Source organism: Arachis hypogaea, chromosome 1, assembly GCF_003086295.3.
Source record: "Arachis hypogaea cultivar Tifrunner chromosome 1, arahy.Tifrunner.gnm2.J5K5, whole genome shotgun sequence".
NCBI classification, from domain to species: Eukaryota; Viridiplantae; Streptophyta; class Magnoliopsida; order Fabales; family Fabaceae; genus Arachis; species Arachis hypogaea.
Genome location: NC_092036.1, coordinates 30,768,738 through 30,840,826, shown reverse-complemented (window position 1 = coordinate 30,840,826; position 72,089 = coordinate 30,768,738). Strand labels below are relative to the sequence as shown.

General features: G+C 31.0%; 2 protein-coding genes, 1 long non-coding RNA gene and 1 other non-coding gene across 5 annotated transcripts; 2 read left to right on the top strand and 2 right to left on the bottom strand.

Annotated features, from left to right (window-relative positions):
- The first annotated feature begins 5,907 nt into the window (after nucleotides 1-5,907).
- LOC112801274 (probable methyltransferase PMT14) lies at nucleotides 5,908-12,493 on the top strand. Of its 2 annotated transcripts, XM_025843929.3 has the most exons (8): nucleotides 5,969-6,134; nucleotides 6,721-6,810; nucleotides 6,962-7,634; nucleotides 8,252-8,462; nucleotides 8,966-9,248; nucleotides 10,004-10,390; nucleotides 10,771-10,848; nucleotides 11,886-12,493. In XM_025843929.3, the coding sequence occupies exons 3-8, from the start codon at nucleotides 6,990-6,992 to the stop codon at nucleotides 12,121-12,123; spliced, it is 1,842 nt and encodes a 613-aa protein (XP_025699714.1). In that variant the 5' UTR covers nucleotides 5,969-6,134; nucleotides 6,721-6,810; nucleotides 6,962-6,989; the 3' UTR covers nucleotides 12,124-12,493. The 2 variants fall into 2 exon arrangements, with proteins under 2 accessions (XP_025699708.1, XP_025699714.1); XM_025843923.3 differs by lacking the exon at nucleotides 6,721-6,810 and having other exon boundaries at nucleotides 5,908-6,134.
- A 2,594-nt stretch (nucleotides 12,494-15,087) lies between these two features.
- On the top strand, nucleotides 15,088-15,160 carry TRNAK-CUU (transfer RNA lysine (anticodon CUU)). The gene has a single exon. It is a non-coding gene; the product is annotated as a tRNA-Lys (tRNA).
- A 27,650-nt stretch (nucleotides 15,161-42,810) lies between these two features.
- Nucleotides 42,811-49,939, bottom strand: LOC112768283 (protein LPA3-like). Its single transcript, XM_072225319.1, has 4 exons — nucleotides 49,862-49,939; nucleotides 43,186-43,244; nucleotides 42,990-43,092; nucleotides 42,811-42,906 (listed from the first exon to the last, which is right to left on the bottom strand). The coding sequence occupies exons 1-4, from the start codon at nucleotides 49,892-49,894 to the stop codon at nucleotides 42,811-42,813; spliced, it is 291 nt and encodes a 96-aa protein (XP_072081420.1). The 5' UTR covers nucleotides 49,895-49,939.
- A 17-nt stretch (nucleotides 49,940-49,956) lies between these two features.
- Nucleotides 49,957-50,612, bottom strand: LOC140173062 (uncharacterized). Its single transcript, XR_011880514.1, has 3 exons — nucleotides 50,495-50,612; nucleotides 50,312-50,374; nucleotides 49,957-50,205 (listed from the first exon to the last, which is right to left on the bottom strand). It is a non-coding gene; the product is annotated as an uncharacterized lncRNA (long non-coding RNA).
- Nucleotides 50,613-72,089: the final 21,477 nt, after the last annotated feature.

The window sequence follows — 72,089 nt, the reverse complement described above, 5'->3', positions numbered from 1 at the left end:
GAGTAAGAGTCGATCCCACGGAGATTGTTGGTATGAAGCAAGCTATAGTCATCTTGTAAATCTCAGTTAGGCGGATAGTAAATGTTATGGAGTTTTCAAATAATAATAATAAATAAGCAGAAAAATAAAGATAGAGTTACTCATGTAATTCAATGGTGGGAATTTCAGATAAGTGCGTGGAGGTGCTTGTCCCTGTTGGATCTCTGCTTTCCTATTGTCTTCCTTCAATCCTTCTTATTCGTTTCCATGGCAAGCTGTATGTAGGGCATCACCATTGTCAATGGCTACATCCCATCCTCTCAATGAAAATGGTCCAAATGCTCTGTCACAGCACGGCTAATCATCTATTGGTTCTCGATCATGTTGGAATAGAATCCCTTGATTCTTTTGCGTTTGTCATCACGCCCAACAATCGCGAGTTTGAAGCTCGTCACAGTCATTCAATCTCGGAATCCTACTCGGAATACCACAGACAAGGTTTAGAATTTGCGGATTCTCATGAATGCTGCCATCAATTCTAGCTTATACCACGAAGATTCTGATTAAGGAATCCAAGAGATATGCGCCCGGTCTGAGGTAGAACGGAAGTGGTTATCAGTCACGCATTCATAGGTGAGAATGATGATGAGTGTCATGGATCATCACATTCATCATGTTGAAGTGCAATGAATATCTTAGAATAAGAACAAGCGAAATTGAATAGAAAATAGTAGTAATTGCATTGAAACTCAAGGTACAGTAGAGCTCCACACCCTTAATCTATGGTGTGTAGAAACTCCACCGTTGAAAATACATAAGTGATGAAGGTTCAGACATGGCCAATAGGCCAACCCCCAAACGTGATCAAAAGATAAAAAAATACAATCCAAGACTATATTCCCCAAAAAAAGACTACTAATACACTAGTAAAAAGTTTTATTTATACTAAACTAGCTACTAGGATTTACAGAAGTAAGTAATTGATGCAGAAATCTACTTCCGGGGCCCACTTGGTGTGTGCTTGGGCTAAGCTTGATCTTTACATGAGTTAAGGCTTCTTTTGGAGTTGAACGCCAAGTTGTAACGTGTTTTTGGCGTTCAACTCTGGTTCGTGACGTGTTTCTGGCGTTTGACTCCAGAATGCAGCATGGAACTGGCGTTGAGCGCCAGTTTACATCATCTAATCACGAATAAAGTATAAACTATTATATATTTCTGGAAAGCTCTAAATGTCTACTTTTCAACGCCGTTAAGAGCGCATCATTTGGAGTTCTGTAGCTCCAGAAAATTCATTTTTAGTGCAGGGAGGTCAGAATCCAATAGCATCAGCAGTCCTTTGTCAGCCTTTATCAGAGTTTTGCTCAGGTCCCTCAATTTCAGCTAGAAATTACCTGAAATCATAGAAAAACACACAAACTCATAGTAAAGTCCAAAAATGTGAATTTAGCATAAAAACTAATGAAAAAATCCCTAAAAGTAGCTAGATCCTACTAAAACTACCTAAAAATAATGCCAAAAAGCGTATAAATTATCCGCTCATCAAGCTTGCTAGAGGGTAGAAAGGTTCTTAAAAAAGGTTTACTATGACCGATAGGTAGAGAAAGCTCAGTAAAATTTTTGAAAACTCCTGGATCAGAGAGCACAAACCTATTTCAGTCTACCAACAGCACATTGCAAACCCGAACTTGATGGGAGTAAATTAGTTAATTACACAGAACAGAACATGGATACACAACTAATCAATCAAACTTCAATCCAGAGATAGCAAATAGCATCATGTAGACAGAAATTAAAGAAGGTGAAGACATGATTATCTGGGCAAAAGAAAAATCAAGGCATTACTTTGTAGTTTTTGGGTACCGAATAGCACTCTGTTTTTTTCATCCTCCAATTGATCAGATGCCTAAAATTTGCAACCAAAAAACTATTTGGAACCTGGTCTGGGACTTTTGTTGTCTTCCAAAGGTTTGACCTTCATTTGGAAGCTACTCTACAATGGGATCCCAATTCAGCAGTGCATCCATGGTAATTTCAGAATGTAGAAGACGTGTGCCCTAAGTGTGAAGAAGCGGGAGAGACGATTCTTCACTGGTTGCTTCTCAGTCTCGTGGCGAATCAGACTGGCAACTCTCTCATCTTGATGCAGCGACAATGGCGAGCAACCACCAGGAATCTTGGCAACGGTGGTCGGAATTTGAAGAGCATGCAAAACAACGACTGCAAAGGAAGTAGGGATGGAAAAAGGTCAGGCGGCCTGTCAGGGGCCTGCAGCCTAACCTGTGTTTGGCCTGACTTGGCATGGCCTATTATAAAAGAGGCACAGACTTAACCTCTTTTAAAAGCCTTAATATGTTAATAGGCCAGATCCAAGCTCACTAATTAGCTTTATTAGCTTGTCAGACCTGCCTGGGCCTGTTAAAACATAATTAAATATATAAATAAATTTTTATTATTAAAAAAATTATAAAATATTTTAAAATTATTATATTTTATTATAAATATTTTTGTATATTTTATATACTTTAAAAGATTAAAAATTCTTATAAATATTAAATATGACATTTTACATATAAAATTTTTATTAAAAAATAATTTTTTAAATAATATTTTTATTTTTGTTAAAAAAAATATGTCATGCCTTTTAATAGGCTTCAGGCCAGGCCAGGCTGAATAACAGGCTAGGCCTAGTACTTTATAAAGAGCCTATAGCAGGCTGCAGGTCAGGCTCAAGCCAATTAACTACATGACAAGCCAAGCCTGTTAAGAGCAAAACCTGGCCTGACCTGACTTGTTTCCACCCGTAAAAGGAAGAATGACATGACGCTAATAACGGTGATTCTCTGATCAATTTGGAGAGGAAGAAACACCAAAATCTTTGAAAGAAGAGACATTCTTTCTCAATAGATGTTCCCTCAAATAATAGAATTTAACTCTGAATTTTAGATACATAAATATCATTAGCTTTCTCACTTTTCTTTTTGTTCAGACAAACAATTTCAATAGTTTTATCTTTTTTCTAAAGTAGTTCACTTTAGTTTGCTGCAAGGACAATTTGAAATTCTTCTTCTTATGTTTTGTTATCTAAGTATAGACCAAATTAAACAAAACACCATGCGACATTTGTATAAACATTTCTTTTTTACTACATGCGACAAAAAACTATATACAATTCTTATAAGCATATAATAAAATACTAAAAGAGTAACAATGACCAAGATTCTAGGAGAGTACTATTTTATCACCACATAACAATTTTAAAAAAGGTAATTTTTCATTGTCAAAATCATTAGCATACGCTTATTTTAAAAAAAAATCAATTCTACATAGCTTAAGTCATCTGTATACATTTACCTCAAAAAGAAAGTTTTTTTCTAATTAAAGATGTTAACACATGATCGATTTTTACTTGTATTAAGTAGTGTACTCGATTTCTACTTGCAGCAGTGTACTCAATTTTTACTTGTACTAAGTGAGAGAAAGCAAAAGGAGAAAATGATAAAATAATAGCTATTATTGCTGTGATGTAATTTTCATTTCTCATTTGATAAAAGTAAGGCTATAAATCACTAGTTGATCACAATTCACAGTTTAAAATATTATATCATTATAACTAATAGCAAATTTGTCTAGAACAACCACTGTAGCATTATACACAACAGTTATCAATTTGTCATATTTCACATCATTAAAAAAAATTACTTTTTGCACCCAAAAATAGTTACAGCATGAATTAATCTTAATACAGACATCTCTCACACACGTTAAAAATAATAAACTAACTAAAAGGAAACGCAAAAGTTGCATTCTAAATAACAAAAATGGGCTTGCATTACCACTTCCTACGATAATCCGTCTAAATCAACTCAAATTAAAAAAGAATCCATAATTACAAAAAACAGAAAATGAATAGAAAACTTGTACAACTTCAGCTGAAGAAGCAAAGCATCGATTCAAAGGAATTATCTAATTTGGGAGAAATGACGAGAACGACGGAAAAATTCACCTTTGTCTTGAGGAAGAAGAGCTGTAGTTGCGATGGACCTATGACGACGATGATAATGCTGTGATGGCGTTGTGGACAATGAGAATAAGACATCGGTGGCGCTGATTACAGTAAAAATGGAAAGAAGACAAGAGATCAGTTTTCAGATTTTAAAGGAAGTGAAATGGAAAATTTTGATTTTTCTGTTAAGTAAAGGGCAAATATATAATTGTATCATTATTTGTTCATTTTTCATCTATTTTCATTTCATGGGGAAAGAGAAAAATTTTGGTTATATCTCACTCTATTTTTTCATTTTCTCTTAATTTTCTTTGGTGATCCAAACTGAAAAAAAATTTGATTTTCCACCAATTTTCTTTTCCTATATTTTCTTTTTTCTCATATTCCCTTGAACCAAATACTGTGTTAAAGAGAATAATAATAAAAGAGTAAACTACCATTTCTACACATAAAAATTAAAAACACTGACATATTTACCCATAAAAGATTAAAATTACCATTTGTACCCATAAAAGATTGACTTTTGCAAGCAAAATTACCCAAATCCTAAATAATTACATAAAATCCCCAAACTACCCCTTCTCTTCTCTTACACAGGCACCCTCACTCACTATCTGCAGCACCTAAATCACCACTACCGTAGCATCATCTCCCTTCCTACTCTCTCTCTCTCTATCACTCACTCACTCACTTTTTCTCTCTCATCTCTTGAACATCAATATAGCCCAGCCACTATCCTCTTCAAAATCACAAAAAAAGCAAACTCAGATCAAATTGAAGAATAGAACATGCACAGATTCAAAATAAAACCCTAATTTCTTAGAACATTCACCAAAAATTGATAATTTCTCAAATTTTAGATCACCATTTTCGTTGCAAATAACACAGAGCACTAATTTGATTTTGGTGACACTGGGAGGAGATGACGAAGACACATCGCTAGGAGGAGAAGAGAGTAGCGATGCCAAGAGAAGGAGAAGACGAAGATACGACATTTGGAAAAGGAAGGAACTCAACGCTAAGAAGTTGGTGTTGCAGAAAATAGAGGATTCAAAATTGCTACTTCCTAAAGTCAGAAACCTCCCGAAGAAGAAGAAGAAGAAGAAGAGGAGGGGAGGAGAATATGGAGCACGCCATGGCAAAAGGAGAAACTACCATTAATGCACAAAAGAGAGAGAAGAACGACAGAGAAGAGAGAAACATCAATAGGAAAAGAAGAGGAAGGAGAAACGTGCGAAGAGGGGGGAGAGAAAGACAGAAAGAACGATTGAAGAAGATGAAGGAGAAGGAAGAGAGAGAGAGAGAGAGAGAGAGAGAGAGAATGAAAAGGGGATGGTATTGCAGCAGTGTTGGTTCACAGCTTAGATGAAGAATTGAAGAGGATGACCACTAAGGGTTGTTTGGGGATTTTTTATAATTATTTAGGGTTTGAGTAATTTTGCTTGCGAAAGTCAATCTTTTATGGGTACAAATGGTAATTTTAATCTTTTATAGGTAAATATGCCAACGTTTTCAACTTTATAGGTAGAAATAGTAGTTTACTCATAATAAAAAAAAAAGTTGGAAAAAAAGGTTTAATTACTTTGTTAGTCTCTATAGTTTTACGAAATTTTTAATTAGGTCCCTATACTTTTTTTTCTTTTAATTGGGTTCCTGCACTAATTTTTTTTTCAATTAGATCTCTTTTGACAGTAATTGACTTAATTTTATAAAGACCCAACTAAAAAAAAATCAATGCATGAACCTAAATAAAAAAAATATAAAGATCCAATTAAAAAAAATTAATACAAAATCTCAATTAAAACAAAATACAAAAACCTTATTAAAAATTTTATAAAACTATAAAAATCAATAATTAACCAAAGAAAAAAAAAAAGTTACCTAGGACCCTGTCGGCGGATACAATAATGAAATTTTAACGAAAGAGGGATAGAAAGTAGATAGAATGTGTAGTCTTAAATGAAATGATCAAGTCCAACTGTCAAAGGTCCTCTTCTGTTCCCCCTTTTCACCTTGTCGCTTTCCAATCTTTCCTACGCTCTCAAATACACACCTTGCTGCTCCACACTCACCTCTCTCTCTCTCTCTCTCTCTCTCTCTCTCGTTTAGATCAGTGGAGAGATCTATCTATTAAGGTGAAGGGGAAAGAAAGGTTAGCAACTTGAACCTTTGTCTCTTCGTTTTGGGATCACACATGCATTTTCTTTGAACGCTCTCTTTATTTATTTGTTTGCATGAAAGCTTAATTGCTAACGTTGTTTCCCTCTGTTTCTAATTGGTATTCCAATTACGTTACTGCTGAAGGATCCCGATTTATTTGCCTACCTTCTTGTTTTCTTCGCAGTTCCATTTCACTTTTCCATTCTCAACTTCCATTATTTTTTATGTTTTTAAAATGTAAAGCTAAGTTTCTTTCGATACTTTTTAAGTGGGTTTAATTGCAGATCTTTAGTTGATCCAGGAAAAAAAAAGATTAGATAGATTAGGGTGTTTGTTGGAATGTAATACGAAAAATCAATAGTGTTAGAAAAATGAAAAGCAATTACACATTAGATCCACTTGTGTTCTGTATGAAGGTGAAACAACTTAAAGGGTTGATGTAACTGAAAGGTATTTAAGCTTATTTCCCTTTCGTTTGCATTATATTGGGGAATATGAGGTATTACCATGCCACACCCACACTGCTATTTTATATATTTTCTAAATCAAGTTTAAACTAGTCAAACTGTTCCAAATAGGTGGAGACAGAAAATACAGTTAGTAGAGTAGTTATTGGTTCAGGAGCTCCGTAATGCTGTCAGTTTCAATTTCAGCAGGAATGTACTTCGGTACTCTCTCTTCTTTTTCTTTTAATAAATAAAAATTAAGATTTAAATGCTTTATGCTTAGATATGTGTTGGTCTAATTTTGGAAGTTTGCTTGATTTCTGATGGTCTACTGTAACTTGCCACTTATTGATCTCCGTGTGAATTGGTATAGGTTTTGAGAGAATACTGGCTGCCAAATAATGGCGAATAAGAATAATGCACCAGGCCAAAGAGGGCGAAGGCCGTTGTCAATATTTGCTGTTCTCGCCCTTTGCTGTTTCTTTTACCTTTTGGGAGCATGGCAAAGGAGCGGGTCAGGAAAGGGGGATAACCTTGCCTTGAAAGTGAATAACCTGATGTCAGACTGCAACATTATGCCTGAGTTGAGTTTTGAATCTCATCACAATGATGTAGAAATTATTGAACCGGCTGAACCAAAAGCTAAAAAGATCAAGGCATGTGATGTTAAATATACTGATTATACACCTTGCCAAGAGCAAGACCGAGCAATGACATTCCCAAGAGAAAATATGATATATAGGGAAAGGCATTGTCCCCCTGAAGATGAAAAACTGCGTTGCCTCATTCCGGCCCCTAATGGTTACACGACTCCTTTTCCTTGGCCTAAGAGCCGGGATTTTGCCTACTATGCCAATGTTCCTTACAAGAGCTTGACAGTGGAGAAGGCTGTTCAAAATTGGGTGCAATTTCAGGGAAATGTGTTTAAATTTCCTGGCGGAGGGACCATGTTCCCTCAAGGAGCAGATGCATATATTGATGAACTTGCATCAGTTATTCCAATTAAAGATGGTTCTATCAGAACAGCACTGGACACTGGCTGTGGAGTAAGTTTTGATGTCTAAAAATCCCTGCTCATATGAAAATTTACTTTTAAATATATGGCTAAGCATGCTGATTTACTCAGTTTCGTTCTGCTTTAGCTGATAACTTTTGTAATAACATCTACTTATTTACATACTAACACATTTAGAAGATAAACATTATGTCTGTCCATGTCCATGTTTCTTTACTATTGAATTGAATATCATACAGCATAAAAGATATCCTGTTTAAGGATTTCAAATTGGACTCAGAATGCTGAGCTACAGGACCATCTTTTCTTTTCCTGTTAGGTCATAAGTGTTTACTAATGGTTCTCAGGTAGCTTTTTGCTCCGTCATACCTACTGGTCCTTTGAGAATCCTATCATATATCTTAAAATTGATTCAGTTGGCTACTGTTTGGTTTGCGAATTAATGTTGACCTCCTACGTTCAATGCTTTTTTGTCTATTACAATATTGCAGATTGGATTTCTCGTGTTTTGTGTGTGTTTTGAGGTTGCCTAGAATGAATTGTCATTTCTTTGTTACTTATGGAGCAGTTTACTTATTCTCAATTTAAGATACCTTCAAATTGAGTCATAATTTTCCATACCAATATAAAGTATGAACAATTATGCAGGTTGCTAGCTGGGGAGCCTACATGTTAAAGAGGAACGTGCTCACTATGTCCTTTGCCCCAAAGGACAACCATGAAGCACAAGTTCAGTTTGCACTAGAACGAGGAGTTCCAGCTGTTATTGGTGTTCTTGGTACCATCCATCTTCCATACCCTGCAAGAGCTTTTGACATGGCTCAGTGTTCTCGATGTCTAATACCATGGACTTCAAATGGTTAGTGCTGAATTTCATTGTCAATAAGAATGATAAGAGTTATAACTATTATCAGCCTTCTCTTATATATATTATATTATGATACACACACCTGAAATTCCAAAAAAAAAAAAGTGCAAGTACTACAAGATTTGAATTATTGAATACCGTTTTGGCTAATATGGGTCATTGCAATTTCTTGCCAAAAGGTTATGAAGCAGAATGCCTTATTGACAAATAAATCATTTACTTCTGTAAGTTCTTAGAATCTTACCCCAGCTGTTATCACCAAAAGTCTAGAATTTTAAATTATTAAGATCTTCATCTTATTTAAACATTGAAATCCCTAAAATATTATGTTAATAAGGTTGCATTTACATATAGATTTGAAACATTAGATTAAGAATTGTATGCCATCCAGCAATCAGAAGGGGAAGTTTAGGAAAGAAAAGTGGCTATAAATCTGAATGAAACATTCTTATAGGCATTAAGTTTTTGACTCTGCACCCGTTAAATGAATACAGCGGGCATGTATCTAATGGAAGTTGATCGAGTCCTGAGGCCTGGTGGATACTGGGTTTTATCTGGGCCTCCAATTAATTGGAAAACATACTATCAGACATGGAAGCGGTCTAAGGAGGACGTCAAGGCAGAGCAGAGAAATATTGAGGAGTTAGCTGAAAGTCTTTGCTGGGAAAAGAAGTATGAAAAGGGTGATATTGCTATCTGGAGGAAAAAGATAAATGCTAAATCCTGCCTAAGAAAGTCTCCCAACTTATGTGATTCAGATAATGCTGATGATGTTTGGTATGTCCTGTTTATCTTCATGTACTTCATTCGGATATGCAATATACTTATAATCTTCAAATATAGTTCAAGTAATTTTGATGATTGAACAGAATTTCACTTGTTTATCTAGTTCTATTTATTGTTATGATACATTATGATCTATGTTTTCAGAAATAATTTCACTGCAAACTCTATAATATCAAATGTCCCATGAGATGATCTAGGCTTAATTTAGATTGAGAACATACCTGCATTGTTGGGTATTAAATATTATGGTTTTGTTAATGAATCTCCTTAGGGCAATCTTTAAGAAGTCAAAAGTGGAAATTTTTTGAAGATTTTGATGCATTCAGTGGATTAGAAACTTCAAAGATTTTAAATTTCTATAAAAATTCTTCTGTTTATTGTTCTTTAAAGAGAACCCTTAGAAGTGAGGACACTCATTAACAAACACCTTCATTGGATAACTTAGTAAAATTGATTTCCACACAAGAGAGAAATACTTTGCAAGTTATTTTCAGAGAGCCTGAGTACATAAACCAAAGTATTAGCTTGATTGTTGAAATTATGTAGGATTTCATTTTTGAGGCATTGATTATGAGTGCATCCAATATTCAATATTAATTTGCAATTGTATTGTGTAGGATTTAGTTTCTCTATGCTTTTAAATTGTTGATATTATATAGATGTTTATTAATGTGTAGACATATTAGATCTGTTGTTTATATTCTGATTATTTTTCATTTGGATGGGGTTGGTGTGTTTATGTATAGGTACAAAAAGATGGAGGGCTGTCAGACCCCTTTCCCTGAGGTATCCAGCAAAAGTGAAGTTGCTGGAGGTGAATTGAAGAAGTTTCCCGCTAGGCTTTATGCTGTCCCTCCTCGAATAGCTAAGGGCATTGTTCCCGATGTTACAGCTGAATCTTATGAAGAGGACAACAAATTATGGAAAAAGCATGTTAATGCTTACAAAAGAATGAACAAGTTGATTGGCACTACCAGATATCGAAATGTGATGGACATGAATGCAGAGCTTGGAGGATTTGCAGCTGCACTTGAATCACCAAAATCCTGGGTTATGAATGTTGTGCCCACGAGTGCTAAGAACACCTTAGGTGTTATTTACGAGAGAGGTCTGATTGGCATTTACCATGACTGGTAAGTTTCTAAAAGTTCTCTTAATACTCCTGCAAGTATTCTTATTTCATGTGAATTTTTCCATGCAAGTTGTCTTCCCTATACTTCAAAAATTATTTATCTCGACATTTCATGGTGGGTTTTTGTATGATTATTCATTTGACCACTGCAAGGCAAAATGAGCTTCAAATTAGCATATTGTTCTTCTCCATATTCTGGAACCACTTGAAAATAGATATTGGTACTGTTTCTTCAAATAATGGTATGTCGCTGTATTGTATTTCATATGACGGCTACAGATAATTGAACATGCTATGAATTTTGCTAATCAGTTTATTAGTTGAAGCAAGTTATGCACTATGACTATGCATTATTTAATGTCAGTTTTCTTCTTTCTTCAGGTGTGAAGGCTTTTCTACATACCCCAGGACATATGATCTCATTCATGCAAATGGTTTATTTAGCATGTACCAGGACTCGTAAGTTTCTTCCTCCTCTTCCATGTGCATAGTCATAGTATGTGGATTCTAAGATTATATCTCATTGAAAGTAGAAACAAGCTCTTATTCAAGTTTCTTGGCATATAATGCAAACTCAAGTCCCTTTTCTAGATGTTACTTATAAATACTTTTTTTCTTCTTTTGGGGTCTTGCAACAGTAATTCAATGCAGTAGTTTCTCAAAAATTGGGGATTTCTAAATTGTTGGTAAAATGTTTAGATTGTGCACTTGTTAAATACGTTTCACCATACTTCCCGGGTATACCTATCACAAGGCACTGTCAAATGCCATCTGCGCTGTCCTCAAAGGCCTTGTTGGTAGTTACGAGGATGCGCTTTAGGGGGTTGTTTGTGAGTTAGTATAATGGAGGGAAGGGGAGTAAAAATTCAAAATTTAGCACTAGTCTTCCTTTCCTCCTTACCTTTCCCTCGAAAATTCCAACTCACAAACCCACCCTTAGGACCTGTTAAGTTTGTGTTTTCATTGTTTTCTATTTTAGGATTTTGTAAAAAAAAATGAAAATAGAAAACAAGATTTTATTGCTTTTAGTTATTTTTTTCTTCATAAAATGCTGAAAATAGAAAACGAATTCTCAAACCAAACAGGCCTTAGGATCTTAAATTGCATCACTCATTTTAGGTGAGCCCAAATTCCATTATTTGAAATGCATCACAATTCACAAGGCCTAGTCCATGTGAAAAAAGCTAAATAGGCTCCTCCTGTTAATTGCCAATTTGCCACGAGCTAAAACATTTATCACGGACCAACCTATTCCAAGCTTCAGGCTTTTGCAGGAGGCCCAATATATGGGTTTTAAATCTTTAAAAGCATAATTTGGACATATTTTACTTTTAGTTTGGGATATGTTAATCCTTTGAACATGTTAACCATGTTTCATAAATCATAATAATCCCATTAAGTTGATGACAAACCTTAATAGTCCTTTAGTGTTTAGGGTTTAGGGTTATCCTTATCTCTACTTTTTATTTTTAAATGTTGATGAGTTGTTTGAACAGGTGCAACCTGGAAGACATCCTTATTGAAATGGACCGAATCCTAAGACCCGAAGGAGTCGTCATCATCAGAGACGAAGTCGATGTCCTGAACAAGGTCAAGAAAATTGTTGGGGGGATGAGATGGGAAGCCAAAATGGTGGATCACGAGGATGGCCCTCTTGTGCCTGAGAAGATATTGGTTGCTGTTAAAGAATACTGGGTTTCCAGCAGCAATAACAGCACCTCCAGTGAGGAATAAAACCATTGCATTTTTTTGGGGTATGAAAGTGAAACTTGTCTCTCAGATCTCAGCATGCAGCAACCATCAAGGTTTCAGAGCCATTAAGGAATAGTGCAAAAAGAAAAGGGTAAAAGAAAAAGAGGGAAAAAAAATAGAAATTGTTATAGTGCAAAGTAAAAGCAAAAGATTGGTTATGTAAGCTTATTCTACGCCTGCCTTATACAAGTGTAGATAAAATAGGTCTTAACTAGTCTTATTAAGTTTATTTAGATATAGATTAGCACAAGTTCGGCTACCAAGATAATTTAATCTAAGGATATTCTGTTGAATAATCATGGTGAAGGAATATTGAAGCATTGAAATCCCACTATTCGTTTTTCGGTTTTAAGAGTGTGTTTGTGAGTTGAGATATTAGAGGGGAAAAACAAGAAAGGCAAAGGAGAGAGGCTTGAAGGTTAAAAATTTAAAATAAATTTCTTCCTATTTTTCGCTCGTTCTTTTTCTTTTACTTTTGAAGTTTAAAAAAAAAGATTAATCTCTACGTACAAGTGTTTTGCATTTACAAGTTTGAACGAAACCCACCTATTAAGGCTGGGTTTGGTAAAGCTTTTTCAGGAGGTGCTTGTGCTTTTAAAAAGCACAAGCACGTCATTTTGCGTTTGGTAAATTAAAAAGCTCAAGTGCTTGTGCTTGCGGCTTTTAAAAGTTAGGGGTGCTTTTGAAAGCACCTAGGAGGGAGCTTTTCAAAGCTGGCTTGTGCTTTTCAAAATTTAAAAGTCTAATATAACCTCATATGTTAACTAATTTTCAAATTTAATGTTTGCATTTATGTCTATTATAGTATTTTTAAATTTTAAAAGCTATTTTACCAAACACAATTGATGTTACTTATGTTTATTAAAAGTTGTTTTTGATTTGATTTACCAAACATAAATGCTACAACTTTTAAAAAGCCATCTTTTAAAAGTTAACTTTTATAAGCTACTTTTAAAAAGTAAAAGCTTTACCAAACTAAGCCTAAATGTGCTGTTTATGTTACGTGCCTTTTAACAGAATTTTATTTTAACAGAATTTTAAATTAATTCAAATCAATTAATGCACAAATATATAACTTTTATTTTTTAAAAGATTTCGTTTCTTTTTTCGAGTTTCTTACCAAATTTGTTGGATCTCCTTCGTGCGTTTTTCGATTTTCATGGTTTATGAAATCAAGTTTTGAAATTGTTTTGAAGATAATAGAATTTCAGAAATACACCCAAACGATTACAGAAAGGATTACAGAAATACACCCAAAGAATTTAAGAAATACACCCAAAACAGGGGGAGACAGAAATACACCCAAAGAATTTAAGAAATATACCCAAAACAGGGGGAGACAGTATATTTCTTTTTTTTAAAAAAACTTAGAAGAACAGTAAAACAGTACCTTGAATAATGTTTCTTCCTTTTTTCTCGTGATTTTTGATGGAGATTTGTATCTTTTCTTCTTGATTTCTTCTACTCTTCGCGAGGAGTTGGAACGTTTCTGCAGAATCGTAGTAGTTTGTTTCGAATGTCCCTTGAATCTTGATGATTTGCATTTTGATCGAGGAAGAGAAAGAGTAAACGTGTTGTAGAAGGGGCGCGTGTTTTTTTTTTAATAAGTTGCGTTTTGATTGAGAAAGAAGACGAAGAGTGAACGTGTTATTGAAGGGGCGCATGTTTTTTTCTTGAACTTGGAGCAACTTGTATAGCTTGTAAGCCAAAAAGGCTTGTATGTATAGCAGAACTCTAAAAAAATCTTTGTTCTAAAATATCATCAACTTGTGAACATGCATATCCGTTTGAAAATGCCATGGTTTTGAGCTGGACCAAATCAGATTAAACTGAAAATTGGTCACCAAATTGGTCTGATCATGGCAAAAAAAATGGTTGTGACTGAATCAACCAAAAATAAAAAATATTTGTCAAAAAAGTTAATAAACCAGTTAAATTGATATGATTTTTTTTTTTGCAGTTAATTGATTAGAAAGTTTTTTTATTGAAAAAATATATTTTATATATAAATATACTGTTTTAATGTATCAAATTTAATTTCGGTTAAATTTTAATTATAACTTTTAAATTTTTAAACTTCTAATTTCATCAATGATTTGATTTTTAGAACCTTTAATCATCAATTCAGCAATTAGTTTGATTTTCATAACCTTCGAAACATTATCTTATTCTATGTGCTCTAAATTTTACTACAAGCAGCAGATTAGGAATGTAGGTTTAAGCTAAGCATAGGGATTAGGTGCTGACAACACAAGGTCTAGTTGTGGCGCATTTGAAAGTTGACATAATTTCATGCCTAGTCAAGGTCACATTATATATTGTTATGGTTAGGGAAGTGACTTCATTGCGTTCATGGTTTAGCAACTTTATTACAATACCAAACATGTATTAGTGCTTTGATTTTAATTGTGTACCTATTTAATATAAAACAAATTATAGTTACTCCCCATATCCTCCTCCGTTCCTAATATGTTTATTTCGGTCAGCAACTGAAGAGTACCAATTACCTCAAGAATTCTACCCTCCTTTATATATATTTAACTTTATTTTTATAAATTTTTTATAAAAAATATAAAGTACAATATTCTTTATTTTTTTTCTCGTTCTATCATAGTTTTATTATATTTGAAATTAGTTCATCGTCTCAATCGAATTCAAGATTATTAGTATCTGTCAATTCAGCTGAATATATGATGATGTGGTACACATATAGTAATTTTAAAGTCAACAATTCAACATTCTTCTTTTAATGCGAATTATATGGTTCCCAGTTGCCACGTTTATAAATTTTCCCTTTGGAGTAATTAATAAGACTCTGTAAAGCATGATCCTTTTTTCTCCGAATATATCTGAAGTTACGTGGAATATGAATAAGACTATTCACCCAACAATCAGGAAAGTAATCCAAAAAGAAATTAATATCATTGGAAGTTGAGTTAATAACAAGCCCGTCTAGCTCAGTTGGTAGAGCGCAAGGCTCTTAATTTTGTGGTCGTGGGTTCGAGCCCCACGGTGGGCGTAAATAATTTTTAATTATTATGAAACAAAAGGTTATTGTCCATGCTAATGGGATGCCTCATCCACACCATTTTTGCTTTCTACAAAATTCGTTTCGTTTTCATGAATAATGCCTCTTTAAGTGCATCTAAGGGTTCTTGTCACAACCCCATAATAATGGAAGAATATATATGAATAATAGTTATCATGAATAATGGAACATATACTCTATAGTAATGGTTAGAGAATCATTAGAATTAATTTAAATCAATTAGTATCGTTTATATTTATATAGCATATCTGTATATTAATTATAGGATTCTATGTCTTTATTACTTTAATTCATTAAACACCTATAAATACCTCTTGTATATTGTACTTTTTATCACACTTTCTTCAACTTGGTCTCTTGTTTCTAACATGGTTCGCAAGGCATTTTGTGGACTTAAGCAAGCTTCTCGTGAATGGTTTGACAAATTCAGCACTACTATATGCGTCTTGGTTTTACTTCTAGCCCTCATAAGAATGCCCTTTTCATTCGTAAAAGCGAGCGTGGAGTTGTTTTTCTACTTTTGTATGTTGATGACATGATCATTACTGGAGATGATATTGATGGTATCTCTGATCTGAAGGCCTCACTTCACCGTATCTTTGAGATGAAAGATCTTGGTTCTCTCAGTTATTTTCTTGGTCATCTATCTCTCTTAGGCTAAGTATGTTTCAAATCTTCTTGCTCGTGCTGGGATTACATATAGTCGCACTGAGACTACTCCTCTTGAGCCTAATGTTCAATTTACCCCTCTGGATGGCACTATTTTGGATAATTCGACTCTCTATCGACAGTTAGTTGGAGGTCTCGTCTACTTGACTGTCACCCGACCAGACATCGCCTATCCAGTTCGTGTACTTAGCCAGTTCTTGTCAGCTCCTCGCACTACTCATTATGTGTCAGTTCTTCGCATTCTTCGCTACATCAAAGGCACTCTATTTCATGGCCTTTATTTTTTTACCCATTCCTCTTTATCTCTTGAGACATACTCCGATGCTGATTGGGCTGGTGATCCCACTGATCGTTGTTCTACTACTGGTTACTGTTTGTTTCTTGGTGACGCTCTCATTTCTTGGCGTGCCAAGAAGCAAACGCTCACTGCTCGCTCAAGCACAGAAGTTGAGTACCGTGCCCTCGCAGATACCACTGCTGAGCTTATCTCGGTTCGTTGGCTTCTCGAAGATCTGGGTGCTCCTCGGTCATTCCCTACTGATGTTTTTTTGTGATAACCGCAATGCTATTCAGATTGCCCATAATGATGTGTTTCATGAACGCACCAAATACATTAAGATTAATTGTCACTTTGTTCGGCAACGTATCCTTACTAATGCTGTTTGTCTCATTGCTGTTGGAACACTGGATCAGACTGCTGATTTCTTCACGAAAGCTCATCACCCGACTCATTTCCGGACTTTGTTATCCAAATTCAAGATGGTATCTTTAGCTCCCACTTGAGTTTGAGGGGGAATGTTAGAGAATCATTAGAATCAATTTAGATCAATTAGTATCGTTTATATTTATATAGCATATCTGTATATTAATATAGGATTCTATACATTTATTACTTTGATTCATCTAACACCTATAAATATCCCTTATATATTGTATTTTTTATTACACTGAATAATACACAAAAATACTTTATTCAACTTGGTCTCTTATTTCTAACAGTAATATCATATAATGTGAAGAAGCTAAATAGGATTTCTAACCTAAATTGCATATGTAAGAAAATTCCATTTTAATTCTTCCAGACTATTGAACATCATGCCTAATTACTTCGTTCCACAGTAAAAATAAGATTATATTCCCTCTAGTGCAAAAAATAATACATCATACAAATCTAATCATCTATAGTAGTATCAACAAAAATATTTGATTTATCTATCGACTAAATTAAAAGTCTTATTAATTGCATAAAAAACATTATAAAAGTCTTATTAATTACATAAAAATTTAATACATTAAAGTCTTATTAAAATATTTGTATGTGTAGGATCCAGGTTGTTGGCAATAGTAAAGGTTGGAAAAAGCATTAAAACCATTTTTGATTTCTTGATTTTTGTTACGGATTTGGTTCCTGAGTCCCACACCAGAACAGTCTCTAACCCGGTTACCCGAGATTTGACGATCTAAATCGGCCCTATAATCCCTAACCAACATTCAAATTCAAATACCTCCCTTATTTTAGCCAGATAAGATAAGATGAAATAACTACCACCAGCTATATAAAGGGGAGCCAGAGGCCTCTCAATACATCACTCATTCTACACACCTTATACCTCTCAGATCCATTCTGACTTAAATGTCAGAGTGTCTTTGCAGGTACCAACCCTATTGCTCCAGTCATATAATTCGATGACCGCCTCGACTCGCAAGTTCCTAATCTATCTCACAACCTGTACCAGAGACATCTAGTACATTTGTGCCGTCTGTAGGGACTACTAAGTCATAGCGGCATGACGGAAAACCTCGAGGAGCAATCCTCAAGCCACCATCACAACTCAAACCCGCAAAGCCCAACACTCGACCTTTGGGATAGCCTTCCCCCCACCCACGGGAGGATTACCAGCACCGTGCACCACCTACTGACCTCGAACCGGCAGCAACCAAAGAAAGGCAATCGGCCGCCCACTAAAGCCCGAGCGCCCGACGACCTAGGAGAAAAACAATCCAAATAATCCAAGAGCTTTGTCGTAGAGTGCAAAATCTTGAGGGTCGAGTTACTTTTAAGGAGCAATACCATCCCGAACGCGCAAGCCAAGCAACCTCTAGGACCCGATCGCATCGTGAAACCAGGAACAATAGGTCATCTGAATGACGACACAACAAGCGACACGAGCACAGCGTTTCCAGAGACTCGGAACGCCAGCGCAACAAGGACAACAGAAGGCATTGTCGGGAGGCCAAGCGAGCACGAAGCAATCATGTGATAATGGGAGCCACCCCATTCACGGAGAAAATTCTGAGATCCAAACTCTCGAAGGGCTTTGACAAGCCCACTAATATGAAATACGATGGGACCAAAGATCTCCATGAACACCTAACGGCCTTCGAGGCCAACCTGAAAGGGGCTGCCAATGAGGTTCGATGCAGGGCTTTCCCGGTAACCCTAGCCGGCCCTATAATCAAATGGTTTAACGCCATCCTCAACGGCTCTATAGCCAGTTTTGACAATGTCTCTAGGAATTTTATAGTCCAGTTCACCACCAGGATCACCAAAGCAAAATATCACATCAGCCTACTCAGAATCCCCAAATAGAAAACAAATCCATGAGGAAATACCTCGACAGGTTCAACGATGAGTGCCTGACGGTCGACGGATGATGAACGAATTCTTGCGTAGTCTAGAATTTCACAAATAAGCTGTCGTTGCAAGTATAACTTCTAAACCAACAAAGAATCCTTTCGTACAAAAACTTTGTTGTCACAAGTAACAAACCCCTAATAAAATTGATAACTGAAGTATTTAAACCTCGAGTCGTCTCTCAAGAAATTGCAGGGAAGTGTGCTTATAATTGGTTATGGAAAAATATGTTTCGGGGGTTTTGGATAAGAGAACAAGAAACAGTAAATGGCAATTAAATAAACTGACAACTAATAAAGGCTCTTAGCACGATATGAGAACTGGAAATCCTATCCTAGTTATCCTTATCAATTGCGATGAGAATTTCCCGTTGCTCCCACTTAGTTAACCTCTAACTATGGAGGAAAGTCAAGTGGACTAATCAATTTGATTCCTCAAGTCCTAGTCAACTCCTAAGGAAAGACTAGCTTTAGAGGGATCCAAATTAATCAGCAACTTTCGATTACTAATCAACAAAGGAGTTTGATAACTCAAGTGTTACCAATTACTCAACCAAAGCCAAGAACATAAAATCCTACTCTAACATCCTTCTAAGCATTTTTTCAAGTACTTGGAAGGCATAACATAAAAACATAGAAAAATAATAGGGAAAAATAAAATACAAACAATCAATTGCATTAATATGAAAATTGAATCTAGCATCAAAAGTTCACAGACTAAAGTAGTAACAATGAGTAATCAATAAGAGTAGAAGAGAAATCCTAAATCCTAAAACCTAGAGAGAGGAGAGAGGCTCTCTCTCTCTCTCTCTCTAAAAACTACATCTAAAACCTAAAATTTGTGTGAATGTAAAGTGTATGATGAATGAATTGATTTCTCCACTCTGTAGCCTCTAATCTGTGTTTTTTGGGCCAAAAAATGGGTCAAAAATAGCCCAAAAATTGCTGGGAGAAATTTTTGATACATACAGGTCGCGGCTCTGTCACGCGTACGCGTCACCCACACGTACGCGTCACTTGTCTGCGGCACAATCCACGTGTACGCGTGCTTCACGCGTGCGTATCACCCAACAGCCAGGCAACTATGAAAATTTATATATTGTTGTGAAGCCCCGGATCTTAGCTTTCTAACGCAACTGAAACCGCCTCATTTGTACCTCTGTAGCTCAAGTTATGGTTGATTGAGTGCAAAGAGGTCAGACTGGACAACTTAGCAATTCCTTCAGTTTCTTGTATTCCTTCTACTTTTGCATGCTTCCTTTCCATCCTCTAAGCCATTCCTACCCTGTAATCTTTGAAAGTACTTAACACACATATCAAGGCATCGAATGATAATAAGAGAGGATTAAAAATAGTGAATTAAAGGCCAAAGAAGCATGTTTTTAATCATAGGACAAAATCAGGAAGGAAAGTGTAAAAAATGCGGATTCTGTGAATAAATGTGAGATTAGTGGATAAAATCCACTCAATTAAGCACAAGACGTACCACAAATAGTGGTGCATCAACGGACTCACAAACTCGGTCGCTAGTCTTTGTCTGACCAACGGCTGATAAACCACAGTTTTTATAGTTTATCTTGTATTGACACGAGTGGGATTTATCAATTTTTCTTACATTTATTTACTAAAATAGCATGGTTTTGTGAATTATCCCTAAATTGTGCTTAAGAGTGAAAACATGCGTTTTAGGATCTTAATTTTCCAAATTTAATTTACTTTAATCTCATTTAATGTTTTGATGTGTTTGTTAAGTGATTGTAGCTTAGAAGGAAAATATTGGATTGAAGAAGTGAAGAAAAAGCATGCAAAGTGGAGAATTCCTAAAAAAATGAGATTTTGGAAGAATTCATGGCCATGCGTACACATGCCTCATGTGTACACATGACACGAAGCACGTGATTCACTTAAAAAAAAACGTGGCTGACGATTTCTAGACCCTCTGAAGCCCAAATTCAACTCATTTCTGAAGTATTTAAAGCAAAATTTAAGAGGGAACAAGGAGAGAACAATTAGGTCTAGTTTAGTAATATGTTTTAGGTTATTTTCTAGAGAGAGAAGCTCTTTCTTCTCTTTAGAATTAGGGTAAATTCAGTTAGTTCCTCTTAGATTTATGTTTTGATGCTTGTTTTGATTTAGTTTCCTTTATCTTTCTTTTTTTAATTGCCTTGATTCTCTTAGTTTTCTTGTTGATTTCTCATTTGTGCCACTTTTTGTTTCATGACTCTTGTTACTTTTGATTTCTATTAAATCCATTTGACGTTTTTATGTTTGTTGATGTTTAATTGAGTTGTTCTTATTGTTATCTAGCATTTGGTAGCTTTAGATTTTATTATTATTGTAATTTTACCATGCTTTTATTTTATGCCTTCCAAGAGTTTGTAAAAATGTCTCTCTTAGTTTTAGGGTAGATTTCTACACTCTTGGCTTGGAATTGAGTAACTTAGGTAACCTTGATTCCACTAATGTCTCAGTTGATTGACAATTTGGATATTTTAATTAATCTCATTTCCATTAATGAGAAAGACCTATGGATTGAGATTGATTAAGCCTGATTGACTTATCTCGTCATTAGAGGTTGACTAATTGAGTTTGCTCTTATAATTGTCATATCGTGGTTAGTGATACAAGAGTCTTTGATGTTCGATATTGATTGGAGATTTAGAGTTGTTAGTTGTTCTTGTTATAAGACTGACTATGCCTATTTGACTTTCTCCCGATGTTGGAGATGACTAAATGGAATTAACTCTGGATAATCACCAGTCCCAGGAAATCGGTTACTAATTCAAGAGGTTATCAAAACACCGTCCGTCTTAGTCATGACCTTGGTCGACCTCCCGGTCACGAGCCAATACTCTTGGACCTTCCCAATTCTCCAATACCTCATGAACAGAATATTACCCGAAGATTCCAAGGAAGCAAAACGCTTGAAGTGGGAAGCTGTGAACTACACCACAATAACAGGGTAATTATGCAAACGCGAACTCTCACATCCCCTCCTCAAGTGCATAGAACCCGGTGACACGGACTACATACTTCCAGAAATCCACGAGGGATGCTACAGCCACCATGTAAGTGGGAAGACCCTGGCCCAAAAGGTTATCCAAGCATGATACTTTTGGCCTTCCATTATTAAGGACTCCCTCTAACTAGTCAAAACCTGTGATAAGTGCCAAATCCACGCCGATTTCCACAAGGCCACCCCGCATCAGCTCAGTGTCATAGCGGCAGATTGACCTTTCGAAACCTGGGGAATCAACCTCGTTGGGCCTTTTTTCACGGCTCCCGGGCAGCTCCGGTACCTCATCGTTTCCATCGGCTACTACACTAAGTGAGTCGAAGCCGAGCCCTTGGCCTCCATCATGGCCACCAATGCCGGAAGTTTTTTCGGAGACACGTCATAACTCGATTTGGGATCCGCGATATCATAATCTCAGACAAAAGAACCCAATTCGCAAACAAGCGATTCAGAGAATTTCTAGAAGGACTCGGCATCTCCCAATAGTTCAGCTCGGTAGAATATCTGGAGATCAACGGGCAAGTAGAAGCGGCCAACAAGATAATATTGAAAGACCTCAAGAAGTGGCTCGACGAAGCCAAAGAACTCCGAGCCGACGAACTCGGATCCGTCCTATGGTCGTACCGGACCTCCCCCAAACTTCGACCAGAGAAACCCCCTTTCGATTAACATACTGCGTAGAAGTTGTCATCCTGGTAGAAGCTGGGGACCCCAATCAATGTAGAACTGTGGGAAGAACGATGAAAAAGCAGAGCGAGACCTCGCAGACTATGTTAGTAGCATAGCCCTAAAATAGAGAATAACCCTAAGGTACAATCACGGCATGATACGATGGGACTTCAGACCAAGGAACCTCGTCTTGTGACGAAACGATATTGGTCTCCCCATTCCCGAAGAAAGAAAGCTCACACCCAACTGGGAGGGCCCCTACCAAATCAAGACGGTAATAAAAAAAGGAGCCTACAAGCTCGAACGATTAGACGAGACTGAGATCTTGAAATGCCACCAACTTACGGCATTACTATATGTAGGAACAACATCTCAAGCTATGAGACCAAAGTTGTTTAAGATGTCTCTTACTTTGCTTTGTTTTCCTTTTATTTAAATTATTACTATTTTTGCACATTTACTCTTATCGGGTACTCTTTCCTACCTACATCAGAAAGTTTTAATGAGGACCAACTTTAAATAAAGCTAATTCCTTTTTTAAAAGTATTGCTTATCTGATGGCACGAACTAAATGCGGCTTTCCCTGGGGACTGATCACCCTTGAGACCAAACAAAATACAGATATCTACAACATAAATAAAACTAACACGGCCCACCAAAAGGCCCATTACTTACAAACGGTCCACCGAGAGACCTCAAGATATTCATGACAATACGAGTAAAATGGCCCAAATATCCCCGTAATAATAAACAAGCAAAGTCACAAATGGATTAAAAAACAAAGTGTTATGCCGAGAAAACAGCCTACAAACTTAGAAATTTTAAGAAAATTCGCTCTAAATCTACGATCTGGCCATCTCTGATGGTCTTGAACACCCCATCACGAAGACGTCTACACCCGGAGCAAGGACCAGGGCTTGGGCCCTCATCGTCTCCTCGACAGTCGAGATCGCATCCTTAACATCTTCCAGTAGCTCCCTCTTCTCCTTCTTCAACTTTGCCACCTCAGCCCACAAAGCCTCCACCTCAAACAGCACCACGGTAGCCTTGGATTCAGCATCGGAGGAGCACTTGCGCTCACTAGCAAGCTGAGTGAGGAGAGAAGTTTTAATCTCAGAAAAACAGAGAAGCTCGGTACCAGCATCCTCGACATCCTTCATTGCCTTTAGCCGAGCCGTCTTCACCGCCTCCAACTCCTCTTTTAGCTTCCTGACCTCCTTCTGAGATTGGCGAAGCTTGCTGTCCAAGAGACCCACCTGAGCCAATACCAGCTCTGCCTAGCGGATGATAACGGCAGTGGGGAGAAGAGCTCGATATGTCAATCTTGCTTGACGAGTGATGTTACATCGTGGAAATACTCCTCGGTACCCCAGGAGGAGGTACTGGTCAATAAAAGTTAGAGCATCAAAACTTTGATCCATCTCCGACGGGACCGGTCCCTCCTCCTCCAAGTTCTTACCACTACTGCCATCCGCCGACCTCCTCCGCTTTCGACTCACCTCAATAGCCGAAACCACGACCACCTCCTCATCAGGCCCAGCGGTGACTATCTCCTGAGCAACGGTTCGGGAATTCGCCTGAGGACGGGATTGAGAAGCTGAGGGAGAAGCGTCCGAACCAGCTTCCTGAGCTATAGCGGCTTTCAACCTTGCCAACTGATTCAACCCACCGGCCATCTGGACTGAAAAAAGAAAAAGCAAAGCGAAACATAAGTCTTAAATTTGGGAAGAAGGGACATATCAATAAACTTCCAGACAACACACACCAATATAAGTCCGGCACGTCTCTGGGTCACCCATGACATCCCGGGAATTCAATGGTCACTCCCCAAAGATTGACTACAAGACATCAACAATTTCTTTGTTTTTGGTAGAAGGCGTCTCATAAGTAACTGGTGCACAAAATTGTGATACACAATGGCGCCAACAACTTGGTACGCACAATTGTAATCTTAACTCTTTTTCACAACTTCGCACAACTAACCAGCAAGTGCACTGGGTCGTCCAAGTAATAAACCTTACGTGAGTAAGGGTCGATCCCACGGAGATTGTCGGCTTGAAGCAAGCTATGGTCACCTTGTAAATCTCAGTCAGGCGGATTCAAATGGTTATGGAGTTTTAATAATTAAAAGGATAAATAAAACATAAAATAAAGATAGAGATACTTATGTAATTCATTGGTGAGAATTTCAGATAAGTGCATATAGATGCATTAATCCTGTTGAATCTCTGCTTTCCTACTGCCTTAATCCAATCCTTCATACTCCTTTCCATGGCAAGCTGTATGTTCGGGTTTCACCGTTGTCAATGGCTACCTCACGTCCTCTCAGTGAAAATGGTCCAAATGCGCTATCACTGCACAGCTAATCATCTGTCGGTTCTCGATCATGTTGGAATAGAATCCAGTGATCCTTTTGCGTCTGTCACTACACCCAACACTCGTGAGTTTAAAGCTCGTCACAGTCATCCCTTCCCAGATCATAAGGTTTAGACTTTCCGGATCTCAGGAATGGCCGCCAATAATTCTAGCTTATACCACGAAGACTCCGATCTTTCGGAATGGAGGCTAAGAGATATACGCTCGATCTAAGGTAGAACAAAAATGATTGTCAGGCACGCGTTCATAGATTGAGAATGGTGATGAGTGTCACAGATCATCACATTCATCATGTTGAAGTGCAAGCAGATATCTTAGAATAAGAATAAGCATGAATTGAATAGAAAACAGTAGTAATTGCATTAATACTCAAGGAATAGTAGAGCTCCACACCTTTAATCTATGGTGTGTAGAAACTCCACCGTTGAAAATACATAAGTAAAAATAGGGTAGGCATGGCCGAATGCCAGCCTCCCAAAACGTGAACAATGGTCCTAAGATTCCAAAATGTTCCAAAAGATAAAAATACAATAGTAAAAGGTCCTATTTATAATGAAACTAGCTAGAAAGATTTACAGAAATAGGTAAATGATGCAGAAATCCACTTCCGGGCCCACTTGGTGTGTGCTTGGGCTGAGCATTGAGCTTTATACGTGTAGAGATCTTCCTTGGAGTTAAACGCCAACTTTTATGTTAGTTTGGGTGTTTAACTCTGGTTTGTAACGTGTTTCTGGTGTTTAACTTCAGAATTGGGCAGAGAAGGGACGTTTGAACGCCAGTTTACGTCATCAAAACTCATGCAAAGTATGAACTATTATATATTGCTAAAAAGCCCTGGATGTCTACTCTCCAACGCAATTGAGAGCACGTCGTTTGGAGTTCTGTAGCTCCATAAAATCCACTTCGAGTGCAAGAAGGTCAGAATCCAACAACATCTGTAGTCCTTTGTCAGCATCTGAATCAGATTTTTGCTCAAGTCTCTCAATTTCAGCCAGAAAATACCTGAAATCACAGAAAAAAAATACAAACTCATATTAAACTCCAGAAATATAAATTTTGAATAAAAACTAATAAAAATATACTAAATCATACTAAAAACTATATAAAAACAATGCCAAAATGGTATAAATTATCCGCTCATCAGTAACGCGCGTCAGGTACGATGCCCCGGCTCCAAAATTCCAATACGTTGTGAACCGACATTCGCCCTCCAGGGTTAGCCAGGATAGATGGTGGCCCCGAGCAGGATGTACCTTGAAGTACTCCCTCTTGAACCCATGAAAGGATCCTCAAATAAGCCAAATATATATCGGTTAGGCTGGGACCTAAATGACACGTACCCCTTTTTGTACTTTCCCACCTTGGTCGCTAAGGGACACAAAAAGTAAAATAAAAATACATTAACCTGCACCGGAAGCTCCAAGTACTCGCAAACTAACTCGAAGTTCCAAATGGCGGCCCATTTATTAGAGAGCAAATGAGACAACACCACGAAACAACGATTTAGCAGCGCCTGGATGAACTCCAAAAATGGGAGATGCACCCCCAGCCGTGTAAACATTGACCCGTACGCCCACATCCAGTCGGCAACACGGGGTGAGTCAGGGTTTATGTAGGAAACCTTCTTGTCAGCCCCGGGGAGCTCGAGCTCATATTGACGCCCTGCATCGTCGCCCCCACAGATCTTTCCTTGGTCACGGAGCCGTTGGAGATTTGCCTCATTCACCTGAGATGGTGTTCCCCAAAATCAAAGGTCACCTAGTAATACGTCTGGAAAAACCACCGATCGGGACCACGGGAGCTCTAACACCCTCACTCCTCCATCGGGCCATACCTAAAAAGAAGAGGGGCACCCCCATTAAGCCACCAAAACCATATGGGAGAAAATCACGCAAACATAAATCTACCTAGCACAAACTAAAACTACCCCAAAAATAGTGGTTCTCACCCCTCTAGTAACTCACTACTCCTACCCAGAAAATAACCCCAACATGAAAAAATGCATAACACAAAATAGACGAAAGGAAAAACGCAAAAATAAACATTCAAAACATGCGCCAAAAGAAGGAGAAAAATACTTGATAGAAGAATGGAGTAAAATAAAATTAGGAAGCAGCATAAAGCACTGGACGGACACACAAAACGCACAAACTAACCAGAAATTCGAAACGGCAAAGAAAAGAATACAAAACGGTAGAAAGAAGAAATATAAAGCAGAGTGAAAGAAGAAGGGAGAAACTATAGGTGAGGGAAATAAAAAGAAATATAAACGGCTACAAATCAAAAACCAAAACGCCCCAAAAACAAAAAGGCAAGGGTCAAAAGGGGAAAGAAACCAAAATGTTCCTTCACATTAAATGTCATTATAATACCTAGGAGAATGCAATTGACAAACTTTCCCCCAAGAATAACAACGGACGTATGAAGAGACACCTAAACCACTCGACGGTTACCGATCTCACGCGTGACACGCAGACAACGCGCTCCTTACTTGACCATGAAACGATTAGGAACTTCCAGAATTCCCGACTCGACCGGAGAAACCAAACAATGAGCTCCTTGCCAAGGCACAACGATAAGTAAAATTTCCTCCAGCGATAAGATCGAGCACGCTCACTCTCTCACTATGGGGGTAGCTGTTACGGATCCGGTTTCTGGGTCCTACACCGAAACGGCCTCTAACCCGGTTACTCGGGATTTGACCTCCCTTATCTTAGCTAGATAAGATAAGATGATGACGGTCCAAACCGGCCCCACAATCTCTAACTAACATTTGAATTCAAATACCTCACTTATCTTAGCCAGATAAGATAAGATGAGATAACTACCACCAGATATATAAAGGGGAGCCAGAGGCCCCCTCAGGTACGTCACTCATTCTACACATATTATACCTCTCAGATTCATTCTGACTTGAGCGTCGGAGTGTCTTTGCAAGTACCACTCCCATTGCTCCAGTCAGATAATCCGGCGACCGTCTCGACTCGCAAGTCTTCAATCTATCTCATAACCTGTATCAAAGACATCTAGTACAATTTTTAAAACATTAGAACTAACACTTTTTAGAATGGTAATTAGGATTATTAAAAGTTCAATGAAAGCACAACTTTGAGAGAAATAAATTCAACAATTTTACAACAACATAGACAACTTCAATTTAAAAAAAAACTAACCCAAAGAATTTTACTTTCATCCAAAGGTAGAGAGATATTACAAAGGAGATAATGACCCTAGAATTGTTAGAAGTGAATAAGGGTTGTTTTTTGTATGTAGTGAAAAATAATAAAAATTTTAATTTACAATAATCTTAATGACATTGTCGAAGAGATTCATGTGTAGTTAATGATTTTAATTTTGGTGTGTATAATAGGGTAAATTCCCAATGAATGTGTCATGTATATTTTGTTGTTTTATTTTTTACTATCTCTCTTGGAATCGAATATTTGGTGTAACAACTATAAAAAATATTTAAAATCTTATTATGATATAAATAAAAACATTAATCGAATAATTACATAAATTTTTTTTACACATGTTGTTTCATTATAATATAAGTCGTACAAATTTTTATATTTTCTATTTCAAATATATGCTGTTCCATTTGTAGTTTTAATAAGATTTTAAATATTTTTTTCATTTATAATATTTAGATATAATATTAATTTCTTTTTTCACAAATTTATCCATAATAATGATATAATTAAAAAAAAGAATGATGTAATATCAAATTGTCCTAATTTAAACTATCTCTTTTTAAGAGGGTAATTTTGTTTATTTAAAAGTTTTTTTCACTATTACCAAAATGTTTGTTTTATTTTCATTAATCGGTGTATTTTTTATTTTGGGATAATTATTATGAAACGGAAGAATATTTAAAGAATATCTTAACAAATGAACTTATTTTATAAAGACAAAATCACCAAAATATAGAACCAAAAAATTAATCCAAAAGATTGAACAAATATAAGAAAGTTTTTAAAGATAATGAATTTTTGACAAAATACTGAAATAGTACAATTGTCATCTCGTCTCTGTAAAATAAATATTGACGTGTTATTAATTATTATTCACGCTTTGCCAATAAAAACAAAATATTAATTAAGTTGATAGTTAGACTATTATATCAAAACTTTATCAATGTTTTTGAGTTTGTTTTCTTGGCTGATCTAAATTTCTTCCACGTCCATTTTAGTAGATAATTCATTACATATATGTAGTTAATAAAACTCCACATTTATTTGAATAAACGAATAAAAATACGCACAAATAATATAGTAGAACGAATAAAAATATATCAAAAAAATTTTAACATAATTTGATACGCTCCAAAGTTATTTAGATAAGTCAAAGCTGTTCTTCCAATTGCATATGCAGAGCTAAAAATAGTATTTATTTGCATCAAAATTTACTTAATATAAAATTGGGTTTTCCCCAACTAATAAAGGTGACGTGTCAATCTCTTATGAGTCCATTTTTTTTCTAAAATAAATGAAATTTTTTATTTATTTTAAATTATTTTATAAAAAATATTTTTATTATAATTATATTATAATTAATATTTAATGAATAATATATAATTATACTAATTTAAAAACATATCTTCATTATAATTATATCAAATCAATATTTAATACACTATTAAACTACTTTTTAATTATCAATTAAAAATATTTTTAATTATTTTAATAATAATAATAATAATAATAATAATAATAATAATAATAATAATAATAATAATAATATGATAATGACGCCGGTCGTGGTAATCATGATAAAAATATTTGATTCTAATCATAAAATGATCAAATCTTATAATATTAATGACGCAAATTGATTTTAAATATTTTTAGTTATTTTAATTATATTAATTATAAAAATATTGATATAATTTTAATTCTTATTCATTATTCAATAATAATAATAATAATAATAATAATAATAATAATAATAATAATAATAATAATAATAATAATAAATTGTAATTGATAAAATTAAAATTATCACATGGGTAAAGTAACAACTTAAAATTATAATAACTTATCACGGGTAATCGTAAAAATTATAATAGGGTTACATAAAATTATTTTTAGCATTAGCATATAATAATTGTACAAGTTATTTTTTTATTACTTTAATCCGTTATAATTCTATTTTCTTATGATACTTATTTTAAATATTTTAAGTTATTAAACTCGTCCATGATAATATATCTCTATTCCCTTTCTATTTCAATTTGTGTATTTTAGGTATAATATTTTTATTTATTGTCTAAAATTTCTCTGATCATGATAAAAGATAATGATTCTAATTATAATATAATAAAATTAATATATGATGCATAATTACTGTATTTAATAAAAAATTACCTTAATAATAAATAATTTACATATTTATTTTTGTTTTACTAAAGTCTATATATAGTATTTTTCTGTGGTACATGAATTTAAATTTGAGAGTCAACTCATAATTTTATATTTTTTTACTATTTCATAGAATAAGAATGTATTCTTCGTTTTTTATTGAAGTCGATCCTTTTAAAGTACAATTTATAATTTTTTTTTAATGTTTTTCATATATTCATTCTATTATATTATTCTTTTGATAATTTATTAATTGTTGTTACTCTAAGTTATTCTTATCGTCTAATGTTCCAGTTCGATTATCTTTTGCCACAATCGTTTATAATGCATCACATCCATGAAATACCTCATCGAATTGTCTTCATTGATTCGGGTTCTAACTACATGGATGTAAGCGTTCAAAGAAGGGGCAATAATCTCTACTTTATCGAAGGATGGTTGGATCTACTCACCTATTATGACCAACCTAATGGAATGTGGTTAAAGTTAGCTTTCTTGGGAGGAGCATAATTTTTTATTGAAGAATTGTTTCCATGAAACCTTATAGGGCAAGTTCAAATTTCATCCCCTCCATGCTTTTTACGTCTGCCTGAAGATCTTCGAAGTAAAGCACATAATGAGATTGAATTCCCTCAGTTTAAGTTCAATTTTACTAAATTCGTGACAAACTCGGATATGCAATTTCAACGATAGGTAATATATTTAAATTTTTTTATTTTAAGTTTTTTGTTATTAGAATAATTTTATTAATCAGATTTTTGCACTTAATAACAGAACTGATGCGTTATGCTCTTAAGGTGTTTCCTAATTTATTTCATTTAATTCGTTAAAATAAATCAATTATAATTAATTAATTATATCAATTATATAATTTGATTAGACATTTAAATCTCACTATTTATTATAATTTATATGAATTGATTAATTACAATTAATTATATCAATTAATCAACTTAGTTAATTATATTAATTATTTAATTTGGTTGGAGTAAATATCGAATTATTTAATAAATAATAAATATGATAACAAAATATATAAATTAATTTAATTAGTTTATTTTTCTCAATACCATCTATTTATACTAGATCAAATGTTTTTTACTCATTCGTTTTCTTTTCTCTCTCTCCATCCTTCGCCTCCTCTCTCTCGTGTTTGGGTACAATTTTTATAATTTATTGAATTTTTGTTTCTTTTATCTTTATTTATACATTTATTTTTTTATATTTTTTAAAAATTTTTGTTTATTTTAATTGCTTATTATTAGGCGCACACTTTTTTTTATAAATTTTAACTTCTGATTAACAAAAAAATGTGTCATTTTTATGTTGTTTTTAAATAATCTTACTATAATTTTGTTTTGTAATATTTTATTTTGTCATGTGTACTTCAATTCATATATATATTGTCTTTTTTGTAATTCACAATTAATATATACATTGTTCGTGTATGTTTTTTATATGTTAATGTTTTTATTGATTCTCTTTATTTTATTTTTTTTGTCTCTCTTTGTTGCTCTTTATTTTAGTTATATATATTCATTGATTTCTCTGTATTGATGCTCTTTTTATTTGAAGTATCGTGACAATTTAGAGTGTATGTTGTGATCCATGTGATATTCGTTAATTTGGTGTATCTTTTTAGATGGTTTATGTTATAATGTGTTTAAGGAGTTGACTTAAAATTATAATATGATATATAAATTTATAATATGATTTATAGTATGCTAAATTTTTAGGACATTATCATATAGATATTTTTTTATTTGTCCCTTAGATTAAACTATATAAGATCTTAAAAATTATGCAATTATGTAATTAATTATTTTTTCATATAATTATTGTATTGATCATTTACATTAGTGAATCTATTTTTATTATTAATATTTATAAATATACTATTATTTATATAATTGATTGAATCATCTTATTTGTTTAAATTTAATTCTATTAAATTAATTATTCAAGATGCCATCGCTATTTCTATTTTTAAAGAATTTTTTTAATATTATTTAATAATTCTAATAACATAATAACAATTAAAAAAAAGTATGACGGTACAAAATTGTAATAACGATAAGATTAAAATACTCGTGATAAAGTTACGTTGATAATATACACTTGGTATTACTAATAACTATGTTAGTAATTACTTAAAATAAATAATAAAAAAAGTTATAGGATATTATTTTATTTAAATTATTAATAATTAAAAGAATAAAAAGACAGTAATTATTTTAAAAATAGACATTAAATTTAATTTCATGTACTAATTTATTTGAGTTGTTAATAAAATTTATAATTTTTGGATTTATATCTACTCAATTTATATATTTTATTTTGTTTTACTTTAACAAAAAATTGAGACGTGCATTTTTAATTATTTATTTAGAAAGTATAGTGAAATGAGTTATATCAATTATAATTAATTATCGATAATTGATATCAATAAATTGATTGTATTAATTTATAAGATGATAATGTGTAATAAATGTTGTAAAATTAATTATAATAAATCAATAATTAATAAATAAAAAACTAAAAGGGACTTTTTTATTACTTTTTAATGGATACACATTTTTATAATTTTACTTTCTCTTTATCTCTTCCTTTTACATTTATTTCTTTTAATTTATTGAACTAAATTAATTATATTAATTATTTATATTAACTAATTAAGTACTTTTTAATGATTTATTATAGTTGTGTCTTTAGACTATAGGTTAAAAATATTATAAAATTTTGTTATAAAAGTTGTTGAAAAATAAATATTTTTAAAATGTGTCCTTAAGACATAAATTAACTAAATTATTTTTCAATTTAATGTGCTTGATTCATTTAATTGTATTAATTATAACTAATCAATTATGTAATTTTATTTGTTTAGGATGAATATTTTATTATTAAATATTTTATTTGATTCATTAAATTATATTAATCATAAATTCAAATATTTAATTTAATTAGACTAAATATCAAATTATTTTAAATTTTGTTTGATTCATTAAACCAAATTAATTATAACTAATTTATTATTTAATATGATCGAGATAAATATTAAATTATTTAATAAATAATATATAAAGCAATGAAATAAATGAACTCAATTAATTCAAATTATTATCTTATTATTTTATATATCCCTTTTCTCCTTCTCTATTTTATACTTCAAGTAAAATATTTGTAATTTTTTATTTTTATTTTTTTTATCTTAATTTTGCTAATATTTTTCTATGATTTTTTTTATTTATTTTGATTAATAATTTTAAGGGTATTATTATTTTATTTAAAGATAATTTAAATTTTTATAATATTTTTATAAAAGTTGATTAATAGGTTTTTTTAAAATATCTTTTGAATATTTTTTTAATAAGATCGTATTTTGATTTTTCTCTTTCATCCTTTATATTAATTAATTATATTAATATTCTATTACAATATATTTTTTATCTACTCCACATATTATCTTTTTTATCTTCTTTGAATTTTTTTAATTGCTCTTTTTACTTTATTTTTAATTGTTTATTTTACTTTTACTTCTCATATATAGATTTATTATAATTCATCATAGGTTCTTTTTTAATTTAAGTAATTTTTTAGGTTATATATTACCATTGATACTTTTATTTTGTTTAGTGTATTTTTTTAGTCTTTGTTTAATATAATAATCTGTAAATATCTATTCTATTATGTAAAAATTAAATTTCTGCACTTAACGATAAAATTGTCGTAACATGTTTCTGATGGTGTTTTTCAATTTATTTATTTTAACTCATTAAATTCATTTTATTATAATAAATTAATTATATCAACTAATTGATTTGGTTAATTATTTCAATATCATACAATTTATTATAATTTCTATCAATCAATTAATTGTAATTCAAATTGAATGATTATTTTGTTATGAAATTATTATTTTCTAATCTATTTATGGGCAATACATATATTAATTATAATCATAAATTAAGCTATTTTACATTAAATGACTTATATAATGGTCATCTCATTTATTATCATAAATGTTGAATTAAATAAGTCATTGTTACTTTTGATTTAGAATTAAATGAGAATAAAACAAGAGATACTATTTTATTTGGTCTTTCGGGTTTAATGGGTATTACACTCAAATATAAATAGTGACTTCTGGATTTTAGTCTCCAACACATCAAAACCATCTCCGTAACTCTTTTTTCATAAAAGGAATTTCGATTCAACTCTATCAGGGATACAAAAAGTTTTCAAAGAATAAAGGAATGGTCTGAATTTGTATGAATTCTAAATGTTTGAACTTACGATATTGTTTCAGTTCGTTGTCATTATGAGAATGACTCTAATATATATGTGTTTAAAGACTAGAATAGATTAAATATTATTTAAGTAATTTATTTCTAATATTGGTATTTGATTAAATTAGTTTTAGAGAAATTTAAATTATTGACTCAATTTATATATTACGACTATTCTTTTTGAATATATTATTTTTATATTTTTAATATAAAATTTTTTTTTTTCTGATTTTTAAGTTTATTTTCTTTTTTGGATATATGTATCACCTTTTTTTTTCATTTTATATTTCAGATTAGTAATGTAATTATTAAGAAAAATATATTTTAAAAATTATTAAAACATCACTATTTAAAAAAAAAGAAAGACATGTGAAAAATAGAAAAACAAAAAATTAAAACATCACTATTAGAAAAAATTATTAATATGTGTATGAATGGAGTCGTAATTGAGGAATATATATACATATAAAAAATAAAAAATTATTGCATGATTTTAGAATAAAAAATATCATATATATAAAACGACATAATTATAACAAAAAATAATTAATATATGTAATTTAAATATTTTTAATAACCAGTAACATAAAGCTTAACAAAATATAATTCACATTTTTTTATTTATGTATATGCATGTATAGAATTATTTATGTATATGTATATATTAAGAAAAACTACCGTAATATATATATATATATATATATATATATATATAATTATTTAACAAAATTAATATATAAGATTTTAGAAAGTTCTATCCAAATTTGACAAGAACAAAATAATTTACATAGATATGGTTCTCATGGATAATAAGGTAAGTTGATTATTTTTCATAATTCTTTTAAGTGATGTTAGGTCTATTTTATAAATATTTTTTGTTCATATTTTAATATTTTTAATAACTGGTAGCATAGAGTTTAATAAAATATAATTCATATATTTTTTTATTTATGTATATGTATAGAATTATATATATATATATATATATATATATATATATATATATATATATATATAACAAAATTAATATATTAGGTTATGAAAAGTCTCATCAAAATTTAACAAGAACAAGACGACATTTGTCATTATTCTTTCAAGGGATGCTAGGTCTAATTTATAAATATTTTTGATTCATATTTTAAATTTATTTGATAAGTAAATCCTTGCACGTGAATCAAAGACAGTATAATTTTATAGATTTATAAGTGCTAATAGCCTTTATATTTAATTTGTTTTATAGTGTGATAATAACCAATATATTTATTGATGGATTTAACTATTACTATATTATTTATGATCATATTTAGTATATATGTCTGATTTATTGAAAAAAAGTAGATTATTAAAATCAATTAATAACTATTTTAGAGTTAATCCAATTAACACTAAATTAAAAAAAACAAACAATACATAACATGTCACTTTTTTATTAATCAAATTATTATAATTTAAATTAGTTTTAAAAAGATAATTTAAAATTATCATTTCAATCTTATCACGTACATGGCATGGGTAATTATACTTATTTGGATTACAAAGTATATGATTATATTGTATATGTTTGACTAATAAAATGTTAAACAAAAAAGTCTTTTTTCTTTTATTAAATTATCTAAAAAACTTATAAGTATATTATTTTGTCCTTTATATATATTTTTATATTTTTGTTTATTTACTCAGCGTATTTAATTGATGGAAGAAGAATTACAATTATTAATTCAATCAATGATAAATGTAAAAAATTTTGATAGTAGGGACGAAATATATATAATATGATAATAAAATTTATAATAAAAAATTATATTTACATAAAAAATTAGTTATTAAATTATCTACTATAAATTTATGTATAAATATATATTATTTAATTTATTTTTAATACGTATTTTGTATTTCAAGATTTATATTTTAAGAATTATTTTGTACAAGTGGTTATTTTATATATACGTAGCATAATTATTGTTATAATTATATTTTGTTATTGTAAAATATGATTAAGTTTCAAAATATCTAATTACAAATTAAAACACTAAAATAATAATTTAAATAATAACATATAATTTAAAATTTAATTTTTTATATTTTATATTTTAAAACTTTGATAATATAATCAAAATGTCTCTTTTTTATATATATTGTTAAACAATAATTTAAAACTCAACTTTTATATAATTAGCTCTTAATGATATTTATTATTGAAAAAATTCATTCAATAGTGTAGTTGTTATGGAAAAAAACTAAAGCTAATTTCAAAAGAAAAACCACCAATAGATAAATAATATTTTTTTGAGTCAATTTAAAAAAAAAACACTAATCTTATTTAAATTTAAAAATTGATCATTATAATAGACATCTAATATGAAGTTTTCAAATTGACTATCAAATATAAAAAATTGAATAAAAAATTATTATGGAGTCAAATTTAATAATTTAGTTAGGACAAATAAGTATTATTATTATTTACTATTCAATAAAATTCTAAATTATAGTGGAGCACTTGTTCCCATACCAATAAGAGTCACTACAAGAAAAGAGAACTATTTTAATATTTTTTTTAACAGTCATAATTAAATGTAAAAATTAATATATATTTTTGACAAATATTACAAAGTCAATTTTTTTTATTTTTTGATGAATAATTTAACCATAGAAAATTACTCATTAATTTTGATGGTCCTCAACTTATTCTACTATTCTTCTTCTTCTCTTGGCTCCGTCAAATTTAGGATCACACTGCTCTCAGTTATTCTTCAGCTCCAGTATAATGAGAAAGTATAAACATGCATGTTAACATACATAAATTGCTATAACTTCAATTTCAAGATCTCGTCTCATTCTTTAGTTATAAAATCAACTTCGTCATGATAGGTATTTTTTTCCTCTCTCAAGATTTGATTCTTTCATAAATCTGATTTAATTTTTGTTTTGATGCTTCAAATTTCAAAATTTTTATATTCAAGCTTTTTATTACTAATACGTATTAAAGTAAATATTCATATTCTCAGATCTATTTTTTAATTTATATTTTTTGATTTGACTTTTTATTGATATATTCTATAATTTGTAGTTTTTTATTTATTTGTCATACCTAATTGCTCTTGAATTTATTTCTCATATCTAATTTGGTAATTTGTGTAAATCTATTCTATATATTCGATAATTTACTCATTTTTATTTAATTTTTTTATTTTTTTATTCATAATAAATAAATTGAAAGAAACATAACTGTGACTTAGTGATATGAGTTATGTGTCTGAGTTCTTGAAGAAAATGGTCCAGTTCTTCTTTTTCCTCCTCACAAGCCTCCAATAATCTCAGCTTCCGTGTGTTCATGGCAAGGAGTTTTCTGTGACAACAACAAAGAACATGTTGTTGAGTTAAACTTTTCAGGTTTAGGCCACTCTGAAACTATTTCTAATAACATCATAAGCAACCTGAGCAAGCTTTAGATTTTGTTATGAAAGTCTTGAAAAATTGTGTTTGTTTCATCCTTAATATTTTAGATTTTAGTGATTGATTAACTATTAAGTCAAACTTTAATAAATATCATTTAGAAGTTTGAGACTTCTATAATCATCTTGAAATTTCTAGATTTTTATATGTTAGGAGATTTATATAAAATTGGTTTAATGCATATATTATTTATTATGATAAGTCTTTGTTGTGTCATTCTAATTAGGCATTAATTTAGTTATGTTATGCAATGAAGATATTGAATTAATTAGGCATTAATTTTTACGGTAAACATTTTATATTCATGTTTACATATATTTTTATTGATTTTATTAGGTTGATTTGATCTCTTTTAAAATTTACTTAAGAAATTATCATCTCAAGTAAATGAAGGAACATTAGAGATGAATAAACATGAAGTGATAGTAGAAATATTTGGACCTAAACAACATAAACGAGTTCGTGATTATGGGACTGGCATGACACCTACAAAGTTATGGGGTTTTAGATTATTCATATTTTCTAATCTCCAAACAAAACTTCAATGTGTAATGAAAAAAAAAATATGAAGACTCTAAAAATAGAGATGGAAAATTTGAAAAAAAAGATAGATCATATGGCAGGAATATTTGAGCAACTATTAGATAGAAGGTTAATATTATGATATTGAGTATTGATTTTGGTATTTGGTGTTAATTGTTGTTAATATACTTGTTAAATGCTATATAAAAAATGCTATTTGTACTAGTTTTGAATCATGATCAATGATCAAAATTACAAAGATATTTTTTATTTTATACGATTATATATGATAAAGTGAAAGCAAATTCATGTCATAGTGGTAGAACTTTTGTGTTGTCTATTGTTATAGTCATTTTTATTTAAAAAATTAATAATAGGTGAAACTTAAACTTTTATAATAATGAACGTCAAAAAAATATAATTGAGTTTTTTATGGTAAAAAATTGTCAAAATGTCTATGATATAATATATTTCACGGTTAATAATTATAAAAAATTTTTGTTGAGAATTTTTTATGGTCAATAAATATCAAAATAAATAATATTTTTGACGGTTAATAAGTATAAAAAAATTATTCTCAAATTTTTTTAACATTATTTTTGACGGCCAATATTTTTCAAAATAAGATTAAACTTTTTTTGCAGTTACTTATACGTTAAAATTATTATTGTTAACAAAACTTTTATTAACATATTTTTATAGTTAAAATAATGTCAAAAATTATTTTTTTGACGAATTTTAATTTTTTTTGACACATATAATCCTCAAAAATAATTTACATTATTGTAGTGAGTAGATCCGTTCCTGAATTCAATCGTATTAAATATATATAAAAAATTAATCACTAAATTAATTATTTTTATATAATACATGTTAAAATATAAAATTTATATTAAAATAAATTAAATAATATATATTTATAAATATATAATAATTAATTTAATAAATTCATTTTTTATATACACAAGCAATTGTTACCTATTAAATTTAAGCATACTAGTGTGTCTACTACATATAGTAGTACGTAACTACGTACTCATGGAGGAGATTGTTCCACGTCGTGGGAACAAAAATTGTGGTCGAGTTTAGAGAAGAGAAGAGAAGAGAAGGAAGAAGACTTTGGTGCGTGCACAGCACACGCCAAAAGTAGTCCAACATTATTGATAAAGAGTTTGAAATTTGAATCCCATCTGAGTGAACAGATCTCTGCAGTCTGCACCAATCTATGTTGTATTGTTATTGCTGCTACGTGCTAACTCGTCCTTACGTATCTGTTTTCTTTCCCATTAACCCATTTTCAATTTTACCACATGCATGCTGCATGTTCGACAAATGCACAAACAAACAATCCTCCTGACTGATTTGACACTACCCACGTTGTTCACTTCTAATAGTAATGCATAGTGCTAACCTTTTTTACGCTATGCCCCCCCTTATCTTGTGTTGTAAGCAAATTAGAGTCACCAACTCGCCATTACATTCTATACGTGTAATAATGCACCTTCTCTTAATGTTTTTTGGGTTAGGCTAATTAATGGGTTGTTTAAATTTGAAGTTATGTGAAACTACATCTAATATTGTTTACTTTGTCTCGTTTATGTTCGTATGTTCCTTTCTAGCATTATTTAGATAGCTAGCTAGGTCGGAGACTAGGTGTCAAATTTTAGTGAATTAGGATGAGTTGTTTTAAATTTGTGTAATTTATTATTCATTATAATTAATATACTTAATATATTAAAATTGAGGTGTCAATTTCTTATCAATTCTTTTTTTTTTTCAAATGAAAACACTATTTTTCTTTTTAATTTATTTTAAAATTTTTTTTATAATTATATTATAATTAAATTATAATTAATATTTAATGAATAATACGTGATTATACTAATTTAAGAAAATATCTTTATTATAATTATATAAAATGAATATTTAATACATTATCAACTAATAAAAATAAGGTGTCAATTTTTTATGAATTTATTTTTCTTTCAAATAAAGTACTATTTTCTTTTTTAAATTTATTTTAAAAAATATTTTTATTATAATTATATTACAATTAGCATTTAATGAATAATATATGATTACACTAATTTAAGAAAATATATTTATTATATATATATAATTAATATTTAATATATTATTAAGCTAATTATCAATCAAAAATATTTTTAATCATTTTAATTATATTAATATAATTCTAATTCCCACAACTAGAAAATAGATTAATACAGACAGATTTACAGACAGATTTAGTCTTTATTACAGACAGATTTTTGGTTACCGACAAATTTTGTACCTCTATAAAAGCCCTGTCGGAAATTATTTACCGACGAATTTTTTCCGTCGAAAAAAATTATCGACGGATTTTTACCAGTTACCGATGGATTTTCAGACGAATTTTTCGTCTATAATTACAGAGAGATTTTTAGACGGATTTTCTCTCTGTAATTACAGACGGATTTTCAGACGAATTTTTTGTTCTGTAATTACAGACGGATTTTCAGACAGATTTTCCATCTGTAACTACAGACAGATTTTCAGACGGATTTTTTGTCTGTAATTATAGTTGGATTTTCTGACAAATTTTTCGTCTGTAATTTGAACTTTGGAAAATCATCTCACACTCTAATTACAGACAGAAAATCCGTCTGTAAATCCGTTAGTAAGGTAAAATATAATTTTTTATTTTTTTAATTACAAAATAAACTTGTTTTCATACAAAATAAATATAAATTTAATACAAATTTTTTATCTAATTTTTATTTGAATATTTATAATATTTCAAAAAATAAACAATTTCATCGTATTATCAAACTAAAAGAAAAGTACTATAAACAAACAAGTCAATATAATTCAAAACATAAACAAAATGTATTGATACATCAACTATAATCCTAAGTGTATTGTTCAACCGTACTAAATTTATCAGCTATAATCCATAACATTGTATTATATGAGAAAAATTACATTATGCAAATCTCTACAAGCCAATCAACCAGTAGCCCATGCATGCTTTGAGTAATGTCGTGTTGCTTTATATCTCTTAATGCAATTAAAAAAGGGCTACACTTCTTGCCTGAAAATATTTCAAAGTACTTCATGTCAGTAAAAGTACACAACAGAGAAAAATACATGAAAAAATGTCAATAGAAAAAATTATTCACTTTGTTATGGCACAAAAAACTCATTACTCAACATCCTAATGAAAATTATGTCAATTAAATGCATAAGGAGCCACCCTTGACACTCCATTCAATCTGCATAGAAGTAATTTCAGGTGCTCACGCTTCTTGCCACTAGTTGTAGGGTGCCTCCAGTAGCTTAAAGGGACAATATGAATTAACTAATTTGCCATGAAATGAAACTAGTAAAATAGTTCTCAATTCAAATGTTGAAAATACAAAAATATGGCCTTCTATATATTTTAATTCATGGGCTTCCAACAAAAATTAACTAATTTTTATGTTACAATGATGCTGTCAAATGTCTATGCAACTCAGTTTTTGCAACTCAGTTTCTGCCAACTAGTCAGTACTCAATGAATTCATGGTCATGGATCCACTCTAGCCTATATAGACTTAGTTTAGATTATATCAAACTGAAGGCAATTACAGCATAAAAAAATATAAACAGACTATTAACATTGACCATTAATGCATTACTTACAACTTTTCCTATCTTCAGTGCATCCAAAGATCCCAGTCGTCCAAGGTTCATCTGCCGGAGGCGAATAGCTTTCGGGTAGTGGCTGTCTACATTCAGGGCACTTGCGAATAGCCAACTGCACAATACCGAAAATTCATGACCAAAATATATATCTACATATTAGCAAACACGCTCAAAGCGCCCAAAGAAACACCAACACAAGTTCTCAAATAGTTTCTTGCAGAAAAATTAAAATCTGACTTAATGATCCTCAATAACATAACAGAAAATTGGGAATATTACATAGAACTTGCATTTAAATTAAAAAAACAGAGAGAATCTCTTATAATAATTTTACAGTGTAGTGATCAGCTCCTCCATGCAGAAGATGCTTCCAAATCAAAATCTTCTTCCCACCATGTGCTTGCAATATCAAATGAGGCAGGTAAAAGTTTCTTTATAATTGAGAAAACTAAAATTTGATTTTCTTATAAGCTACTATCTTCAGCTCCAACAAAATAAAAAAAAGCTTAAAACTGGCAAAATCCTGATTATTTCTAAATTTTATCCAAATATGTGAAACCTGGCTTTCTTATACAGTATTTTGGCAAAATAAGCTGAAGAAAAGCACCCTTATCTGTGAATAAGAGACACGCCAACAAACAAGCAACAAGCATAAACAAAAACATAGACTGATAAACTAATAAAATAGAACACCTTGTAGCCTCTTCGAAGAAATTCTAGAGAGCTTCCCTCCCCTTCTTGAAGTCCCAAGACTCTCAACAACTCTTCTTTGGCCTACATCAGTTTAAAAGTTAATACCAGTGTTTATAGTTTAAAAAGTGAAAAGAGTTAAAGATTATGTATTTACTTCACCAAGGGTGAAGCCGGTTGCGCTTTCTGCTATGCAAGCGTAAGAACCATCTGCTTGCTTAAGCATCACCTGTCAAGGACCTGAACAACAAACCATGAAGTAACAATCTAGTGCACCAGTTATATACTGAGATCAAAATACCATATACCCATACCTGAATACTGGCAGAACACTACTCCACTGTAATTGACAATATAAGGTGCTATTGCAACTGTCTTAAAAACATAAAAAGAAAACAATCAATACCAATTATTTGATAAAATGATCAGGTAAAAACAATTCAATAAAGAAGAGGCACCTTTGAATACTCTCTGATTCTAATGTAGAATACCGGAGTAAATTGTGAAAGAAAGCGGTAATGCAAATCTTTGGGAAAGAAGCCCAAAAGGCCTAAATCGGCACTGTAAATTCAATACTAACTCTGTCAAAAATAATTATATTAAAACTATGGATTTAGGCACAGCAACATGTATGTATATATAAAGAGAATATACCATAGTGTGTCTAGTTCAAGATTAAATAGAAGTGTTGGTGTAGACACGGCAAATTTTTCCTGCAAAATTCAAGAGATAACAATATATAAAATACATTAAAGTAACTACCACCAAAATGAAACGAGTCAGAAATATAACCTGTTCAATAGCTAATAATTAAGAATTTAAGAATTGCTTATACAGCCAACAAAGGCGATCAAAATCTAGATTTGGAAGAAAATAGTTGGTGGACGAAATTGTGATTACATACTCTTTGTATTTGTATGAAATTTAATAATTGGCTCTATCTGAAGTCAGAACTCCGTTCAATTAACCAGCAAGTGCACTGGGTCGTCCAAGTAATACCTTACGTGAGTAAGGGTCGATCCCACGGAGATTGTTGGTATGAAGCAAGCTATGATCATCTTGTAAATCCCAGTTAAGTGGACTCATAAAGTCAAATGTGATTAGATTGGATAAATAAAGATAAATAAAATAAAACGGGATAGAAATACTTATGTAAATCAATAGTGGGAATTTCAGATAGGCATATGGAGATGCTGTACTCCTCTTGGATCTTTACTTTCTTATTGCATTCATCCAATCCTTCTTACTCCTTTCCATGGCAAGCTGTATGTAGGGCATCACCGTTGTCAATGGCTACATCCCATCCTCTCAGTGAAAACGTTCCTATGCTCTGTCACAGCACGGCTAATCATCTGTCGGTTCTCAATCAGGTTGGAATAGAATCCCTTGATTCTTTTGCGTTTGTCATCACGCCCAGCCTTCAGGAGTTTGAAGCTCATCACAGTCATTCAATCCCAGAATCCTACTCGGAATACCATAGACAAGGTTTAGACTTTCCAGATCCTCATGAATGCCGCCATCTATCTAGCTTATACCACGAAGATTCTGTTGGGGAATCTAAGAGATATGCGCCCGGCCTAGAGTAGAACGGAAGTGGTTGTCAGTCACGCGCGTTCATAGGTGAGAATGATGATAAGTGTCACGGATCATCACATTCATCAAAGTTAAGTGTAACGTATATCTTGGAATAAGAATAAAAGAGAATTGAATAGGAAGTAATAGTAATTGTATTGAAACTTGAGGTACAGCAGAGCTCCACATCCTTAATCTATGGTGTGCAGAAACTCCACCGTTGAAAATATATAAGTGAAAGGTTCAGGCATGGCCGAATGGCCAGCCCCCATGATCTGAGAACTAATCGTCCCAAGATGTCTAATACACTAGTAAAAAGTCCTATTTATAATAAACTAGCTACTAGGGTTTACATGAGTAAGTAATTGATGCATAAATCCACTTCCGGGGCCCACTTGGTGTATGTTTGGGCTAAGCTTGGTCTATCCACGAGCTGAGGCTTTTATTGGAGTTGAACTCCAAGTTATAACGTGTTTTGGGCGTTCAACTCCGGATCATGACGTGTTTCTGGCGTTTAACTCCAGACAGCAGCATGTACTTGGCGTTCAACGCCAAGTTACGTCGTCAATTTCCGAATAAAGTATGGACTATTATATATTGCTGGAAAGCTCTGGATGTCTACTTTTCAACGCCATTGAGAGCGCGCTAATTGGAGTTCTGTAGCTCCAAAAAATCCATTTCGAGTGCAGGGAGGTCAGATTCCAACATCATCAGCAGTCCTTTTGTCAGCCTTTTTCAGAGTTTTGCTCAAGTCCCTCAATTTCAGTCAGAAATTACCTGAAATCACAGAAAAACATACAAACTCATAGTAAAGTCCAGAAATGTGAATTTAACATAAAAACTAATGAAAACATCCCTAAAAGTAGCTTAAACTTACTAAAAACTACCTAAAAACAATGCCAAAAAGCGTATAAATTATCCACTCATCACAACACCAAACTTCAATTATTGCTTGTCCCCAAGCAACTGAAAATCAATTAGGATAAATAGAAGAGAATATACTATAAATTTCAAAATATCAATGAATATTAATTCTAATTAGATGAGCGGGACTTGTAGCTTTTTGCTTCTGAACAGTTTTGGCATCTCACTTTTTCCTTTGAAGTTTAGAATGGTTGGCTTCTCTAGGAACTTAGAATTTCGGATAGTGTTATTGACTTTTCTAGTTAAGCATGTTGATTCTTGAACACAGCTACTTATGAGTCTTGGCCGTGGCCCTAAGCATTTTGTTTTCCAGTATTACCACCGGATACATAAATGCCACAGACACATAACTGGGTGAACCTTTTCAGATTGTGACTCAGCTTTGCTAGAGTCCCCAGTTAGTGGTGTCCAGAGCTCTTAAGCACACTCTTTTGCTTTGGATCACGACTTTAACCACTCAGTCTCAAGCTTTTCACTTGGGCCTTCATGACACAAGCACATGGTTAGGGACAGCTTGATTTAGCCGCTTAGGCCTGGATTTGATTTCCTTGGGCCCTCCTATCCATTGATGCTCAAAGCCTTGGATCCTTTTTACCCTTGCCTTTTGGTTTTAAGGGCTATTGGCTTTTTCTGCTTGCTTTTTCTTTTTCTTTTTATTTTTTTCGCCATTTTTTTCTTTTTTTTCGCAAGCTTTTTACTTTTCACTGTTTTTTCTTGCTTCAAGAATCAATTTCATGATTTTTCAGATCATCAATAACATTTTTCCTTGTTCATCATTCTTTCAAGAGCCAACAATTTTAACATTCATAAACAACAAGGTAAAAAAATATGCACTGTTCAAGCATTCATTCAGAAAACAAAAAGTATTGTCACCACATCAATATAATTAAATTAAATTCAAGGACAATTTTCAAAATTCATGTATTTCTTGTTCTTTTGAATTAAAACATTTTTCATTTAAGAGAGGTGAAGGATTAATGAGATTATTCATATCTTTAAGACATAGTTACTAAACACTAATGATCATGAAGTAGAGACACAAAACATAAATAGACATGAAGGATAAAAACCGAAAAAGCAGGGAAAATAAGAACAAGGAATGAGTCCACCTGAGTGAGGGTGGCGCCTTCTTGAAGGTCCAATGGTACTTTTTGAGCTCCTTTATGTCTCTTCCTTGCTTCTGTTGCATGATCCCTAGTGATTTTGGTGTTCTTACCTTAGTTGCTTCCAATAATTATGTGGAGGAACATGTATCCCCTGAGGTATCTCAGGGATCTCTTGATTTGCAGTCAAATGTTCTACCACTGAGCTATAAACCCTTTAGATGAGGCTTTCCATTTCCCATGACTCAGAGGTGGAAGCTTTTGTCTTTTTCCTTGTTCCTGCTCATATAGTGAAGAAGAGAACAAGAAAAGAAAGAGGAATCCTCTATGTCACAGTATAGAGATTCCTTTATGTTTGTAGAAGAAGAAAGGGAAGAAGAGTGAAGAAGAATGGGTAAGGATAGAGGTGGTGATTTGAGATGAAGAGAAGTGAAGAAAAGTGTTAGTAAATAAATAAATAAATAGAAGAAGAGGAAAGATAGAAAATTTTCGAAAATGATTTTGAAAAAGTGGTTAGTGATTTTTGAAAATTAAAGATAATATATAATTAAAATTAAAATTTAAAACAATTAAAAAGAATTTTTGAAAAAAAGATGAGATATTTTCGAAAATTAGAGAGGGATAGGTAGTTAGTTGGTTTTGAAAAAGATAAGAAACAAACAAAAAGTTAAATAGTTAGTTGAAAAATATATTAAAATCAAATTTGAAAAGATGAGAAGATAAGAAGTTAGATAAGATATTTTGAAATCAAATTTTTTTGAAAAAGATAAAATTTTGAAAAAGATATGATATAAAAGATAAGACAAAAAGTTATGATTAAAAAGATAAAAAAGATATTTTGAAAAAGATTTGATTTTAAAATTAAAATTAATTACTTGACTAACAAGAAACTAAAAGATAAAATTCTAGAATTTAAAGATTGAACCTTTCTTAACAAGAAAGTAACAAACTTCAAATTTTTGAATCAATCACATTACTTGTTAGCTAATTTTCGAAAATATGATGTAAAAGATAAGAAAAAGATTTTGAAAAATATTTAAAAAAATTTCAAAAATTAATAAGAAAAAAGGAAAAGATTTAATTTTTGAAAAAGTTTTGAAAAGATAAGATTTTTAAAATTGAAAATTTGACTTGACTTGTAAGAAACAACTAATTTTTAAAATTTTTGACTAAGTCAACTCAAATTTTCGAAAATTAGGAGATAAAAAAGGAAAAGATATATTTTTTTTATTTTTGAATTTTTTTATAATGAGAGAGAAAAACACAAAAATGACCCAAAACATGAAAATTTTGGATCAAAACACAAGATACATGCAAGAACACTATGAATGTTAAGATGAACACCAAGAACACTTTGAAGATCATGATGAATATCAAGAACATAATTTTGAAAATTTTTTGATGCAAAGAAAACATGCAAGACACCAAACTTAGAAATTTTTAATGCTTGGAAAATATGAATGCAAAAATGCACATGAAAAACAACAAAAGACACAAAATAAGAGATCATCAAGATCAAACAAGAAGACTTACCAAGAACAACTTGAAGATCATGAAGAACACCATGAATGCATGAATTTTCGAAAAATGCAAGAAACATTTTTAAAGCATGCAATCGACACCAAACTTAAAAATTAACACAAGACTCAAACAAGAAACACAAAATATTTTTGATTTTTATGATTTTATTAATTTTTTTGGATTTTTATTATTTTTTTTGAAAATAAAGTTTGGAAAAACGAAAAAGAAAAGAAAAATTTTGAAAAAGATTTTTGAAAAAATTTTTGAAAAGAAAATTACCTAATCTGAGCAACAAGATGAACCGTCAGTTGTCCATACTCGAACAATCCCCGGCAACGGCACCAAAAACTTGGTGGACGAAATTGTGATCACATCAATGTAGTATTCTTTGTTGTTGTATGGAATCATTATTATGGCACTTATGTGTGGACACAACTCCGTTCAACTAACCAGCAAGTGCACTGGGTCGTCCAAGTAATACCTTACGTGAGTAAGGGTCGATCACACGGAGATTGTTGGTATGAAGCAAGCTATGGTCATCTTGTAAATCCCAGTTAAGTGGACTCATAAAGTCAAATGTGATTAGATTGGATAAATAAAGATAAATAAAATAAAACGGGATAGAAATACTTATGTAAATCAATAGTGGGAATTTCAGATAGGCATATGGAGATGCTGTACTCCTCTTGGATCTTTACTTTCTTATTGCATTCATCCAATCCTTCTTACTCCTTTCCATGGCAAGCTGTATGTAGGGCATCACCGTTGTCAATGGCTACATCCCATCCTCTCAGTGAAAACGTTCCTATGCTCTGTCACAGCACGGCTAATCATCTGTCGGTTTTCAATCAGGTTGGAATAGAATCCCTTGATTCTTTTGCGTTTGTCATCACGCCCAGCCTTCAGGAGTTTGAAGCTCGTCACAGTCATTCAATCCCAGAATCCTACTCGGAATACCATAGACAAGGTTTAGACTTTTCGGATCCTCATGAATGCCGCCATCTATCTAGCTTATACCACGAAGATTCTGTTGGGGAATCTAAGAGATATGCGCCCGGCCTAGAGTAGAACGGAAGTGGTTGTCAGTCACGCGCGTTCATAGGTGAGAATGATGATGAGTGTCACGGATCATCACATTCATCAAAGTTAAGTGTAACGTATATCTTGGAATAAGAATAAAAGAGAATTGAATAGAAAGTAATAGTAATTGTATTGAAACTTGAGGTACAGCAGAGCTCCACACCCTTAATCTATGGTGTGCAGAAACTCCACCGTTGAAAATACATAAGTGAAAGGTTCAGGCATGGCCGAATGGCCAGCCCCCATGATCTGAGAACTAATCGTCCCAAGATGTCTAATACACTAGTAAAAAGTCCTATTTATAATAAACTAGCTACTAGGGTTTACATGAGTAAGTAATTGATGCATAAATCCACTTCCGGGGCCCACTTGGTGTATGTTTGGGCTAAGCTTGGTCTATCCACGAGCTGAGGCTTTTATTGGAGTTGAACTCCAAGTTATAACATGTTTTGGGCGTTCAACTCCGGATCATGACGTGTTTCTGGCGTTTAACTCCAGACAGCAGCATGTACTTGGCGTTCAACGCCAAGTTACGTCGTCAATTTCCAAATAAAGTATGGACTATTATATATTGCTGGAAAGCTCTGGATGTCTACTTTCCAACGCAGTTGAGAGCGCGCCAATTGGAGTTCTGTAGCTCCAGAAAATTCATTTCGAGTGCAGGGAGGTCAGATTCCAACAGCATCAGCAGTCCTTTTGTCAGCCTTTTTCAGAGTTTTGCTCAAGTCCCTCAATTTCAGCCAGAAATTACCTGAAATCACAGAAAAATATACAAACTCATAGTAAAGTCCAGAAATGTGAATTTAACATAAAAACTAATGAAAACATCCCTAAAAGTAGCTTAAACTTACTAAAAACTACCTAAAAACAATGCCAAAAAGCGTATAAATTATCCGCTCATCAATAGTATACAAAAAAGAACGATACATGCTGTCCCAAAATCAAACGAAAGGATTCAAGCTTTATATTTCATTGCATATTATCACCAAAGAAAAAAATTAAATATATTCTGAATGAATAAGCCAACAACAACCCAATGCAAATAAGGAATAGCGAAATTTAATAAGCACATCAAATATTAAAAGTGAAAAGAGGTTCAAGAAACATTTCATCTGGCAGAGACACCATACCACATACTTCTCTATATTTGCAAGTTCACGCATACTGCAGTTAAGGAATATGTAGAGTGATGGAGGCTCATTAGACTTCCATCTTCTGCAGTTCAGGTATCAAGTCATCATGCATTATTATTAATTTTGAATTTTTGATACATTCTCTCATCCCCAAGTTTCGAACATGATAATTTGGAAAAAATTATTGACTTAGTACAATATACTAATGCCATTTTCCCCAAAGAACAAACCTTCATTTTCATCTTCAAAATCAAAATCAAGGGTGTTCCTAACGGATCGAAAAAATGAAGTCATAGGTCCAACAGGGAGATATCTAAGGAACCAATGGTAATGCCATCAATCTGAATGCACAACAAAAATGACACTTCAAAATAAGAAAGATGCAGGAAAATAAGATAAATCCATTAGAAAGATGAAAAAAAATCATAATAAGTGTATTTTCATTACCGAATCCAGAGCTGATTTGAACAACTCGGAGGCTCTGCGCTTTTCTGGCTTATCAGGGAAGACCTACAACCGGGAACATATATCATAAGATCTTCTCCAGAAAAACAAAAGGTAAAAATTTTGTTCATGAAAATAAATATCTCTTCTAAGTAAGGATGGGACGAAAATAATGCGTCTTCTTACTAAGCAAGCTCGGGTATCCTATTTCTCCTGGAGCTTTTTCACAACAGCCAATGCGAGTTGAATGTTGGCATCAATGAACTCATCTGAAGATCCCTTGAAATATTTAGGAATTTGAGACAATTATGTGGAATGCTTTGAGACGCATGCCTCATAAAGGTCAAGTAACCGTGAATTAGAACAATGCCTCTTGAAGCATGAAATTGATGTTAGCCTAACATAAAGCATAGACATAAAAATCAACTAAACGGACTTATATGTCGACACACATGAACTATGCTCACAATCAATAATAATTAATAAGTAAAATGTCATTTTAGATCAGAATTCAAGTTACCCGTGCGCCATATCTTAAAATGTTATGTTATTGATTGTGACAATATCCGCAAGTGCATCTAAGAATCTGAAGCTAAGTACTAATGAAGATGAAGTAAAAGTTGACAAGTTAAGACACTCTCAACTATCACTAATAGCATTTGGCACTGGAAATGACTTGACAAATTCAGAAGTCTCCTTGAGATTGAGCTTGTAAAGTGGGTCAGAGAAGTCATCATCTACAAAAGGGTTACTGTTCTTGTTCTTCCCATAAAAGCTACTCATATTGGATTTAATGGGTACTGGCACCTGAACCCAAACAGCAAAAGTGAGTCAGTGAAGAAAAATAAAACACATTCTTGTAATGTAATGTATCGTAGAACAAAGGGATAAAAATGAAGGTAAAAGATATCACAGTCATTGTATCAAACATGTGGTGATCACTACCCTAAGTGGTGCCAATACAGAAGGCCTTCTCCTTCTGCACTTCCAAACACTCCTGCCAAATAAATAAATAAACAAGGAGTTTAGAAACGAATTAGAATTAGTATTCATAATTTCATCTGAATCAGAAGTGAAAGCGTGAAGCAGCTGAGTTGTTCACCTTGTCGAGATCCTCACGAGAATGAGAGGTTCTCGTAGTTCTTGTACTGCTTCAATCGAGTCTCACGGTACTTCTGTAGCTGTGGTTAAGCTTCACCCATGGAATCCATTCTATATCTTTTCCATGGAGCTTCAGCATAGCCACACGCAGGAGGAGACAGAGACCGGTGACGCAGGAGGAAAAACAGAGCGTTATGGGTTTCAACCATGGAGGAAGGAGTGACGTTTGAAGGCTTACGAAAGAGTGAGCATGACGGAGGCTTTGAGACGGAGGGAGCGTCGATAGAGGGAGCGGCGAAACAAGGGTTGGAAGCACGACGAAGTTCTGGGATTAGGGTTGGAGGCGCGACAAAGCTCTGGGGTTAGGGTTGATGTGGCAGCGGAGGGAGACCGTGCGACGCAAGGTACGACAGAGAGAGATCTGTGACGCTAGCGGCGGAAGAAGCTGGTGCGACGGAGAGAAGAAGCAACTCGGTGACGGAGAGAGGAACAAGCTCATTTGATATGGGTGGAGTGTAAATGGATCGAGTGGATAGAGATAATATTAGGGTTATCTCAATATTTACCGCTGGAAAATTTAAATTAAAGACGGATTTTCTGTCTGTAATAATTTAATAAAACACATCGTTTTCGTCTACTTAATTACAGACGGATTTTCCGTCTGTAACCATTTTTCACGGAAAAAAAATTAATTTTTCCGACGAAATTATTGACGGATTTTCTTTTCCATCTGTAATTTATGCTAATCCATTTTTTTAGTTTTTTGACAAAAAATCCCTCTAAAATTCCTTCTGTATTTCTGTGAGATAAAATCCGTCGAAAATATCCGCCTGTAATAACTAATTTTCTAGTAGTGTCTCATTCATTATGCAATAATTTTATTAGTGGCAAATTATTACGTTAATGGTGACCCATTTATATTGATAATAATAATAGTAATAATAGATATCAATAATTAAATGCTAAAATAATTACCAAACATTATCTACTTAGCTTCAATTAGTTAATAAATTTAATTTTAGTTGCTATATTTTATTTTCTACATAATCATATTAATTGCCAATCATTATACCTCAAATTAGCATTTAATACATAATTGTATTAATTGTCAATAATTTTTTTATAATTATACATCAAATCAGCATTTAATACATAATTATATTAATGGTCAATAATTTTAATTTTCAATCATTGTAATATAATTTTAAATTAATCATAATTTTCGGCAAATTGATATTGATATCATCTACCTTAAAGAATTACAACAAAAATCTATAATTCTAATTATGATAAGAATGTGTATGATATGATAGTAGCTTATTCAATTACGATAAATATATGATATATAACGTAAATAATAAAAATTAACTTAATAATAAGTTAATAACTGATTTATATAATTTTTTTTAATAAAGGTTATATATAGGGTTAGTTTGGTAAAATTTTTCGAAGAAGTGCTTGTACTTTTTAAAAGTTCAAGCTCCTTTTTTTATGTTTGGTAAATAAAAAAGACCATGTGCTTATACTTGCAATTTTTAAAAGATTGGGGTACTTTTAAAAGTACCTAAGATAAAGCTTTTCAAAGTTGGCCGGTACTTTTTGAAATTTAAAAGTCTAATATTACCTCATATGTTAATTAATTTTTAAATTTAATGCTTACATTTATGTCTATTATAGTATTTTTAAATTTTAAAAATTATTTTACCAAACGCAATTGTTGTTGCTTGTGTTTTTTGAAAGCTAATTTTAATTTGATTTACCAAACATAAATGGTACAACTTTTAAAAAACTATTTTTTTAAAAATTAGCTTTTATAAACTACTTTTAAAAAGTAAAAGTTTTACCAAACTAAGCCATAGTCTCCCCATACTCACTTAAGTGGTCGCGAGTTCGAGTCTCCCTATCTTCGGTAAAAAAAAGGCTATATATAGTATTTTTTTGTGGTTCGTGAGTCTAGATCTGAGAGTCAACTCATTTTTTTTACATTTGTTATTCTCCATTGACTACTTCATAGAATAAGAATGTATTATTCGTTTTTCATTGAAGTTGATCCTTTTAAGGTACAATTTATAATTTTTTACAATATTTTTTATATACTCATTCTATTATATTATTCTTTTGATAATTTAATGATTGTTCTTACTCCAATTTATTCTTTTCGTCTAATGTTCCAGTGTGATTGTCTTTTGTCGCAATTGTTTACAATGCACCACATCCATCAAATACCATCTCAAGTTGTATTCACTGATTTAGGTTCTTATTACATGGATGTAAGCGTCCAACGAAGGGGTAGTAAACTCTATTTTACCGAAAGATGGTTGGATCTACTCAAATATTATGACCAACCTAATGGAATGTGGGTAAAAAATTTTTTGAGAGGAGCTCGATTTTTTATTGAGGAATTGTTTTCACGGAGCTTTGTAGGTCATGTTCAAGTTTCATCCTCTCTATTCTTTCTACGTTTGTCCGAAAATCTTCGAAGTGGAGCACATAATGAGATTGAATTTTCTCAATTTAATTTCAGTTTTGGTAAATTCTTGTCAAACTCGGAGATGCAATTTCAACGATTGGTAATATATTCAAATTTTCTTATTTTAAACTTTTTTTAAAATAATTTTATAACATATTGTGATTATTTTTCAGAAATTGCCGGCCTTCTTTTACATCAATGCAATGTCATTGAGAGGAATAAATGCCAATGGCAATTCTATACCTCGTCGCATTGCATGCATAGTAGATGATGAAGCTTATTTAACAAGGGAATGATCTGAATTGGCACGAATTATAAATGTTCAAACTAATGATATTGTTTCAGTTGGTTTTTGTTACGAGAATGACTCTAATTTATACGTGTCTAAAAACTATAATAGATTAAATATTTAGTTCTAATATTAGTATTTGATTAAATTAGTTTTAGATTAATTTAAATCTAAACTATTACATCAATTTATATATTACAAATATTCTTTTTTAATATGTTATTTTTATATTTTTTAATATGAAGTTTCTTTCTTTTTTCATTTTTTAAGTTATTTTTATTTCTATTTTTTATTTGCTCTCAGTATAACTACAGAAAAAAATAGTTAAATTAAAAAAAAAACTGCAAATAATAAATATTATTTTTGATATGATAATTATTTTAATCAACTATATAAAATTATTATAAACAAATAATAAAATAATTAATAATTGGGTACGAATAAATCAACAATAATATTTATTCAAAGTAATAAAAATTTAATCAAATGATTATAATTTAAATTAATTATAATAAAATAATTTAAAATTATAATTTCAATTTTATTATATGCATGACAAAGATTATTATACTTATTTATATTCTAAATCTGATTGATTATATATGTACAGATTTAATTAATGTTTGGATTCAGAAACTTTAATGAAACTTTTTAATTAAAGATACAGAAATATGATCTTAAACTATTATTTTTTACCATGAAATTAAATATTTTGAATGCTGGTATTTTGAATTATTTTATTAAATTAATCTAATTTTTAAGAATATAAAGTTAATTTATAGTTTTATATAATAGTTAAAATTATCAACCGTCAATGGTGATAATTTTCATGATAAAAAAAGGTATATATCCAAATAAATTTTTGAAAATTTTTGAATCAGACATTTTTGTTTTTACAAAAAAATTATTATATTAAGATTTTTAAATTATATGAAAGTAAGACATATAAAATTTTTTTATCACGCTTACAAAAATTTATTTTTTCAAATAAAAAGAATAAACTTAACTAAGGTAAAAATTTATATGTTTTATTTTTGTAAAATTTAATGACCTTAATGTAATAAAAAAATTTTGGAAATGAAAACGTTTGATGTAAAATTTTTTAGAGATCTATTTAAATATATACTTGATAAAAAATATAGTTTATTCAAAATATGATATTTTTTAAGTTTCTCTATATATATTGGAAATTTATAAGAGTCTTATCTCAATAAATTTACTTCTATATTCTTATTGAAGTAGAGTATAGCATTATGGCATTATGAAACTATACTTGATAATTAGGATAGAACATAAATACAACAAATTAAATATAGGACAAATCACTATATTAAACTAAGAGAAGAAAAAATTTACACAAATAAGTCAAATAAAAATTTACTTCATAAATCTATCAATAGCTATTTTTATATAGTTTGAATCTACTCAATTTGAACTTGATTTACATATAATTTGAATCATATTGATTCGAATTATACACATACGCACACACACTAATTCGAATCAACCTGATTCGAATTACACACATATAGTAATTCGAATCAGGATGATTCGAATTACACCCTGATTTATTAAAAAAATTAATAATTTATTAAAAAAATTTATTAAAAAAATAATAATTTAAAAATTAAAAAATATATATTTTATTTCATGCATTAAAAAAAAGTAACAAAATATTTAATTACGAGACTTTTTTAAAATATTAATGAGCTATCAATTCGAATTTCATACAATAAACTTTTGTCTATTTTTAATAGTTCATAAATATTTTTTAATAAATTTTTTTAATGAATTTATTTAAATTATACTACAAAAAATATTTTATTCTATGCAAAACAATTTTAAAAAAATGGCTTAAAAAATGTTAGGAGTACTATAAAAATTTGTGATGTTCTAATGACTTAGGTAAATACATGCATGTATTCAAATTTTAAATAAAGTACTCTACATAGTCAATAATAATTTAGAAATTAAAAAATATTTTATTCCATATAAAACAATTAAAAAATATATTTTATTTATTTTTTCACACATATTTCCTGTCATTATATTGCTATTGGAATCCTCATATATTTCTAATTTCTCAACCTAACCTTCACAAATTCTAACACAATCTTCATATAATTTTACTTGAGATATGTATCTCATTTTGTGTGATTTGTACAAGTGAGTCAATATATATAAATGGGTAATAAACGTATCAGTACAAACTTTATTATTGACTAATGATAACTCTATTTATATTAATATAGAGAGTAAATCAAATAAATATTTAAATTATTGGTCTCTAAAATTTGAAACAAAAATATTATTCTTCGTCATAAATATGTTTATTATAATTTTTTTTATTTTTAAAAGTTGTTTTACCAAACACAATTATAGTACTTGTGCTTATTAAAAGCTATTTTTAATGTGATTTTACCAAACGTAAGTGCTGTAGCTTTTAAAAAGTCATCTTTTAAAAGACAGCTTTCATGAGCTACTCTTAAAAAAGTAAAAGCTTTACCAAACCAAGCTTTATTCAAATTATATGGTGAGCAATTCGAATTTATACAATACTCTTCTGCCCATTCTTGATAGCTCATGAATATTTTTTAATAAATTTATTTAAATTATACCACAAAAAATATTTTATTGTATGCAAAATAATTTAAAAAACATTTTTAAGCCATTTTTTAAAATTATTTTGCATAGAATAAAATATTTTTTGTAGTATAATTTAAATAAATTCATTAAAATTTTTTATTAGAATTTGTTACGAAAAGGGAGTAATTCGAATCAATATGATTCGAACTTCCTCTTGTCACGTGATGCATGTAATTCGAATTGACTAAATTTGAATTATGGTTGTCTAATTCGACCGTACTTGATTCGAACTACTTATACGTTTGGGTTGGTCATAATTCAATCTAGGTTGATTCAAATTATGAAAAAATATAATTCGAATTTAATTGATTCGAATTATATTATAATGTACTCTGGTTGATTGATAAATGAGATTCTTGTTTGGCTGATTTGAGTAATATCAATCTCCCCTTGGCATATATGTGTTTTTTATCCTTAAATATATTTACAACCCAAGATTCATCACATATATAAATCTATAAATAAAATAAAGTTTTGTAAGATACAATTTTTTACAATTCTTTTGCTCTCGTATGAAAAATCAAGATAGAAGTATAATTGTCAGAATTAAATTGATAATTAAATTGATAAAGTTATTGGTTTATTAGTTTATTGGTTTAATCGATAAATTATTATTGGTTAAACTGGTAAAATCAATTCTAAGTAAATAAAAAATATAAAATAACAAAAAATTTAATAAAGTGATAATTAGGTCTTTAAAATTTTTGATGTCAGATTAATTAGTCTTTAAAAAAAATAAAATATCAATTTGGTCTTTTACGATATTAAACGGTAGACACATTATATCTCTCTATTAATTTATCATGTAAAATTTAATGGTGATATTTGTATATTCTTACTAATTAGTTCTAAATCAAAATCTTCAAAAATTTATTACTTAACTCAATACTCTAAAAGATTTAAAATAAATATCTTCACTGACATTTTAATATGTAAATATAAAGATTAAAATATTTAATACTTATTTATAAAATTAAATTTTATGCTTTGAATTTTAAAATTAAAATTTATGCTTTGAATTTAAAAATAAAATTTAATTTAATTATAACTTATTCTATTATTTTGAATTATCTATCAAAAACTATATTGATAATTATAGTCTAAATTAATTTTTATAAATATTGTTATTACTATTATTATTATTATTCAAAAAGAAAAAAAAATGGCCGAAGGACATTATTATAGATATAAGCCACTATATATATTTATTTTATATATATATAAGAAAGGAAGCAAGCCGAATATGGCTTATATGCATGAAAGTATATATATATATATATATATATATATATATATATATATATATATATATATATATATATATATATATATATATATATATATATATATATATAAAGCATGACACATTTTTTTGCATGTATAATTATTGACACTTAAGTTTCTTTATTTCAATAATCATCATCATTTTACATTCCTTTCACTGAATCACCGAACCACTAAGAAAAAGAAAGGAAGAGAGAGACCGAGAGTGTGGGTGAGGAGAATCGTGAAACCTTCGAGATTCTGGTCTCGATTTCTGGCGCTCTATAACTCCAATAAAAAATCTAATCCGGTAAAAGTGTTCGTATTTTCCTCTTCTACGCGTTGATGTTATTTTTGTTTGGTGGAAGCTGATGGTAATATAGTTCCTCTTCCTCTTGAGTTCGGTTAATAGGAGTTTTAGGAGGCACAGACGATTCTTGACGTTTTTCTCTTCAGCAGCTCGGTCAGAAAGTTTTTTCGAAATTTTTGTTAATTTTGATTTCATACGGAGGTAGAAGATTTTGTTTTGAAATTAATTGTTTTTAAACTATGAATGCCATGGAAGTCTAGTGGGTATTTGTAAATAATTTATGATTGTTTGAAATGATTGAATGGTGAGTTTGAGTTGTGTTTGTGACTGAATTTGATGAATATGTATTTGATTTCTCGATTGAAAAGATGTTGAAAATGGTTCAGTTGGGACCTGAAAAAAGGTGGCTAACCCCGAGTTTTAGGGGAAGTGCTGCCGAAATTTTATAAAAATCTGAGGTTTTATTTGAAAAACTATTTTAAAAAATTTGGTTTTGGAAAATTAAATTATTTGAGATTTATTTAGTTGAGAAAAGGTGTATTCTATTTTTTAAACTAGATTTATTAAGAAAAACATAATGTTTTAAATCCAATTTTGTAAGGAGAGACTTTGTTCTAAGTGTTGTTTTGATTTTGTTTTTTTTAAGAAAAAGAATCTCTGCCACAGGAGAGTAGAGAACAAAGATTAAAGGAATATATTAATTAATGAAGCGTCTGCCACAGGAGAGCAAATGTGACATTGTTTGGGCCTTAGTGCCAAATGTAAAGTGGAGATACCCACACACTGAGAACTGTTTTTCAGATGTACGTTTATTGATTTGGAAAGTCACACTGATGCAGCCTAGCCGTATGACTTATAAGCACACTGATGCATCTGGAAAGCCATATCTGGGACTTGTTCCCGGGTAATGTCGGGAGCGGGTAGGCAACCGACACATGAGCTCATGGCCTGCGTTAGGGATAGACATGCATCATGTTGTTTGCACATTTGCATTTGATTGCACTTGCTTGTTTTATTACTTTGTGATTGTATTGTTTGTCTTGTTGTGACTTGCTTGTACATTGAATTGAATCTCTTGCTTGCACTATTTGTTTGTGAGTGTATTAAAGCGATTACGAGTTGACATTTGACTGAGAATTAACTATGTGGCTGAGAGACAGAAAATGTGACTAGTTTTATATTTAAAATTTGTTTTGAGTTTAAAAATTTAAAGAAAAGTAATTATTTATCTAAAGTAGAAATAAAAGTATTTCCAAAGGGTTAACAAAATAGTTTTACTAAGTAAGTTAATTATTTGCATTAAATTCATTATTTTTACGACATTCCCATTTCCTACTGAGAACGTGTGGTTTGTTCTCACCCAAAATCTTCCACCCTTTCAATGACACAGGTTCGAAGATTCAATTAGAAGATGCAGACGACTAGTAGATTTACTTGTGATTTCTGTTATTTTTATAGAGTTCCCTCGCCCTTGTTGCTTTAAGTTTTATTTTATCCAGAGGGATAGGTATTGTGCTTGAGTTTTATATTGAATTCATTTGTATGGCAGTTATTATTATTAATAATTGTGTGATTTGAATTACTACAAATAATTTTCTGGTATTTTCTTATAAACTGAAACGCGATATCGACCTAAAGGCTCAATATTAAATAGTAAATAAGGAGAACAGGTTAGTAACTCCTTATTTTTTGTACGATCATAACGTGCTAAAGATTAGGGTGTTACATTATACATTAAACTTTGAATTATATAACTATAAACCAAATAGATCATTCTATTAGTTAGACAAAAATTTATTACGTTAGGCGTCACATAACATAATGACATAGTCAGTTAATATCATGTGTCATAAAATAATCGATTATATTATGTGATGCTAAAATACAATTAATTATTTTATGATACATGTTATATTAATCTGATGATATATCATTCTGTTACGTAATACTTAAGATGACATATTATTATTTATCTAACAAAAGAATCAATTTGACTTATGATTATATCTTTCATAAATTAATATAAATAATAAAATATTTTGAGGACCAATTTAAAAAATATTTTTAAAAAAATTTGAGTATTAACTTAAAAAATAATCTAAATATAATTATCTATCTGTAAATAAAATAGATCTAAATAAAGAATTTAATATAATTTTTTTTGATAAAATACCTTCATTTCGATTTCTGAATTTAAAATCATTTATTATAACAACAAAATCTATACTATTTTAAATAATTTATTACTATTATACCTATTAAATAAATAAAAGAGTGAATTAATCCATTCTTTAATAGTTTAATTTAAAACTCTAAACTTTAATAATACCAACCTATTGAAATAATTTTTTATTTTTCACATTTTTTTAAATTTAATAGATAGTTAATGATTATTTTTGTAAATTTGAGTTTTATCTAAAAATTTATTATTAATTAATAAATTATTAGATATAAATAACAAAATTTAAATTTCTATAATTTATTTTAAATAAATAAATGAAAATCACTCGACTAATTTAAATTAATTTATTAGTGGAGTAGTTGTTATGTATAATGATTTATCTCAAGAATGAAACATGCATGAGAGAATTCATAATCAAAATTCACCGCCAACGCCCGCGCACATAAAATTTTGAAAAGCCCAGCGTCTTCAAATAAATATTAAATACCTTGATTGAACATTCACATGATGCATATGTTATATACAATTAGGTAGAGTTTATGGTGTCCATATTTACGGTGGTTATTGTAGTTATACAAGTATTATTATTAAAATAAAATTAATTTTTTTATATTTTAATATTATTTTTTAATTTAAAAGTGTTCACAAATAATAAAAAATTATTATTTTAATTTTAATAATATTTTTTAAAAAATTATAGCTATCATAACTAACAGTAGCATAGACATTATAATATGCATCAATTAATTATATACATAGGTGATGTTATGGTGGTAAATTACTAAAATGATATTTAAAAATTTATATTGTTGACAAAAATAATTTTAAAAAATATAAATAACAAATAAATTTTCAAAAAATCTATACATACAACAAAAAAATAAGTAATATTAAATATATATCTATAAAAAAAGATTTTAGAAATCAAATTTTACTCTTTTTTTAAATATTATTAAAAAAAAGATTTTTTGTTTTTAAAATTTAATAATCTTATGTCACGTGAATTTTTTTAAAACAAATTTATTGTGATTACCAAGTTCTTTTGAAAAATTAAAAAAAAATTCTAGATGTCAAGTTTTGCTTTAATGTTTTGTGCATTTTTTAATAAATATTTATTTAAATATTATCAAAAAAATTTGGATTAAATGGATAAATTTTTTAATAAATACAAAAGATTTTTTTTGCCTGTTGAAAAAGAGTAAACCACCAAAATAATTCAGAAAGTTCGCATTGCTAACAAAAATAACCGCAAAAGATGCGAACAACAAATAAGCTCTCGAAAGGTTTAAAATGCAACAAAAATAACTAAATATTATATATTCTAAAAAAAATTTAGAGATCAAATTTTGATATAATTTTTTATAAAAATTATTAAAAACATAAATTCTTTTCATCTTTAAAATTTGATAATTTTATGTCAAGTGATTTTTTAAAAAAATTTATTGTGAATAATTTTTTTTTGAAAAATAAAGAAAATTTTGCACCAGATTTTTTAAATAGCTTCTAAATCTTTATTCAAATGTTGTCATAAAAATCTGAATCAAATGAATAAGTCACTTATTAAATATATGAAAATTTTTGTTATTTATGAAAAATATAATATTTATTAGTTACTTTTTGTTGCATTTTCTAATCATTCATTAAGGGCTTATTTGTTGTTCGCATAGTTAAGGATTATTTTTGTCAACGGTATAAAATTTTGGATACCATCTTTATAGTTTATCCTTTAAAAAATTATAATATTTATTGATTACTGTTCATATTCTACCCCAACACAAAAGTCATGCCCAATAAGAATGAAAGGTCAGACCCAAAGGGGAGACCTCTACCATATGCTCGACCTCTTTAAAGAGATCGGACACCGCAAAGGAGTCCAGCTCTACTTGTCCAAGCAAGTAATTGCTTCTGTGAATCTCTCTAACTATCTCTACCTTTTCTTAAAGATAGATCCTAACAAACTCCTCAGATAAGGGAGATAAGGGAAACAGTTATCCATCAATAAAAATAGAACTACTTCAACAAAAGTGGTTAACAACTCTACTATAAATACAATGATACCCCTAGGTATATGTACGTTCTGATCTACTAAAACCTGCCTAAAGCCCTTGTTGACTTAAGCATTGGAGTCTCTTGTAAGTACCACCCCCACCTCCTCACGAGAAACTCGGACGGCGGCACCTCAGCATTGGAACAAGTTGGACGCTGCCTTAGAAGGAGTCTGGGCCTCACGCTCAGGTCTAAATAAACGTTTTAAGTAACACTCTTGGACTCAATCCTTGACAATGGAGGAAGATCATTACAAAGACGATCATACGACATTTGAATCCGAACGAGAGCCTCACCGTGATGAACTCACGCTTGCAATACCTCCACCACGGGATAGAACGCATGGTCCCGATTGAGAAGGGACGTCAAGAAACCCCCAGCCAAGACGAACTCAATCAGAGGTACACCCACCAAAAGATAAAAAACCTCCACATCCAATAGAGATATTAGGTTTAGTCCATGGCCATCGTGGACGACTAGAACATTTGGAGCAGGAAGTTGAACGTCAACAGAAAGCAGAACAGGAACTGCAAAGAGAGGTACGATGGCAAAGGGAGCAAGAACAAAGACAATACTATCTACCCAAGATAACAAAGAAGGCGGAACCTTTGATGACATGTTGACAATTACAGACTGAGACATAAAAGCCACACCTACAAATACAAAATAAACAAGCCATCACTAAAGAGCTCGGCCACATTAAAAATAAGTCAGACAAAAGCAAACAAAAAATGACGTCCCTCTTATACTACCGACAATGATTCCATTGGGGACAATACAAACATAGTCAACATTCAGAAATGGATACGGTCCCTCAAAATTTTCAGAAAATGCAGCCAAACATTCAACAGTTCAAAAACACAGCCAAACATTCAACAATAATCTTGATCAGTAAAAAACGGTTCAAAAGGAAAAGGATTTGTGAGCAACAAACAAGGCAACCACAGTTAAACAAGCCCTCAAAGAAATCCTAAATCACAAGTATTAACAACAAAAGCAAAATTTCAACGTCAACGCCACTATTCATGGACTATTCAGAACAAATGCACAACAACAGAGCACAAGATTACTAGCAAAAGTAAAACAAGACACCAACCTTAATGAGATTCCAGAAAAGGAGGGGCACGTCAAGCAACAAATCACGGATGATCAAGATTCTTCCAAACAAACCAAGATAGAGAAAATCTTGAAAAATGGAAAATGGTTGCAAAACAAACAAGAGAGAATTTTCACAATGGAGGAGCAAACGAAGCACTTTTAGAAATGAGAAAAAGAAGAAGAAGAGGAGTACGCAAACATTTTTATAAAATAGAAGGGGAAAAAAGTAATTTCGTGCCCCTCTTTAAATCTAAGCAAGGATTCCAAAGAAATTGTCACGCAAAGCTTGCCCCTCATTCAATGTAGTAATGTTCAAAAATTTGAAACATGTCGAGTACCCAATCTCATGAAAGCTGGGGCACCCGACGAACGAAGTTGAGGTCTCAAATTGCTTGAGTCCAACCTCTTGAAAGTTCGGATGCAAAGCAGGGGCACTGTTCATACTCTGACCCAACACAAAAGTCATGTCCAATAAAGATGAAAGGTCTGGCCCAAAAAGGAGGCTTCTACATACCATATGCTCGGCCTCTTTAAGGAGGTCAGACACTGCAAAGGAGCCTAGCTCTACTTGCCTAAGCAATCAAGTAACTACCTTCGGAAATCTCTCCAACTATCTCTATCTTTCCTTAAAGGCAGATCTTAACGAACTCCCCAGATAAGGAGAACAGTTATCCATCAATAAAGATGGAGCTACTTCAACAAAGTTGGTTAACAACTCTACTATAAATACACTGACACCCCTCAGATATATGCACGTTCTAATCTACTAAAATCTTCCTAAAATCCTTGCTAACTTAAGCATCGGAGACTCTTACAGGTACCAACCCCCAGCTCCTCACAAGGAACTCGGACGGCGGCACCTCGGCACTGGAACAAGTCGGACGCTGCTCAAAAAGAATTTGGACCTCACGCTCAAGCCCAAATCAACGTTTCAGGTAACCCTCAAAAAATTACTTTGTCGCATTATTAAATTATTTAAGAGCATATTTGTGGTTTGTATATTTAAAAGTTTTTTTTGTGAACAAAAAAAATTTTTGGATACCATTTTAACAATTTACGAGTAGTTATACGCTAGCTAGTATCACAATAAATTCGGATTGAGACAATCCTAAAAAATGTTACCTATAATTAAGAAAGCGTTGTATGTCTTTGATCAAAGGCAATATTTTTTAACAAAACGTAACGTTTTTGGAGAATTGACTATACGATAGTTATTTTTTATTCAAGACAACGCTTTTTTAATCAGTAGTAATAAATAAAAAAATTTTCATATAATAATTTTGATTTATTTTTCTTATATATATATATTTTTAAAACATTATGTATATATTAAAATTAATTACTAAATTTAATTATTATATATATAATTAAATTTATTTTTAATATGTATTTTATATTAATAACTGATTTAGTGTTTGTTTGGGTATCATTATTTTGATAAAAAAGGATGATTTTTTAATGAAAAAAGATATTTTTTTTTTATTTTTTTAGTGTGTTTAGCAAATTTCTAGTAGTAAAAATAAAAGTACTAGAAAAATAAAAAATATATTTTTTGAGAAGCTAAAATTTACATCTTTGTTTTAAAAAATCTTTTTTTTTAAAAAAGATGTTTTGTAATCATTAATAGACAAAAATATCCTTACCAAAATTTTGAAAAGACATCTTTTATCCCCCTTTCTTTCGTTAATGAATATATTACATAAATATTCAAATCATGCAATATTTTAAAATAAAATCTTAATGATTTGATATAAACTATAATCATATATAAAGATAACAAATATACTAGTATCAAAATATAAAAAAGTAAAAAATCTAGAATGATTCACAAATAAAAATATAACATATTCGTCTAATTTTTGTGATATATATATAAAAGAAGGTTGAAATAATATTATTTTCTGGTATTATTCTTCTACACATTCAACAAAACAACAATTAGTCATCAAGTTCTTTTTTTTTATTTTTTTTCATATTATTATTATTATTTGCTTTTTTTTGCATATTGTTTTCCTCTTCAATTTAGCTTCTTTTATTTTTTTTTACTTTTTTTCATATTATTATTATTATTTACATTCTTTTCATATTATTTCCGTCTTCATATTACTTTACGTTATTATTATTTGTTTTCTTTTTTTTTTATCATTTTTTCATATTGCTTTTATATTGTTTCCGTCTTAGTATTAATTTTTTATTTTATTTTTTTATCATTTCAATATTATTAATTTGTTATCATTTACGTTATTATTATTTACTTTACGTTATTATTATTTGGTTTTTTATTATTATAGACTTTATTTTTATTTAGGGTATTATTATATTCACTGTTATTGTTTGGTTTCATTCACATTATACATTATAAAATTTGATATAATTTATAATTTATATAATATGACTTCAAAATTAAATCTAAGAAAAAGTTTTAGTTAAGTAAATATTAAAAACAAGAATACAACAAATGAAAGAAAAATAGAAATTGTAAAAACAAAATGAGATGATTAGAATACTGAATTATTTTTTACTATCTATATGAAAAAGATACGAAATAGTAATAGGCCTAATAAATATTTTAATAAAATTAGATAAAAAAATCTACAAAAAAAAATTAGAGAGAAAACAGGATTCCCATATGTATATAGACAACTAAAAAATAGATGGAATGCTCTTAAATTTTATTTTTAATTATGGACTAAATTAGTTGGACAAGAGACTGGTCTTAATTGGGATCATGAGAAAAAAAAACAATGTTAGCTTCTGAATCTTGGTGGACTGATAAAATTAAGGTATGTTAATTTTGCATTATAAAATAATACATAAGTAAATTTTATCTTTAAAATTTAATTATTAGATATCTTTTATATTTATTCTTTTGCATATTTTAAACAAATTAATCCAGAATTTGCTAAGTTTAAGAATGAAGGTCCTAAATTTTTAGATAGGCTTGAACAATATTTCAAGGACATCATAGCTACTGGTTATGGTGCTTGGGTGCCATTGGAAGATTTAAATCCTAAAGAATTTAATAATCAGAACAATGAAGATTTTGAGAGTGGAAGTGACATTAATTATACAAACGAATTTATTGAAGAAGACATTGTTAAATTATACAGTTGTTCAAACCCCTACTAGAGAGAAAAAAAGGAAGACTTCTAGCAAAAAAATTGAGAAACGACTGGAATAACATCCAAATTATAGGATTCACTTGATTGTATTTTAGTTGGTGTGGAGTCAAAAGCTGCAACTAAGAGAGATGATGCTTGTTCCATAAAAAATTGTATCAAGTTGCTATGCAAATTACCTGACCTAGAATCATATAGTCCACAGTTCTATTTGGGAATTAGATTAATGGCTAAGCCACAATATAAAATTTTTTGTATTACATTGAGTGATGATTCTAATCAACAACTTGGATGGCTAGAATCTTTTAAATTGGATGATATGAATCATCTCTAAACTTTATTTTTAAATTTTTTTTCTGCATAAATTCTTATTATCGTTATTGTTGAACTTTAATTTAGTGACAATGTTATAATTTGTGTTTTAATTTTATATTTTGCAACTTTTATTTAATAATGACATTATGGATACTATTTTTTGTTTTGTTATCTTATTTTTTTGTTAATTTAAATTATATAGGATGAGTGATTATAAAACAGATAATGATACTGAATATGAAGAACATAAAAAAGATTATGAATCAGCTGCTATGTTAGTTATCTTTGTGGAGTTGCCAATTATTACTTGCGATATGTCCTCAAATAAGAAAAAAGAACTTTAAAACTATCAGGATATCAATGGCTATCAGAACTAAAGGAAGGGAATGAAATGCAATTTTTTGAACAATTTAAAATGAGAAAATCAGTGTTTAACCATTTATGCAATATCTTTATTCTCAAATATAGCTTGAAATCCACAAGAGGTATTAGTGGAGAAGAGATGGTAGCAACATTCTTATACATGCTTGGGCAAGGAGTTTCTTACAAAATATTAGAGGAGCGATTTCAACATTCAAGTGAAACTATATTTTGTCATTTTTATCATGTTCTATCATGTATGAAGAAATTATCAAAAAATATAATTAGACCTATTGACCCTAGTTTTAGATGCACACCTGAATATATTATAGATAATGATAGATATTGGCCATATTTCAAAGATTGTATTGGAGCTATAGATGCTACGCATTGATGAGTGGATAATTTATACGCTTTTTGGCATTGTTTTTAGGTAGTTTTTAGTAAGTTTGAGCTACTTTTAGGGATGTTTTCATTAGTTTTTATGTTAAATTCACATTTCTGGACTTTACTATGAGTTTGTGTGTTTTTCTGTGATTTCAGGTAAATTCTGGCTGAAATTGAGGGACTTGAGCAAAACTCTGAAAAAGGCTGACAAAAGGACTGCTGATGCTGTTGGAATCTGACCTCCCTGCACTCGAAATGGATTTTCTGGAGCTACAGAACTCCAATTGGCACGCTCTTAACGGCGTTGGAAAGTAGACATCCAGAGCTTTCCAGCAATATATAATAGTCTATACTTTGTTCGGAAATTGATGACGTAACTTGGCGTTGAACGCCAAGTACATGCTGCTGTCTGGAGTTAAACGCCAGAAAAACGTCATGATCCGGAGTTGAACGCCCAAAACACGTCATAACCTGGAGTTCAACTCTAAGAAAAGCCTCAGCTCGTGGATAGATCAAGCTTAGCCGAAACATATACCAAGTGGACCCCGGAAGTGGATTTATGCATCAATTACTTACTCATGTAAACCCTAGTAGCTAGTCTTGTATAAATAGGATAAGTTACTATTGTATTAGACATCTTTTGACAGTTTAATCTCTTGACTGTTTAGCCTTTGATTATTCGGTCTCTTGATCACTCAAGGGGGCTAGCCATTCGGCCATGCCTGAACCTTTTACTTATGTATTTTCAACAGTGGAGTTTCTGCACACCATAGATTAAGGGTGTGGAGCTCTGCTGTACCTCAAGTTTCAATACAATCACTATTACTTTTTATTCAATTCTCTTTTATTCTTATTCCAAGATATACGTTATACTTAACTTGATGAATGTGATGATCCGTGACACTCATCATCATTCTCACCTATGAACGCGCGTGATTGACAACCACTTCCGTTCTACCTTAGGCCGGGCGCATATCTCTTAGATTCCCCAACAGAATCTTCGTGGTATAAGCTAGATAGATGGCGGCATTCATGAGGATACGGAAAGTCTAACCTTGTCTGTGGTATTCCGAGTAGGATTCTGGGAATCCGGAAAGTCTAACCTTGTCTGTGGTATTCCGAGTAGGATTCCGGTATTGAATGACTGTGACGAGCTTCAAACTCCTGAAGGCTGGGCGTTAGTGACAAACGCAAAAGAATCAATGGATTCTATTCCAACCTGATTGAGAACCGACAGATGATTAGCCGTGCTGTGACAGAGCATAGGAACGTTTTCACTGAGAGGACGGGATGTAGCCATCAACCAAGGGTGATGCCTCCAGACGATTAGCCGTGCAGTGACAGCGCATAGGATCATTTTCCTGAGAGGATTGAAAGTAGCCACCGATGATGGTGATGCCCTACATACAGCTTGCCATGGAAAGGAGTAAAGAAGGATTGAAGGAAGAGTGAGTAGTGAAGTAGAGTTTCAAGAGGAGCACAGCATCTCCATACGCCTATCTGAAATTCTCACTATTGATTTACATAAGTATTTCTATCCCTTTTTATTTTCCAATTATTATTAATTTTCGAAATCCAATAACCAATTTAATCTGCCTAACTGAAATTTACAAGGTGACCATAGCTTGCTTCATACCAATAATCTCTGTGGGATCGACCCTTACTCGCGTAAGGTTTATTACTTGGACGACCCAGTACACTTGCTGGTTAGTTGAACGGAGTTGTGAACTATGGTATTGGCATCATGTTTTTGGCGCCATTACCAGTGAATGAAAAGCAATGAATTTTGCAAAATGGAATAACAAATGAATCACAATTTCGTCCACCAAGTTTTTGGCGCCGTTGCCGGGGTTTGTTCGAGTATGGACAACTGACGGTTCATCTTGTTGCTCAGATTAGGTAATTTTCTTTTCAAAAACTTTCTCAAAAATTTTTCTTTTCTTTTTCGTTTTTCCTAACTTTGTTTTCGAAAAAAATTAATAAAAATCCAAAAAAAAATAAATAAAATCATAAAAATAAAAAATATTTTGTATTTCTTGTTTGAGTCTTGTGCTAATTTTTAAGTTTGGTGTCAATTGCATGCTTTTAAAATTTTTCTTGCATTTTTTTCGAAAATTCCATGCATTCATAGTGTTCTTCATGATCTTCAAGTTGTTCTTGACAAGTCTTCTTATTTGATCTTGATGATTTCTTGTTTTGTGTTATTTGTTGTTTTTCATATGCATTTTTTGTTTGTTAGAGTCCATGCATTAAAGAATTCTAAGTTTGGTGTCTTGCATGTTTTCTTTACATCAAAAATTTTTCAAAATTATGTTCTTGATGTTCATCATGATCTTCAAAGTGTTCTTGGTGTTCATCTTGACATTCATAGTGTCCTTGCATGCATCTTGTGTCTTGATCCAAAATTTTCATGTTTTGGGTCATTTTTGTGTTTTTCTTTAAAAATTCAAAAATCAAAAAAATTATCTTTTTGCTTATTTCCCTCCAAATTTTCGAAATTTTGGGTTGACTTGGTCAAAAATTTTTAAAAATTAGTTGTTTCTTACAATTCAAGTCAAAATTTCAATTTTAAAAATCTTATCTTTTCAAAATCTTTTTCAAAAAATCATATCTTTTTCAATTTTTTTCAATTTTCGAAAATTTCAAAAATCTTTTTCAAAATATTTTCAAAATCTTTTTCTTATCTTTATATCATATTTTCGAAAATTAGCTAACAATTAATGTGATTGGTTCAAAAATTTGAAGTTTGTTACTTTCTTGTTAAGAAAGGTTCAATCTTTAAGTTCTAGAATCTTATTTTGTAGTTTCTTGTTAGTTAAGTAATTGTTAAGTAATTTTAAAAAAATTAAATCTTTTTTTTCAAAAATATCTTTTTCTTAAAAATCTTTTTATCTTTTATCTTATCTTTTTCAAAAATTTTATCTTTTTCAAAATTTGATTTCAAAATATCTTATCTAACTTCTTATCTACTTATCTTTTTTCAAATTTTGATTTCAAATCTTTTTCAATCAACTAACTAACTTTTTGTTTGTTTCTTATCCTTTTCAAAACCACCTAACTACTTTTCCCTCTCTAATTTTCGAAAATACCTCTCTCCTTTTCAAAAATTCTTTTTAATTAATTAATTGTTTCATGTTTTAATTTGAATTTTAATACCTTTTAATTTTCAAAAAAAAAAATACTAACCCCTTTTTCTAAAATTATTTTCGAAATTTCCCCTCTCTTTTCTTCTTCTATTTAATTAATTAATTACTAACACTTCTCTTCACCTCTCTTCATCCAAAAATCCGAATCCATCCTTCTTCATTCTTCTACCCCCTTCTTCTTCTACTAACATAAAGGAATCTCTATACTGTGACATAGAGGATTCCTCTTCCTTTTCTTGTTTTCTTCTCTTTCATATGAGCAGGAACAGGGAAAAGGGCACTCTTGTTGAAATTGATCCAGAACCTGAAAGGACTCTGAAGAGGAAATTAAGAGAAGCTAAATTAAATTATTCTAAAGGTAACCTTTCAGAAATTTTCGAACAAGAGAAGGAGATGGCAGCCGAAAATAATAATAATGCAAGGAGAATGTTTGGTGACTTCACAAAGCCAACGTCCAAGTTTGATGGAAGAAGCATCTCCATTCCTGCCATTGGAGCCAATAACTTTGAGCTGAAACCTCAGCTAGTTGCCTTAATGCAACAAAACTGCAAGTTTTATGGACTTCCATCTGAAGATCCTTATCAGTTTTTAACTGAGTTCTTGCAGATCTGTGAGACTGTAAAGACGAATGGAGTTGATCTTGAAGTCTACAGACTCATGCTTTTCCCTTTTGCTGTAAGAGACAGAGCTAGAATATGGTTGGATTCACAACCTAAGGATAGCCTGGACTCCTGGGATAAGCTGGTCACTGCCTTCTTGGATAAATTCTTTCCTCCTCAAAAGCTGAGCAAGCTGAGAGTGGATGTTCAAACCTTCAAAAAAAAAAAGATGGTGAATCCCTCTATGAAGCATGGGAAAGATACAAGCAGCTGACCAAAAGGTGTCCATCTGACATGTTTTCAGAATGGACCATATTAGATATATTCTATTATGGTCTCTCTGAATTTTCGAAAATGTCACTGGACCATTCTGCAGGTGGATCTATTCACCTGAAGAAAACGCCTGAAGAGGTTCAAGAACTCATTGACATGGTTGCAAACAACCAATTC

What these genes read in the sequence shown, in the direction of transcription:
- LOC112801274 (XM_025843923.3), top strand. Translation starts at nt 6,990, where the DNA reads ATGGCGAATAAGAATAATGCACCAGGCCAAAGAGGGCGAAGGCCGTTG. An exon ending in AATACCATGGACTTCAAATG is followed by an intron (nt 8,463 to 8,965) that starts GTTAGTGCTGAA and finishes AAATGAATACAG; the next exon opens with CGGGCATGTATCTAATGGAA. An exon ending in ATTGGCATTTACCATGACTG is followed by an intron (nt 10,391 to 10,770) that starts GTAAGTTTCTAA and finishes TTCTTTCTTCAG; the next exon opens with GTGTGAAGGCTTTTCTACAT.
- LOC112768283 (XM_072225319.1), bottom strand. Translation starts at nt 49,894, where the DNA reads ATGCGTGAACTTGCAAATATAGAGAAGTATGTG. An exon ending in CAAATATAGAGAAGTATGTG is followed by an intron (nt 43,245 to 49,861) that starts GTATGGTGTCTC and finishes TGAATTTTGCAG; the next exon opens with GAAAAATTTGCCGTGTCTAC. An exon ending in GAATCAGAGAGTATTCAAAG is followed by an intron (nt 42,907 to 42,989) that starts GTGCCTCTTCTT and finishes TATGTTTTTAAG; the next exon opens with ACAGTTGCAATAGCACCTTA.